Raw genomic sequence first — 72089 nt, forward strand, 5'->3', positions numbered from 1 at the left:
ACAGTGGCCAAGTCTTACTTCCCGACGAAGTAAAAATCTGTGAAAGTGAGTTATAGTCCCACTTTTAAAATCTAATATTTTTGGGATGAGAATACATGCAGGTTTTATAAATGATTTACAAAATAGACACAAGTACGTGAAACTACATTCTATGGTTGAATTATCGAAATCGAATATGCCCCTTTTTATTAAGTCTGGTAATCTAAGAATTAGGGAACAGACACCCTAATTGACGCGAATCCTAAAGATAGATCTATTGGGCCTAACAAACCCCATCCAAAGTACCGGATGCTTTAGTACTTCGAAATTTATATCATATCCGAAGGGTGTCCCGGAATGATGGGGATATTCTTATATATGCATCTTGTTATTGTCGGTTACCAGGTGTTCACCATATGAATGATTTTTATCTCTATGTATGGGATGTGTATTGAAATATGAAATCTTGTGGTCTATTATTATGATTTGATATATATAGGCTAAACCTATAACTCACCAACATTTTTGTTGACGTTTTAAGCATGTTTATTCTCAGGTGATTATTAAGAGCTTCCGCTGTCGCATACTTAAATAAGGACGAGATTTGGAGTCCATGCTTGTATGATATTGTGTAAAAACTGCATTCAAGAAACTTATTTTGTTGTAACATATTTGTATTGTAAACCATTATGTAATGGTCGTGTGTAGACATGATATTTTAGATTATCATTATTTGATAATCTACGTAAAGCTTTTTAAACCTTTATTGATGAAATAAAGGTTATGGTTTGTTTTAAAATGAATGCAGTCTTTGAAAAACGTCTCATATAGAGGTCAAAACCTCGCAACGAAATCAATTAATATGGAACGTTTTTAATCAATAAGAACGGGACATTTCAGAGCGGTAGTCAACTTCTTCTTCAAAATCTGAAAAGCATTCTCTTGTTCATCCTTCCACTCATACTTCTTCCCCTTATGCGTTAAAGCAGTCAGAGGTTTCGCAATACGAGAGAAATCCTAAATGAACCTTTGATAGTAACCTGCCAACCCTAAGAACTAACGAATCTGAGTAGGAGTTTTCGGGGTTTCCCACTTTTCAATCGCCTCAATTTTAGCAGGATCAACTTGTATTCCCTGTTTACTAACAATATGACCAAGGAACTGAACTTCTCTTAACCAAAAAGCACACTTAGAGAACTTAGCGTACAACTCTTCTTTCTTTAACAAATCAAGCACTAACCTCAAGTGTTCTTCGTGCTCTTCATCACTCTTAGAATAGATAAGGATGTCGTCGATGAAAACAATAACGAACTTGTACAGATAGGGTCTACACACACGGTTCATGAGGTCCATGAACACAGCAGGTGCATTTGTCAATCCGAACGGCATAACAAGAAATTCAAAGTGACCGTAACGGGTGCGAAAAGCAGTTTTTGAAACATCAGATTCTTTAACACGCAACTGATGATAGCCAGAACGAAGATCAATTTTTGAATAAACAGACGAACCCTGAAGTTGATCGAACAGATCATCAATTCTCGGAAGAGGATAACGATTTTTAACAGTGAGCTTATTCAGTTCACGATAATCAATGCATAAACGAAAAGAACCATCCTTCTTCTTAACAAACAGAACGGGAGCTCCCCAAGGGGACGAACTAGGACGAATAAAACCCTTGTCTAACAACTCGCGGAGTTGACTTGACAATTCTTAAAGTTTGGAAGGCGCAAGACGATAAGGAGCACGTGCTACAGGAGCAGCGCCGGGAACAAGATCAATCTGAAATTCTACCGCGCGTTGCGGCGGAAGGCCAGGTAAGTCATCGGGAAACACCTCGGGAAAATCCCTAACAATGTGAACGTCATCAATGTTCTTTACTTCCTTACTAGGATCAACAACATGAGCAAGAATAGCATGACAGCCTTTGCGGAGATGTTTACGAACTTTCATACAGCTAATAAGGTTTAACTGTGTGCATTTCTTATCTCCAAAGACCATCAGTGGCTCTCCAATCACATCAGTAATACGAATAGCCTTATCATAACACACGATCTCAGCACGGTTCGCAGACAACCAATCCATACCAATAACAATATCAAAACTACCAAGTTCAATCGGTATCAAATCTATCTCGAAATCCCTACCACCCAGATTAATATTACACTTACGATGTACAGTCTTAGCAGTAAGTTCTTTACCATTAGCTACTTCAACAACATAAGTATTGTCTAAGGGAGTTAACGGCGTTTTGATTCTCGGACTTAATTTACTTGACACGAAACTTAAATCAGCCCCTGAATCAAATAACACATAAACTGATAAATCATTGACTGAGAACATACCAGTAACAAGCTTAGGATCTTCCTCCGCATCCTTAGCATTAATGTTGAACGCTCGGCCGCGTGCAGTCTCTGCAGTCTTCTTATTGGGACAAGCATCTCAGAAATGCCCCGGCTTCCCACACTCATAACAAACCCTTGGATTACCTCCATTATTCGATTTCCCATTACCGTTACCGTTACCACATCTATTACCAACATTATTATTATTACCACCAGTCGCGGGAGTAGCAGACCCCGGCAAAAGCACTGTACAATCTTTAGCAATGTGCCCTTGCTTAGAGCACCTCTTACAAGTAACTGTGCAGTAACCATCATGAGCTTTATAGCAACGAGGACACACACGCTGATTTCTGTTGTTAGCACCTGAGGTATCCTGTTTCTTCTGCTGATTCTGGTTTTCAGTGCGGTTATTATCCCACTTTCGTTTCCCATTGTCAGCCTTCTTAACAACCTCTTCACTAGTTTCAGCAACTGTAGTCTTGCTTCTTCTCAACACCTTGTCATTAAGTTTATGGGCCATAGACATAGCCGCCTCAATAGTCTGGGGTTCACTAGACTCAACCCCATGTTCAATCTTCTCGGACAAACCATCAATGTAAGCCTCAATTCTGCGGTCCTCATCCGCATAAACCCCAGAACACAGCAAAGTTAACTCGAAAAACCTTCGTTCATAGGCATCTAACTCGGTGCCATGCATTTTCAAATTCTTGAGCTCAACCTCTAGCTTCTTAAGCTCACCTCGAGGTCTATAGCGGGTGATCAATCTTTCCTTAAAATCATTCCAGGCCAAACCATAAGCTACATCGCTTCCCAAACTACTAACCAGATTGTTCCACCATGTCAAGGCACTATCCTTGAGAGTGCAACTAGCGAAACTAACTTTGTCCTCTTCACGGACCCGACTGAACCTGAAAATAGATTCGATTTTCTCGAACCAACGAGTAAGCCCTATTGGTCCTTCCGTACCACTGAATTCTTGGGGTCGACCAGCCATAAAAGTTTTGTGGGAGCATCCCACGTTGTTGTTCACATTGGCGTTAACATTAGCATTTGCTGCCATAGCAGCAGCAATTCCTTCATTGATCAGGCGTTGCATACGCGCTTCAGTGGACTCTCTTGGATGCATGATCTTCAAAATAGAATAACACATCCGTTAGTACCAAGAATAATACTAGTGTCATAAAGGAATAGATCAAAACACGAAAAGACTAACCATTAAGATATTAGTCAACTAACACTATGAGTAATAACATGACAGTTATGATTGTTATAGAAATAACCATCACATGCATACATATTTTATGATAACATCATACAACATACATAGCACCTAACATACATGAACATATATTACGCATAATATAACATGCCAAGAGCCACAACATCAGAAATAAAACATGATAATGATAATAGACGTCATAAAAATAACCATCCATACATAATGAAAAAAATATCTCATAACAAAATCTTAATAAAATCCTCGGCAAAACGCCGTACATAACCCAAAATGTATGTATAAAAAGGACATTAAGTCTGATGAAATAGATAATCAATATGAATAATCACATCACATTCGCTTAGAGCGGGTGTGATAAGCTGGTCCAACATGAGTCTCGGCAGGATCCTCATACTTACGCAACTTCCCTTTCACAACATCCAACTCTTCCTTCAACACACGAACAGTGCTCTCGAGAGCCTCGAACTTAGCATTAACTTCTCGATCACGCTTACGGTTCGCATCCTCAACCCTATGCTTGAAAGTGATAAAGTTACCCATGTCGGCAAGGATCTCGTCCATAACTTCATTATGTGGCAAAGTGCGCAAACAATCACTAAGGGCGTTAATACGTGTCCTCATTATAAGCCCGGTTCATATGAGTAATGGTAGAAAAATAGTAGTGAACAGGATCCTCGATCTCTGGTTGATTAGCACGACGTCTAGCAGGAGACGGTGGAGCAGGAGCAGCAACAGAGTTATCGCTCGAAGTCGACATCTGCAAACAGCAAAACCGCAAACCACATACCAAAAAGATATGAAAGCTAATAATATAACTTATACGAAATGAAATGCATAATAATGCTATAGCAAAAAGGTCGGGCTGTAGACTAGACTCTAATGCACCCTAATAACCACGGGTTGACCACATTAAGACCGCCTAGTTCCCTACAACCAACGCTCTGATACCAATTATGATGACCCCGTCAAAACACTTAACGGATCCGTCAGTTGGTCTCACAGCTTGATCGGACTTAAATGAATTAAATAAACAAAGTTGCATTCTTTTATTTCAAAAGTTTCCCAAAAAAGAAACAAACTCAAATATGTAGTTTTAAACAACCAACCATAGTAATAAACCAAAAGTTGACACAAATCCTTGCCAACAAACCCACAAGTTTAAATTATCCAAAAATAGAATGCAAGCTTAAGTTTCATAAAATGTTTCATAAAATCTGCCCAAATGCATGCAGACTCTTCTAAACACAGCGGAAGCATCACAAAACTTAAGTACCTGTGAAAACATGCAAGTAAACTGTCAACACAAAGGTTGAGTGAATTATAGGTTTAAATAAATAAGTAAACTTTAGACCACAAGATTTAAAAATGTTAGAAAACATTAAACATTATTCCATTATCAATGAGCCACCTGGTAACCACTTAACCCTTTATTTACCCTTGCCAAACACAATAAAAATATACACTTGGACAGTGTATCTACAACAAATTACGAAGTACTAAACATTCCGATTATAAATTGCTAGCGCGACTAGCTTGAAATGGGGTTGTCAAACCCGATAGATCTATCCATAGGATTCGCGTTCACCAGTAGAAACCAATGATTATAGTTACCAGACTAGGGAATATTTTTGTCCAACTCACAATGAATAATTAAATTTAACTGTTACTTGTGTCTAAACGTAAATGAAAATGCATGTAATCACATCCCAAAAATATACTTTGAAAAGTATGTAAAAACGGGACTATAACTCACCTTAAAAGCAACTGAAGAAACCACACAAACAAGCGAACAGCAAATAGAGTAAAGTGATCAGGAACGATCACAACGCCGACCTATAAATAAAACAGGTCGATATAAATAACTAACTTAGGTCAAGTCTTAGTATGATATCTATTGTACATGTTGCAAGTAGACATAGAATAATACTCGGCAAGCATCGGTTTGACTGGGACAGCGTACGGACACATACTTTCTATTTATAGAAAGTTTCTATTTTTAGCAGGTTTCCATTTTTGAAAAGTTTCTATTTTTGGAAAGTTTCTATTTTTGGAAAGTTTCCAAATTTAGAAATTTCTATTTTTAGAAAGTTTTTAAGTTAGGAAAGTTTCCTTATTTAGAAAGTCAACAAAAGTCAACTGAAAGTCAAAGTCAACCGAAAGTCAACTCAAAAGTCAAACTTGGTCAAACATAGTCAACGTTAATTTGAAAAGTGTAAGTTATAATAATAACATAAGTTATAATGTTTACTAAAGTTAAAAGTGTATAATTATGTGATAACATAAGTTTAATTAAATAAAATAAATTATTAAAGTTAATATAAGTTGAAATGATATAATTAATATAACATAAGTATTTAATTAATTAATTAAATATTAGTCATAATATAAATATTATTAATTAATAATAAATTTTAAATCATATCATAAGTATTATTAATTAATAATGAATTATTAATCATATCATAAGTTTCTAAATATAATTATTAAATCATAAGTATTTAATAATTAAATCATAATTAAATAATAATTAAGTCTTATAATAATTAAATAATTATTTAATCTTCATTATAAGTCTTATAATAATATTCTTATAAAATAAATTTAATACTTATCATAAGTATTTTCCATTAATAATAAAAGTGTCATTAATCATAAGTTAAATTAAAATATTAATTAAATCATAAATAATAATTAAATGATATAATAAATATTTATATCATAAGTCTTAAATAATAATAATTACCTCTTTTATCATAAGTAATTAATTAATAATGAAATTCATTATTTTTATCATAAGTTTTAGAATTAATCATAAGTTTTAATTCAAAAGTTCATCGGGTCGTATTTTGAGCCCCGGGTGTCGATTTTTGGCGAGCCTTATATGCATCTCCGCCTATTCAAACCACCCAAAACAATGGTGCACTCAAGAACACACCAATAACAGTCCATAAGTCGTGGTAATCAGCCATGACACCACTTGGACTTTCAATTTACTCAAAACCGTGTTTTAGTCAAAACGGGTGAACCGTGGCTCGGATTTAGGTGACCCGAACATGAAAGTTCATCCCACCATCAGTCCTAACACACTAAAACACCCTAAAGATTCCAATGAAGGTCACAAATTCGGACCAAACCTGGTTCATGTCCATATCACAATTCAATTTTAACAAAAAGTAATTTGATCATAACTAGGGCTCCGGGAATCGAAACGACATGAATCCGAAGTCTAAAATTAATGTCTTGATGAGAGGAAATCATCTAGATAGTTTATTTTAACTTTTATATCAGTCACAAACCCAGAATACACGAAATAGCTGCTGTCCAGAATTTTATAAACCGAAAACATGCAATTATGAGTACATCTATGCATACAAACACCATTATAATAATCCACAAACATCATACTACTAAATAAACATCAAAATACAGAAAATAATTGAAATATTGAAAGTTCTAGGGTTAGGGTTTATACCCTAATCGAGAAACGATTGATGTTATCGCGTAGAGAATGAAGAGAGGAACGCGTTTATACTAATCAATCCTTGATCCAAGCTTTAAATTTTGATGATGATGGTGATGTTGGGTGAGGATGGCGACGGCACAAAGGGAAGAGGGAGAGAGGAGAGCAATTTGATAAACTTAGGTTTAGATAAAAGTGGAAGTAACAAAATAAAATGCCAAAAAAAAAAACATAATGGGGAGTATTACCCCCTCGCCTCTTGGTTTTGGCCGATGGGGGGTGTGTGGGGTGGGCTCCATAGCCCAAAGTTGCCAAGTGAAGAATTCCTTATGGCCCGAAAGCCCGAACGAGTCCCGAAACGCAAAAACGCACTTACGTGATTAAAAATTCGGAAAGATAACAAACGCGCGACGAAAAATAAATATAAATACACTATATAATAATATGATCTTAAAATATCATATTTAAAATATTTAGGATTTAAATGTCCCAAAAACTCGACCGTTGGTTTGAAAACCAAAAAGATTCGCCGGATGGAAATCCGCGAGACGTAGAAACGTATAAATTAAAATATGAATACAAATATTCACATAACACATAATAATTAATATATATATATATATATATATATATATATATATATATATATATATATATATATATATATATATATATATATATATATATATATATATTATTACAAATAATATAGGTCATAGAAATGACGTGGCACACTAACAGTTAACGGTCGTTAAATAATTAACTGAAAAAGATAACGGAAAAAGTAGGGTCGTGACATTTGCTTTAAGCCATTTGTCGGATTCCTGTGTAACATCCACAAATTCAACTAGTTTTGCCTTTTCTTTAGGCGATAGATTGGATACTAACCGGTTACATAACTTAAAGTTCCCCTTGGTTCTTGTAAGACCCAAATATTTATTGTACATAATGTATTTATGGTGTACGATGCATGTATGAAGTGTACGTGTTGCTTGCTCGAACGCTAAAGGAAACTGGACGTTGTCTGAAGTGACAAGGTGTGTACGTATATTTTTAACCCCAAATAAAGTTTGTGTTGATGTTTCAAAGCCTGACCATTGGAAAGGAAATCTTATTACGTTTCCAACGATATTTGATTCATCGAAAACGGAGCTACGGTCAAAAAGTTATGGCCAAAACAAGTTTCTAAAAACTGACCTGCAGGTTGGAGCGGCGCTCCACCATTTGGCGCGGCGCTCCGATTGCTGCTGATGCAATTTTCAGCCTTTTTAAAAGGTTTAAATGAGGGGTACTTTGGTCTTTTCAATTGGGGTCGGTTTAGGGTCACCAAAACTGTAACAGACTGAAACCCGAGCTAGTTGTAAGTGGACTATTTTGCCCTTAGGGTTTGTGCTTAGTCTTAAGTGCTTTTATTTTAATTATGTGAATAGTGTTATTTTATTATTTGTGTTGTGTCCAGTTTGTGACAAGGGTCCCAGAACAGGTTTGTTTATTTTATTTGGACCTCGTTTGGGTTACCTAATCTTGTGCGAAAGATATCAGATAACTGGTAAATACCCGTGTGTTGTACAGTGTGGGAATTAATCCCAATTATGTGACTAGTGTGCTGTATTTTCCTCCCCATTTCTAGAAAATTCACCATATACACCGTACCTTCATCCCTCCCACCTAACCAAACCCTAATTCTCCATTGTTGATCTTGAGCTCGAATTGGTCTTGAAATCACGTTCTTTACACTCTACTAATTTTTTTAAGGTATGAATCATGAGCTTTCATGATCAATTTAGTGTTAAAATGGTGTTTTAAGTGTATTTGTTCAAAAGCTTAATTTTGTGTCAAAATCCATGGATTTGATGTTGTTATGTTCAAAACTTTGTGGGTTTATAGTCTATAACATGTAGTAATTGAGTTGTGGTAAGTTTTGGTGTCGAAAACGAGCTCTAGATCGAGTTTTGGTGAATTTAGCTTGAATTCCGTAGGTTGTGTTCAGAATCTGCAGATGATGAACACAGTCGGCCGACTGTCGACCGACAGTCGGCCGACTGTGTTTGACTTTCGGCCGATTGTGGAAGTACCAAATAAGTCGACCGATTGGGAAAGTCAGTCGAGCGGTTGTGTCAACAGTTGACCGACTGTCTACGTCAGTCGACCGATTGAGGAGACAGTCGACCGACTGTGTGTCCAGGGCAGAATGCTTTACCAAAGTGCCTTTTTCTAGCCGTTATGCTGCCCGTTTGTATTTTGGTGTTCAGGATGTACATTTTGTAAGTGCATAAGTGTTAAACATGAAAATTTTAGCAGATGCATTTTTTTATTACTAATTTACTGTAATTCGTTGTCGGTGTGCCTAATCTTGATGGGAACACTATTCTAACTTGGTTTTTGCTGTTCTCAGGAGATAAGGACAAGGAGGAAGCTCAGAAATAATAACTGAGCAGTTGCTGGTAATTGGTGAGTGGGTCTATCTACGGATAGAGTTTAAGTAGCATATCATGCTACTGTGGTTGACTCTTTTACCATGCATAGTGTAGGAATTGCCATGATAGAATAATATCGTTTGCCTGATGTTGTATGTGAATTATGTGTACACTGTGTGAATGGCACCAATCGGGCCTAGGGAGACTGGGGACTTGAGACCGTGCCTAGGAGAGGTTAGAGTCCGTATGAGGTCAACCGTGCCTAGGGAAGGTTGGGTCCATAGGCTACTGATTGTGGAGTATAGTGTGAATGATGCATCCCCTGCATCTGGATAACTATACTGTGAATTGAGTAGCAGGGACTATCGGTAGACTCAGGCCCAATTAGCTGGGAGTCGTGTGCTCGTACAAGCCGCCGATCCTCGTATTGTCTTATTGTATGCTAGTTGGTAGTTAGCAAGTGTTGTTGTTAGTATATAGCTTGTGTGTGGCTTAAGCTATATCTGTTAGATAGATTCCATTCACGTAGCGGTGCGCTAATCCCCCACATGTTTTCCCCCTTTGCAGGTTTAGGTACTGCTAGATGGGATGGGTATTGATGCAGAAGACATGTTTGACGACCCAACTCTGATGTGGACTTTTGTATAAATAATGTTTTGTAATAACGTAACACCGTTGTGTAAACTTAAACGTAATTACACAGATTAATGTAATGACGTGACTTATACTGTGTTTGTAAATAAAGTCTTCCACTGTGTGTTTAAAAAAAAAAATGGCCGGTGTTACAAGTTGGTATCAGAGCCTGGTTTGGCAGCAAATACGTGAGCGTACTTTGTTCCCAAACCCTGAGGAAAGTCAAACATGTCTGTAGGAGTGGGGGCTAAGTGAAAATAGGATATACGTGTGTTAGTTGTGATTGAACTAACTGTTATCCACTAAGCTTTTGTGTAAGCTGTTTTGTAGCACAGGTATGGCTGATAGAAACGCAACTGGCCCATCCAACCCCGGAACATTCAGAGCACCAGAAGAGGGTGTTGAGTCTGATGATGATCAGAGTAGTTACATCCTTCAATTTGAAAGTAAGCTAAAAGAGGCTGAGGACAAAATTAATGAGCTTGAATTAGCGAGGCATTCTGGAAATGACGATACACCACCTGAATTCCCAACCGCGCAATCCCAAACGATACCCAATGTGCACCAGAACCAGTTTCAGAATCAAATACCTAACCAATACTATATGCCACCACAAAACACTTTTACTTACCAAAATCGCATGATGATGAACCCATACCAAATGCAAATGTTTCAACAACCTTACATGCAACCACCCAAAAAGTGTACTTATAAGAACTTCCGTGATTGCAAACCCTCTGAGTTCTCTGGAAGTACTGATCCGACTGTAACTCTCAATTGGTTGCGAGAAATTGAAAGGGTATTTGAAGCATGCCAGTGTCAACCCGAGCTGAAAGTGACATATGCTAGTCGAATGTTGAAAGGTAGGGCTATGATTTGGTGGGATTCCTTGATTTCCAGTATACCGAAAGAACAAGTGAGTATGATCACATGGGAGCAGTTTCATGGGAAGGTGTGTGAACAGTATTGTAATCCGTTTGATATGAACCGAATCAAGGCTGAGTTTCTTGAAATGAAGATGACACCTCAAATGACGATCGATGAGGTAGTAGAGAAGTATATGGATAAACTGAGGTTTGTACAATAATGGGTGCCAGACGAAGCGTCTCGTATCCAACATTTTATTAATATCATTCTGCCAGAGTACCAAACTTTTGTTAGAACAGCTACATCGTTGTCTCAAGCTGTTATGATGGCTAAGATGGTAGAAAGTGATGTTCAGGCCGCCAGAAATAGAATGTTTGGTAATGTGCTACAACAAGGTGGGCAAGTATCTGGTCAATCAGGATCTAAATCCAAGACGTCTAGTGGGTTTAAATCGAAGGGTAAAAGTGGTCAGAGTTGTTCTGGATCTGGATCAGGTAAAGGGAATTGGTGTCACACGTGTCGATCTTCTCACAGTGGTCAGTGTTCTGAGGCTACAAGAAGATGCTTAAAGTGTGCTGTGGTTGGGCATGAGTCTTCAGCATGTCCGTATCCGAATAGTGTGTGTTGGAGTTGTCACAAACCAGGGCATCGTGCGGTTAGTTGTCCGTCGAAGAGTGGTAGTTCCGGGGCAGGGTCAGGAGCGCGTTCGACATCAGCCGGAGGGTCAACTGCCTCGAGTGGGCAGAAGAGGAAGAACCCTCCAACAGCAGAGGCTAGAGCTTTTCAAATGTCGGTTGAGAATGCAGTGGCAACCGACGAAGTGATTACCGGTATGTTTCTAATCAACTCAATACCTGCTCGCGTATTGTTTGATTGTGGTGCCAATAGATGTTTTATGTCCCTAGATTTCTGTGCTAAGTTGAAATTACCAGTTACTGTGTTACCCAAGCAGGTTAGTGTAGAAGTAGCCGATGGTAAGATCACACCCGTCACAACATATGTGTCTGGGGTTTGTATAGAGATTGAAGGGAAGTCTTTCCCGGTGACTTGTTTAGTGTTACCTATTCCTAGCTTTGATGTAGTATTAGGAATGGATTGGCTGAGCTCGCTTAGGGCTAATATTAAGTACGATAGGAAAATGATTACCTTTCATTCGACCGATGGAACCCGTGTTGTGGCCCGAGGGGAGCGGGGCGGGTATAATTTTCCGTTGATAACCATGATGAAAGCGAAAAATTCGATGGCAAAGGGTTGTGATTCGTTTCTTGCGTATGTGATTGATGCGAAGAAAGAAAAGAAAACAGTGGCTAATATTCCGGTAGTATCAGAATTTCCCGAAGTGTTCCCAGATGAGTTACCAGGTCTGCCGCCGGTAAGGGAAGTCGAATATAAGATTGAGTTGGTTCCTGGAACAACTCCTGTTGCAAAAGCTCCTTACCGATTAGCGCCATCTGAAATCCGTGAAATGATGTCACAGATTCAAGAGTTATTAGATCGTGGGTTTATCCGACCGAGTTCTTCACCGTGGGGTGCTCCGGTATTGTTTGTTAAAAAGAAAGATGGGTTAATGCGTATGTGTATTGATTATCGTGAATTGAACAAAAGAACCGTGAAGAATAAGTATCCGTTACCTCGAATAGACGATTTGTTCGATCAGTTACAGGGTGCTTCATTCTTTTCTAAGATAGACTTACGATCCGGGTATCATCAGGTTCGTGTTGCTAAATCAGATATACCGAAAACAACGTTCAGAACTAGGTATGGTCATTATGAATTTCTTGTCATGTCGTTTGGGTTGACGAATGCGCCAGCAGTCTTCATGGATCTAATGAATAGAGTGTGTCGTCCATTCTTAGATAAGTTTGTGATTGTGTTTATTGATGACATATTGGTGTATTCGAAAACAGAGAGTGAACATGCTGAACATCTGAGATTAGTTTTGAACTTGTTGAAACGTGAGCAACTATTTACAAAATTTTCAAAGTGTGAATTTTAGTTACGTGAAGTGCAGTTTTTGGGTCATGTGATTTGTGCCGAAGGTATAAAAGTTGATCCGACAAAGATAGAAGCGGTAATGAATTGGAATTCTCCGAAGACTCCGACTGAGATTAAGAGTTTTCTGGGATTGGCTTGTTATTATCGCAGGTTTATCAAGGATTTTTCTAAAATAGCAGGTCCGTTGACTAAGTTGACTCGTAAAGATGTAGCCTTTCGATGGACTGATGAACAGGAGAAGGCTTTTCAGATTTTGAAACAGTTACTGTGTCATGCACCAGTGTTAGCTTTACCAGAAGGTTCAGACGACTTCGTGGTATATTGTGATGCGTCATATGTTGGATTGGGTTGTGTATTAATGTAAAGAGATAAAGTAATCGCCTACGCCTCGCGACAGTTGAAAGTTCATGAGAAGAATTATCCAGTGCATGATCTTGAAATGGCTGCAGTAGTGTTTGCTTTGAAACTGTGGAGACACTATTTGTATGGAACCCATTGTGTTATTTGTACAGATCATAAGAGTTTGCAATATATCTTCTCACAGAAAGAATTGAATATGCGTCAGAGACGGTGGCAAGAGTTGATCAAAGATTATGATTGTGAAATTAAATATCATCCGGGTAAGGCAAATGTGGTTGCAGATGCGCTAAGTCGTAAAAAGTCAAGTGAAAATGTGAAATTCCTTCGTTTAAATATAACTTCAGATTTGATTAACAGCTTAAGAACAGTTCAGGCCTGTGCTTTGGAAGACGAACATATTAAATCTGAACAAATGATCAAACGAAAAGTGGACTTAATTGATGACTCACGTGGACTAAAGACTTTAAACAATCGTGTTTGGGTGCCTAAGCTTGGAGATTTGAGGGATTTAATTATGACAGAAGCTCACAAATCCAGATTGACAGTACATCCGGGTAGTAATAAGATGTATCATGATTTGAAAACAGTGTATTGGTGGCCGACAATGAAAACATATATCGCTCGATATGTCGAAAAGTGTCATATTTGTGCTCAAGTGAAGGCAGAACACCAGAAACCTTATGGTTCGTTACGTCAGTTACAGATTCCAGAGTGGAAATGGGAACATATAACGATGGATTTTGTGACCAAACTACCAAGAACTCAGAAACGACACGATATGATTTGGGTAATAGTGGATCGTCTAACTAAAAGTGCTCATTTTCTTGCTACTCGTGAGACAGCTTCGTTAAGTGAGTTAGCCGATTTGTATGTGAAAGAAATAGTTAGTCGACATGGTGTGCCGTTATCGATCGTTTCAGACAGAGATTCCAGATTTGTGTCGAATTTTTGGAATAGTCTTCAACAGTATTTGGGTACGCGTGTGAATTTAAGTACAGCTTATCATCCTCAGACAGACGGTCAGAGTGAAAGAACGATACAGACTTTGGAGGATATGTTAAGGGCTTGTGTGTTAGAATACGGTGGTTCGTGGGATACACATTTGCCGTTGGTCGAATTCGCGTATAATAATTCATATCATTCGAGTATAGGGATGCCGCCCTATGAAATGTTGTACGGTCGTCGTTGCAAAACTCCGACTTGTTGGTTAGAAGCCGGGGAGAAACAGTTTGCAGGTCCCGAAATTGTTCAAATGACAGCTGAAAAAGTTGCAATTGCGAGAGAAAAGTTGAAAGCCGCTAGAGATAGGCAGAAAATGTATGCTGATCCGCGTAGACGTCCGGTAACCTTTCATGTGGGTGAACGAGTGTATCTAAAAGTTTCACCGTGGAAAGGGGTTATCAGATTCGGTAAACGTGGTAAGTTAGCACCAAGATTTATTGGTCCATTTCAGATCAGTGAAGTGTTGAATGACCAGACTGTGGTGTTAGATCTTCCGCCAGAGTTAGCCGGTATTCATAATACATTTAACGTGTGTTATCTTCGTAAGTGTAAAGTCGATGATGAAACGCAACTCCTTCCTTTGGAAGATTTAAGGGTAGATTTGAATAAGAAATTGGTGGAAGAGCCGGTCCGTGTAGTTGACCGAAAGGTGACTAAGTTGAGAAATAAAGAGATACCGATGGTATAGATCGAGTGGAAACACAGCTTGGGTTCTAATCATACGTGGGAGACAGAAGAGTTGATGAGGACTCGCTACCCTCATTTGTTTGACCAAGACCAGATTCCGAGGACGGAATCTCCTTAAGGGGGGTGGATTTGTAACAGACTGAAACCCGGGCTAGTTGTAAGTGGACTATTTTACCCTTAGGGTTTGTGCTTAGTCTTAAGTGCTTTTATTTTAATTATGTGAATAGTGTTATTTTATTATTTGTGTTGTGTCCAGTTTGTGACAAGGGTCCCAGAACAGGTTTGTTTATTTTATTTGGACCTCGTTTGGGTTACCTAATCTTGTACGAAAGATATCAGATAACTGGTAAATACTCGTGTGTTGTACAGTGTGGGAATTAATCCCAATTATGTGACTAGTGTGCTGTATTTTCCTCCCCATTTCTAGAAAATTCACCATATACACCGTACCTTCATCCCTCCCGCCTAACCAAACCCTAATTCTCCATTGTTGATCTTGAGCTCGAATTGGTCTTGAAATCACGTTCTTTACACTCTACTGATTCTTTTAAGGTATGAATCATGAGCTTTCATGATCAATTTAGTGTTAAAATGGTGTTTTTAAGTGTATTTGTTCAAAAGCTTGATTTTGTGTCAAAATCCATGGATTTGATGTTGTTATGTTCAAAACTTTGTGAGTTTATTGTCTATAACATGTAGTAATTGAGTTGTGGTAAGTTTTGATGTCGAAAACGAGCTCTAGATCGAGTTTTGGTGAATTTAGCTTGAAGTCCGTAGGTTGTGTTCAGAATCTGCAGATGATGAACACAGTCGGCCGACTGTCGACCGACAGTCGACCGACTGGCGAGTGAACCGACCGACTGTGTTTGACTTTCGGCCGACTGTGGAAGTACTAAATAAGTCGACCGATTGGGAAAGTCAGTCGAGCGGTTGTGTCAACAGTCGACCGACTGTCTACGTCAGTCGACCGATTGAGGAGACAGTCGACCGACTGTGGGTCCAGGGCAGAATGCTTTACCAAAGTGCCTTTTTCTAGCCGTTATGCTGCCCGTTTGTATTTTGGTGTTCAGGATGTAAACATGAAAATTTTAGCGGACACATTTTTTTTTTTTTACTAATTTGCTATAATTCGCTGTCAGTGTGCCTAATCTTGATGGGAACACTATTCTAACTTGGTTTTTACTGTTCTCAGGAGATAAGGACAATGAGGAAGCTCAGAAATAATAACTGAGCAGTTCCTGGTAATTGGTGAGTGGGTCTATCTACGGATAGAGTTTAAGTAGCATATCATGCTACTGTGGTTGACTCTTTTACCATGCATAGTGTAGGAATTGCCATGATAGAATAATATCGTTTGCCTGATGTTGTATGTGAATTATGTGTACACTGTGTGAATGGCACCAATCGGGCCTAGGGAGACTGGGGACTTGAGACCGTGCCTAGGAGAGGTTAGAGTCCGTATGAGGTCAACCGTGCCTAGGGAAGGTTGGGTCCATAGGCTACTGATTGTGGAGTATCGTGTGAATGATGCATCCCCTGCATCTGGATAACTATACTGTGAATTGAGTAGCAGGGACTATCGGTAGACTCAGGCCCGATCAGCTGGGAGTCGTGTGCTCGTACAAGCCGCCGATCCTCGTATTGTCTTATTGTATGCTAGTTGGTAGTTAGCAAGTGTTGTTATTAGTATATAGCTTGTGTGTGGCTTAAGCTATATCTGTTAGATAGATTCCATTCACTTAGCGATGCGCTAATCCCCCACATGTTTTCCCCCTTTGCAGGTTTAGGTACTGCTAGATGGGATGGGTATTGATGCAGAAGACATGTTTGACGACCCAACTCTGATGTGAACTTTTGTATAAATAATGTTTTGTAATAACGTAACACCGTTGTGTAAACTTAAACGTAATTACACGGATTAATGTAATGACGTGACTTATACTGTGTTTGTAAATAAAGTCTTCCGCTGTGTGTTTTAAAAAATAATAATAAAAAAAAATGGCCTGTGTTACAAAAACTGATCTAGAACTCCATTGGAGCTCATTTCTCACCCACACAAACACTCTCATCCATATCTAGAGAGAGAGGAAGGGTTCTAGAGTGAGAGAGCTTGAATTGGAGAAGAAGGAGTTGGATTCTCACCAAAGCTCGGGTTTTAAAGTTGTTCATCTCGTCAAGGGCATCATTTTGGCGGTATTGGTAAGTTCAAACTCCGAATTTCATTGTTTGATTTGAGATTCAATGTTAGGGTTTGAGATTGTTAGTTCTAAAACCCATTTGGTTGATGAAGAGGGTTTATGGAAACTTGCTATTTTGATATTTGGTGGGTTTTGGGTTGGTTAATGATTTAACCATGTTTAAGACTTGTAAATGGTGTATAATCGCTAGTGTTAGTGATTATTGGTGTTTTGGAAACCATTAGGGTTCTTATGGTTGACTAATTTTGACTAGAGTCAAAATTAGGGTTTGTTGATGATTGTGACTCAATTGCCGATTTAATAAGGTTTATAAACTTAAAATGGATTAAGTTGAAGGATAGAACCGAGTTAAATATGTTTTGGTGTAAAAACTTGCTAATGGCGTGATATTGACTTCTTATGGGTCAAATTAGGGTTTAAGTGTCATTTTGGGCAAGATAGGTGTTTAACACCTATGATTGGGTTTGATTGGCATATTAGGACCATTCTCACTTGTGTTAGTGATTATTGGTTAGTTTGGGCGCGGTTTGTGCTTGGAAGTGCATTTGGGTCGAAATTGCACTAGTTGTCAATTTGGGTTGATTTGTATATCCACCCTAATTGTGTTACTTGTTATGTGATAAATTGTAGTGACCCGAACTTTTCCATGTTTATATATATATATTAAATAAAATTGTTATTTACATGATTAAGTGTTTCCAACATGTTAAGCAATCAAACTTGTTAAGACTTGATTAAATGAAATAAGTTTCATATAGACAATTGATCACCCAAGTTGACCGGCGATTCACGAACGTTACAAAATTGTAAAAACTACATGTTGTGGTATATATAGACATATATATATGGTTGACATAAGATTATGATGAGTAAGTATCTCACTAAATATATTAACAATGTGTGATATACATAAGAAATGAGATTACTAAGTTAAGAAACTCGAAATGATATATATAACGATTATCGTTATGATAACGTCTACTAAATACATATGTATCACGGATGCGGTGGCTCGGGTAAGCGTGGGACTAGTGGACTCGCGTAGTTGCTTTAGAAGGCTTGCTTTTGGATTGATTAGGATTGGGTAGCGTATCCCCAATCGCCATGCTCGGTCTTTATTTTGTATTACAAATCATGTGATTGAAAACTTGTATTTTCGTATGAAAGTCGTAAAACGGCCGATGTGGGCCCAGCCTCGTAAAACTTATTTTATGAATGGAACGTGTTAGTTTTCATATATGAATAGGTTGTGAAAAGCGTTTTGTCTAAATACGTCGGGAAGTGGTCAAACATTTTCGCATTTCATGACTTTTTGGACAGGCCAGTTTGGCGCGCCGCGCCATATGTGTAGTGACCCGAACTTTTCCATGTTTATATATATTAATTGAGATTGATGTTTACATGATTAAATGTTTCCAACATGTTAAGCAATCAAACTTGTTAAGACTTGATTAATTGAAATAGGTTTCATATAGACAATTGACCACCCAAGTTGACCGGTGATTCACGAACGTTAAAACTTGTAAAAAACTATATGATGACATATATATGGTTATATATATAGTTAACATGATATTATGATAAGTAAACATATCATTAATTATATTAACAATGAACTACATATGTAAAAAACAAGACTACTAACTTAATGATTTTGAAACGAGACATATATGTAACGTTTATCGTTGTAACGACATTTAATGTATATATATCATATTAAGAGATATTCGTACATCATAATATCATGATAATATAATAATTTAAAATCTCTTTTGATATTATAAACATTGGGTTAACAACATTTAACAAGATCGTTAACCTAAAGGTTTCAAAACAACACTTACATGTAACGACTAACGATGACTTAACGACTCAGTTAAAATGTATATACATGTAGTGTTTTAATATGTATTTATACACTTTTGAAAGAATTCAATACACTTATCAAAATACTTCTACTTAACAAAAATGCTTACAATTACATTCTCGTTCAGTTTCATCAACAATTCTACTCGTATGCACCCGTATTCGTACTCGTACAATACACAGCTTTTAGATGTATGTACTATTGGTATATACACTCCAATGATCAGCTCTTAGCAGCCCATGTGAGTCACCTAACACATGTGGGAACCATCATTTGGCAACTAGCATGAAATATCTCATAAAATTACAAAAATATGAGTAATCATTCATGACTTATTTAAATGAAAACAAAATAACATATCCTTTATATCTAATCCATACACCAAAGACCAAAAACACCTACAAACACTTTCATTCTTCAATTTTCTTCATCTAATTGATCTCTCTCAAGTTCTATCTTCAAGTTCTAAGTGTTCTTCATAAATTCCAAAAGTTCTAGTTTCATAAAATCAAGAATACTTTCAAGTTTGCTAGCTCACTTCCAATCTTGTAAGGTGATCATCCAACCTCAAGAAATCTTTGTTTCTTACAGTAGGTTATCATTCTAATACAAGGTAATAATCATATTCAAACTTTGGTTCAATTTCTATAACTATAACAATCTTATTTCAAGTGATGATCTTACTTGAACTTGTTTTCGTGTCATGATTTTGCTTCAAGAACTTCGAGCCATCCAAGGATCCATTGAAGCTAGATCCATTTTTCTCTTTTCCAGTAGGTTTATCCAAGGAACTTAAGGTAGTAATGATGTTCATAACATCATTCGATTCATACATATAAAGCTATCTTATTCGAAGGTTTAAACTTGTAATCACTAGAACATAGTTTAGTTAATTCTAAACTTTTTCGCAAACAAAAGTTAATCCTTCTAACTTGACTTTTAAAATAAACTAAACATATGTTCTATATCTATATGATATGCTAACTTAATGATTTAAAACCTGGAAACACGAAAAACACCGTAAAACAGGATTTACGCCGTCGTAGTAACACCGCGGGCTGTTTTGGGTTAGTTAATTAAAAACTATGATAAACTTTGATTTAAAAGTTGTTATTCTGAGAAAATGATTTTTATTATGAACATGAAACTATATCCAAAAATTATGGTTAAACTCAAAGTGGAAGTATGTTTTCTAAAATGGTCATCTAGACGTCGTTCTTTCGACTGAAATGACTACCTTTACAAAAACGACTTGTAACTTATTTTTCCGACTAGAAACCTATACTTTTTTTGTTTAGATTCATAAAATAGAGTTCAATATGAAACCATAGCAATTTAATTCACTCAAAACGGATTTAAAATGAAGAAGTTATGGGTAAAACAAGATTGGATAATTTTTCTCATTTTAGCTACGTGAAAATTGGTAACAAACCTATTCCAACCATAACTTAATCAACTTGTATTATATATTATTTAATCTTGAGATACCATAGACACGTATACAATGTTTCGACCTATCATGTCGACACATCTATATATATTTCGGAACAACCATAGACACTCTATATGTGAATGTTGGAGTTAGCTATACAGGGTTGAGGTTGATTCCAAAATATATATAGTTTGAGTTGTGATCAATACTGAGATACGTATACACTGGGTCGTGGATTGATTCAAGATAATATTTATCGATTTATTTCTGTACATCTAACTGTGGACAACTAGTTGTAGGTTACTAACGAGGACAGCTGACTTAATAAACTTAAAACATCAAAATATATTAAAAGTGTTGTAAATATATTTTGAACATACTTTGATATATATGTATATATTGTTATAGGTTCGTGAATCAACCAGTGGCCAAGTCTTACTTCCCGACGAAGTAAAAATCTGTGAAAGTGAGTTATAGTCCCACTTTTTAAATCTAATATTTTTGGGATGAGAATACATGCAGGTTTTATAAATGATTTACAAAATAGACACAAGTACGTGAAACTACATTCTATGGTTGAATTATCGAAATCGAATATGCCCCTTTTTATTAAGTCTGGTAATCTAAGAATTAGGGAACAGACACCCTAATTGACGCGAATCCTAAAGATAGATCTATTGGGCCTAACAAACCCCATCCAAAGTACCGGATGCTTTAGTACTTCGAAATTTATATCATATCCGAAGGGTGTCCCGGAATGATGGGGATATTCTTATATATGCATCTTGTTATTGTCGGTTACCAGGTGTTCACCATATGAATGATTTTTATCTCTATGTATGGGATGTGTATTGAAATATGAAATCTTGTGGTCTATTGTTACGATTTGATATATATAGGTTAAACCTATAACTCACCAACATTTTTGTTGACGTTTTAAGCATGTTTATTCTCAGGTGATTATTAAGAGCTTCCGCTGTCGCATACTTAAATAAGGACAAAATTTGGAGTCCATGCTTGTATGATATTGTGTAAAAACTGCATTCAAGAAACTTATTTTGTTGTAACATATTTGTATTGTAAACCATTATGTAATGGTCGTGTGTAAACAGGATATTTTAGATTATCATTATTTGATAATCTACGTAAAGCTTTTTAAAACTTTATTGATGAAATAAAGGTTATGGTTTGTTTAAAAATGAATGCAGTCTTTGAAAAACGTCTCATATAGAGGTCAAAACCTCGCAACGAAATCAATTAATATGGAACGTTTTTAATCAATAAGAACGGGACATTTCAGTTGGTATCCGAGCGTTGGTCTTAGAGAACCAGAAAATTTGCATTAGTGTGTCTTATCGAGTTGTTAGGATGCATTAGTGAGTCTGGACTTCGACCGTGTTTTCTTTAAAAATGATTGCTTAACATTTTTGTTGGAAACTATATATTTTTAACATATGAATATTATGTGATATATTAATCTCTTAACGTGTTTGATATTATGTGATAGATGTCTACCTCTAGAACAAGTCCCATTGACTCACCTAATAATAATGAAGAGTCAAATGTAAATTGGAATGATTTGTGGACTGATTCACAAGTTCCCGAAGAGGAACCGGAAGAAGAGTCGGAACCGGAAGAAGAATCGGAACCGGAAGAAGAATCGGAACCGGATGAAGAAATAGAACCGGTGGGGGAAATAATAAAACGGTTAAGTAAAAGAAAATCCTCAACCAACCGACCAAAGTTAATTATGGTCAATGGTGTTTCCGCCAAGGAAGCAAAATATTGGGAGGATTACCAATTCTCCGATGAATCGGATTTTGACGAGAATTCCGATGATGTTATAGAAATTACCCCAACTGAATTTAAAAAGGCAAAAGAAAATAATAAGGGAAAGGGCATAAAAATAGAGAAATCTAATTCCAACCCCGATGAACTTTATATGTATCGTCAACCCCCGAAGTCCTTAAGTTGTAACAATGACCCGGGAACCTCTAAACCACCAGGTTTTTCTAAACCAATGTGGACAACGACGGCTCGTATTAGGGGAACATCATATATCCCTAGAAACTTGGCAAAACGAACCAAAATCGAAGAAGAAGAAACGAGCGAGTCGGAATAAGATAGTTGTATTCGTGTAGTGTAATATATGGAATATAGTGTTCTTATGCTTTATGATATATGTAAAAATTGCTTGTATTAATAAGTATTTTTTTTATGAATCTAACTCTTGTCTATTTTACAGTTTAAAAACACAAAATGGATAGACAACCCAATATTTTAAGAGACCTACCCGGAGACATGATTGATGAAATCTTGTCTAGAGTCGGCCAGAATTCTTCGGCACAACTATTTAAGGCGAGATCAGTTTGTAAGACATTCGAAGAACGTTCCAAGAATGTCTTGGTTTATAAGAGACTTTCGTTTGAAAGATGGGGGATATCACATTGGGAAACCCATAAGTTACGATGTGTTTACTTTGACGCATATATTGCGGGGAACCCAAATGCTATTTTACGCAACGGGTTAAGAAATTATTTTGACTCAATATATCCGAATATTGGACTTCGTGATTTAGAAAAAGCGGCTAACATGCAACATAAAGAAGCATGTTATGCTTACGGATTAGTAATGTTCGCTTCTCACCAAAGTGAGAACAAGAACATCGGGCTACAACTATTAAACAAAACGTTTCCACAAGTGACGGAGTCGGTAATTGGGGTAAGAAATGAGGTTTTTAGATTATTACGGGACTGTTGGACATTACGTAACCCTCGTCCCTTTGATGACGTTACAACACGCTGTCTTATCAACGGCCATAACGGTTATGTTGCACAAGACCAAGGATGGGAAGTAGTCCTAGTAAAACCAGAATGCATGACTTGTTTCTGGACGTATGAATTACGTGTCTTTATTGCCTTTGCTGAACGACTTGTGTACTAGCTAGAATTGTCTTCACAACTATCTTGTATCAAAGTTATTGTGTGCTATATTTCATGCTTTATGTAAAATAAGCGGTATTGTAAGTTTGTAAAATATTGTATAAAAGTTTGAACGCGAAATATTATTATAATCAGTTTTTCATATAGAATTGTAGTAGTTGAATTGTATATTAGCTACTAAGTATGAACTTAACGGGTAGGTACTACCCGAATTTAAACTTATAAAACGCTAATATGAAGAAAAAGCTTTTATAAATGAGTTCATATTATGCTACGAAATACTATTAACTACTCTTAATATTCTGTATGATTAACTTGTTCCATTTAACTATTTTGAAGGAAATGGCACCGACTACTCGACACACCGTGAATATGAATGAAGAGGAATTCCGTACTTTTCTAGCTTCAAACATAGCCGCAGTACAGGCTGCGCTACATACCAACAATAACCTTGGATCTAGCAGTACAGGAAATCGTGTAGGATGCACCTACAAAGAATTCACTGCCTGCAAACCTTTGGAATTTGATGGAACCGAAGGACCGATCGGATTGAAACGGTGGACCGAGAAGGTTGAATCGGTGTTTGCCATAAGTAAGTGTACTGAAGAGGACAAAGTGAAGTACGCTACGCATACCTTCACAGGTTCTGCGTTAACATGGTGGAATACCTATCTAGAGCAAGTGGGACAAGACGATGCATACGCACTACCGTGGTCAGCATTCAAGCACTTGATGAACGAGAAGTACCGTCCCAGAACCGAGGTCAATAAGCTCAAGACAGAACTTAGAGGGTTACGAACCCAAGGATTTGATATTACCACGTACGAAAGACGATTCACAGAATTGTGCCTATTGTGTCCGGGAGCATTCGAAGATGAGGAAGAGAAGATCGACGCGTTTGTGAAAGGATTACCGGAAAGAATCCAAGAAGATATAAGTTCACACGAGCCCGCCTCCATACAACAGGCATGCAGAATGGCTCACAAACTAGTGAACCAGATTGAAGAAAGAATTAAAGAACAGACTGCTGAAGAGGCCAATGTGAAGCAAGTCAAAAGAAAGTGGGAGGAAAACGGTGATAAGAATCACCAATACAACAACAACAGCAATTACAACAATAATCGCAACAATTATCCCAACAATCGCAACATCAATCGCAACTACAACAAACGGCCCAACAACAACAACAACAACAACAACAGCAACTACAACAATCATCCCAACAACAATAATAACCGCAACAACAACAACAATCAGAAGCAACTATGCCAAAGGTGTGAAAAGAATCACTCGGGGTTCTGCACCAAATTTTGCAACAAGTGTAAAAGAAATGGTCATAGCGCGGCGAAGTGTGAGGTCTACGGACCAGGGGTTAATAGAACGAAAGGAACAAATGGTGTCGGAACGAGTAATGGCGGAGCAAGTAGTGTCGGAGCAAGTTATGCCAATGTAGTTTGTTATAAATGTGGAAAACCAGGCCACATTATTAGAAATTGCCCGAACCAGGAGAACACGAATGGACAAGGCCGCGGAAGAGTTTTCAATATTAATGCGGCAGAGGCACAGGAAGACCCGGAGCTTGTTACGGGTACGTTTCTTATTGACAATAAATCTGCTTACGTTTTATTTGATTCGGGTGCGGATAGAAGCTATATGAGTAGAGATTTTTGTGCTAAATTAAGTTGTCCATTGACGCCTTTGGATAGTAAATTTTTACTCGAATTAGCAAATGGTAAATTAATTTCAGCAGATAATATATGTCGGAATCGAGAAATTAAACTGGTTAGTGAAACATTTAAGATTGATTTGATACCAGTAGAGTTAGGGAGTTTTGATGTGATAATCGGTATGGACTGGTTGAAAGAAGTGAAAGCGGAGATCGTTTGTTACAAAAATGCAATTCGCATTATACGAGAAAAAGGAAAACCCTTAATGGTGTACGGAGAAAAGGGCAACACGAAGCTACATCTTATTAGTAATTTGAAGGCACAAAAACTAATAAGAAAAGGTTGCTATGCTGTTCTAGCACACGTCGAGAAAGTACAAACTGAAGAAAAGAGCATCAATGATGTTCCCATTGCAAAAGAATTTCCCGATGTATTTCCGAAAGAATTACCGGGATTACCCCCACATAGATCCGTTGAATTTCAAATAGATCTTGTACCAGGAGCTGCACCAATAGCTCGTGCTCCTTACAGACTCGCACCCAGCGAGATGAAAGAACTGCAAAGCCAATTACAAGAACTTTTAGAGCGTGGTTTCATTCGACCAAGCACATCACCGTGGGGAGCTCCTGTTTTGTTTGTCAAGAAGAAAGATGGTACATTCAGGTTGTGTATCGACTACCGAGAGTTGAACAAACTTACCATCAAGAACCGCTACCCACTACCGAGAATCGACGACTTATTTGATCAACTACAAGGCTCGTCTGTTTATTCAAAGATTGACTTACGTTCCGGGTATCATCAAATGCGGGTGAAAGAAGATGATATTCCAAAGACTGCTTTCAGAACACGTTACGGTCATTACGAGTTTATGGTCATGCCGTTTGGTTTAACTAATGCACCAGCTGTGTTCATGGACCTTATGAACCGAGTGTGTGGACCATACCTTGACAAGTTTGTCATTGTTTTCATTGATGACATACTTATTTACTCAAAGAATGACCAAGAACACGGTGAACATTTGAGAAAGGTGTTAGAAGTATTGAGGAAGGAAGAATTGTACGCTAAATTTTCAAAGTGTGCATTTTGGTTGGAAGAAGTTCAATTCCTCGGTCACATAGTGAACAAAGAAGGTATTAAGGTGGATCCGGCAAAGATAGAAACTGTTGAAAAGTGGGAAACCCCGAAAACTCCGAAACACATACGCCAGTTTTTAGGACTAGCTGGTTACTACAGAAGGTTCATCCAAGACTTTTCCAGAATAGCAAAACCCTTGACTGCATTAACGCATAAAGGGAAGAAATTTGAATGGAATGATGAACAAGAGAAAGCGTTTCAGTTATTGAAGAAAAAGCTAACTACGGCACCTATATTGTCATTGCCTGAAGGGAATGATGATTTTGTGATTTATTGTGACGCATCAAAGCAAGGTCTCGGTTGTGTATTAATGCAACGAACGAAGGTGATTGCTTATGCGTCTAGACAATTGAAGATTCACGAAAAAAATTATACGACGCATGATTTGGAATTAGGCGCAGTTGTTTTTGCATTAAAGACTTGGAGGCACTACTTATATGGGGTTAAAAGTATTATATATACCGACCACAAAAGTCTTCAACACATATTTAATCAGAAACAACTGAATATGAGGCAGCGTAGGTGGATTGAATTATTGAATGATTACGACTTTGAGATTCGTTACCACCCAGGGAAGGCAAATGTGGTAGCCGATGCCTTGAGCAGGAAGGACAGAGAACCCATTCGAGTAAAATCTATGAATATAATGATTCATAATAACCTTACTACTCAAATAAAGGAGGCGCAACAAGGAGTTTTAAAAGAGGGAAATTTAAAGGATGAAATACCCAAAGGATCGGAGAAGCATCTTAATATTCGGGTAGACGGAACCCGGTATAGGGCTGAAAGGATTTGGGTACCAAAATTTGGAGATATGAGAGAAATGGTATTTAGAGAAGCTCATAAAACCAGATACTCAATACATCCTGGAACGGGGAAGATGTACAAGGATCTCAAGAAACATTTTTGGTGGCCGGGTATGAAAGCCGATGTTGCTAAATACGTAGGAGAATGTTTGACGTGTTCTAAGGTCAAAGCTGAGCATCAGAAACCATCAGGTCTACTTCAACAACCCGAAATCCCGGAATGGAAATGGGAAAACATTACCATGGATTTCATCACTAAATTGCCAAGGACTGCAAGTGGTTTTGATACTATTTGGGTAATAGTTGATCGTCTCACCAAATCAGCACACTTCCTGCCAATAAGAGAAGATGACAAGATGGAGAAGTTAGCACGACTGTATTTGAAGGAAGTCATCTCCAGACATGGAATACCAATCTCTATTATCTCTTATAGGGATGGCAGATTTATTTCAAGATTCTGGCAGACATTACAGCAAGCATTAGGAACTCGTCTAGACATGAGTACTGCCTATCATCCACAAACTGATGGGCAGAGCGAAAGGACGATACAAACGCTTGAAGACATGCTACGAGCATGTGTTATTGATTTCAGAAACAGTTGGGATCGACATCTACCGTTAGCAGAATTTTCCTACCACAACAGCTACCATTCAAGCATTGAAATGGCGCCGTTTGAAGCACTTTATGGTAGAAAGTGCAGGTCTCCGATTTGTTAGAGTGAAGTGGGGGATAGACAGATTACGGGTCCGGATATTATACAAGAAACTACCGAGAAGATCATCCAAATTCAACAACGGTTGAAAACCGCCCAAAGTCGACAAAAGAGCTACGCTGACATTAAAAGAAAAGATATAGAATTTGAAATTGGAGAGATGGTCATGCTTAAAGTTTCACCTTGGAAAGGCGTTGTTCGATTTGGTAAACGAGGGAAATTAAATCCAAGGTATATTGGACCATTCAAGATTATTGATCGTGTCGGACCAGTAGCTTACCGACTTGAGTTACCTCAACAACTCGCGGCTGTACATAACACTTTCCACGTCTCGAATTTGAAGAAATGTTTTGCTAAAGAAGATCTCACTATTCCGTTAGATGAAATCCAAATCAACGAAAAACTCCAATTCATCGAAGAACCCGTCGAAATAATGGATCGTGAGGTTAAAAGACTTAAGCAAAACAAGATACCAATTGTTAAGGTTCGATGGAATGCTCGTAGAGGACCCGAGTTCACCTGGGAGCGTGAAGATCAGATGAAGAAGAAATACCCGCATCTATTTCCAGAAGATTCATCAACACCTTCAACAGCTTAAAATTTCGGGACGAAATTTATTTAACGGGTAGGTACTGTAGTGACCCGAACTTTTCCATGTTTATATATATTAATTGAGATTGATGTTTACATGATTAAATGTTTCCAACATGTTAAGCAATCAAACTTGTTAAGACTTGATTAATTGAAATAGGTTTCATATAGACAATTGACCACCCAAGTTGACCGGTGATTCACGAACGTTAAAACTTGTAAAAAACTATATGATGACATATATATGGTTATATATATAGTTAACATGATATTATGATAAGTAAACATATCATTAATTATATTAACAATGAACTACATATGTAAAAAACAAGACTACTAACTTAATGATTTTGAAACGAGACATATATGTAACGTTTATCGTTGTAACGACATTTAATGTATATATATCATATTAAGAGATATTCGTACATCATAATATCATGATAATATAATAATTTAAAATCTCTTTTGATATTATAAACATTGGGTTAACAACATTTAACAAGATCGTTAACCTAAAGGTTTCAAAACAACACTTACATGTAACGACTAACGATGACTTAACGACTCAGTTAAAATGTATATACATGTAGTGTTTTAATATGTATTTATACACTTTTGAAAGAATTCAATACACTTATCAAAATACTTCTACTTAACAAAAATGCTTACAATTACATTCTCGTTCAGTTTCATCAACAATTCTACTCGTATGCACCCGTATTCGTACTCGTACAATACACAGCTTTTAGATGTATGTACTATTGGTATATACACTCCAATGATCAGCTCTTAGCAGCCCATGTGAGTCACCTAACACATGTGGGAACCATCATTTGGCAACTAGCATGAAATATCTCATAAAATTACAAAAATATGAGTAATCATTCATGACTTATTTAAATGAAAACAAAATAACATATCCTTTATATCTAATCCATACACCAAAGACCAAAAACACCTACAAACACTTTCATTCTTCAATTTTCTTCATCTAATTGATCTCTCTCAAGTTCTATCTTCAAGTTCTAAGTGTTCTTCATAAATTCCAAAAGTTCTAGTTTCATAAAATCAAGAATACTTTCAAGTTTGCTAGCTCACTTCCAATCTTGTAAGGTGATCATCCAACCTCAAGAAATCTTTGTTTCTTACAGTAGGTTATCATTCTAATACAAGGTAATAATCATATTCAAACTTTGGTTCAATTTCTATAACTATAACAATCTTATTTCAAGTGATGATCTTACTTGAACTTGTTTTCGTGTCATGATTTTGCTTCAAGAACTTCGAGCCATCCAAGGATCCATTGAAGCTAGATCCATTTTTCTCTTTTCCAGTAGGTTTATCCAAGGAACTTAAGGTAGTAATGATGTTCATAACATCATTCGATTCATACATATAAAGCTATCTTATTCGAAGGTTTAAACTTGTAATCACTAGAACATAGTTTAGTTAATTCTAAACTTTTTCGCAAACAAAAGTTAATCCTTCTAACTTGACTTTTAAAATAAACTAAACACATGTTCTATATCTATATGATATGCTAACTTAATGATTTAAAACCTGGAAACACGAAAAACACCGTAAAACAGGATTTACGCCGTCGTAGTAACACCGCGGGCTGTTTTGGGTTAGTTAATTAAAAACTATGATAAACTTTGATTTAAAAGTTGTTATTCTGAGAAAATGATTTTTATTATGAACATGAAACTATATCCAAAAATTATGGTTAAACTCAAAGTGGAAGTATGTTTTCTAAAATGGTCATCTAGACGTCGTTCTTTCGACTGAAATGACTACCTTTACAAAAACGACTTGTAACTTATTTTTCCGACTAGAAACCTATACTTTTTTTGTTTAGATTCATAAAATAGAGTTCAATATGAAACCATAGCAATTTAATTCACTCAAAACGGATTTAAAATGAAGAAGTTATGGGTAAAACAAGATTGGATAATTTTTCTCATTTTAGCTACGTGAAAATTGGTAACAAACCTATTCCAACCATAACTTAATCAACTTGTATTATATATTATTTAATCTTGAGATACCATAGACACGTATACAATGTTTCGACCTATCATGTCGACACATCTATATATATTTCGGAACAACCATAGACACTCTATATGTGAATGTTGGAGTTAGCTATACAGGGTTGAGGTTGATTCCAAAATATATATAGTTTGAGTTGTGATCAATACTGAGATACGTATACACTGGGTCGTGGATTGATTCAAGATAATATTTATCGATTTATTTCTGTACATCTAACTGTGGACAACTAGTTGTAGGTTACTAACGAGGACAGCTGACTTAATAAACTTAAAACATCAAAATATATTAAAAGTGTTGTAAATATATTTTGAACATACTTTGATATATATGTATATATTGTTATAGGTTCGTGAATCAACCAGTGGCCAAGTCTTACTTCCCGACGAAGTAAAAATCTGTGAAAGTGAGTTATAGTCCCACTTTTTAAATCTAATATTTTTGGGATGAGAATACATGCAGGTTTTATAAATGATTTACAAAATAGACACAAGTACGTGAAACTACATTCTATGGTTGAATTATCGAAATCGAATATGCCCCTTTTTATTAAGTCTGGTAATCTAAGAATTAGGGAACAGACACCCTAATTGACGCGAATCCTAAAGATAGATCTATTGGGCCTAACAAACCCCATCCAAAGTACCGGATGCTTTAGTACTTCGAAATTTATATCATATCCGAAGGGTGTCCCGGAATGATGGGGATATTCTTATATATGCATCTTGTTATTGTCGGTTACCAGGTGTTCACCATATGAATGATTTTTATCTCTATGTATGGGATGTGTATTGAAATATGAAATCTTGTGGTCTATTGTTACGATTTGATATATATAGGTTAAACCTATAACTCACCAACATTTTTGTTGACGTTTTAAGCATGTTTATTCTCAGGTGATTATTAAGAGCTTCCGCTGTCGCATACTTAAATAAGGACAAAATTTGGAGTCCATGCTTGTATGATATTGTGTAAAAACTGCATTCAAGAAACTTATTTTGTTGTAACATATTTGTATTGTAAACCATTATGTAATGGTCGTGTGTAAACAGGATATTTTAGATTATCATTATTTGATAATCTACGTAAAGCTTTTTAAAACTTTATTGATGAAATAAAGGTTATGGTTTGTTTAAAAATGAATGCAGTCTTTGAAAAACGTCTCATATAGAGGTCAAAACCTCGCAACGAAATCAATTAATATGGAACGTTTTTAATCAATAAGAACGGGACATTTCAATATGCTGTTCCAGCAAAAAAAAATTTTTTTTTTTATTCCGCGTTATTGGTTGGTTAACGGGTTGGGTTGTTACAGTTCTAGCATCGCGAATCCGTTTAATAAGTTTCTTCATTAAACTATTAATAACGGGGTCATTTAATTTCGTATCAACAACGAGGTTCTTTGTTATCAGGTCATCATTAGGGTTTACTTCATCTTCCCCACACTTAGGCGTTTTATTATTGTTAAGCACTACCGTTGGAGTTGGTAAAACAATATGGTTCTTATCGATCATTTTTGTTGGTTCAACGGTTTTGGTTGGTGGAGATTTAGACTTTCGAATCACAAAGGTGACCGATTTGTCACCATCACTAAGTGTCATTCTACCTTTTCTTACATCAAATAACGCCCCAGTGGACGCTAAGAATGGTCGACCTAAAATTAGAGGAATGTTTGAGTCCTCTTCTATGTCAATGACAATAAATTCGACTAAAAAGGTTAAATTACCCACTTGAACGGGTAGGTTGTCTGCAATTTCAACTGGGTTCCTAATGGTTTGATCAACGAGTCGGACACTCATCTCTGTTGGACTTAACTCACCTACTCCTAATCTCTTATATAATGAAAGAGGCATAACACTCACACTCGCACCTAAATCTGCTAGTGCATCATACATGACACAATCACTAAGTAGACAAGGAACAATAAATTCACCCGGATCACCCAACCTGGGTGGAATTTTTGGTGGAACTGTCTTCACCGGATTTATTTTTACGGTTTTTGTTTCTTGCATTTTCTTATTCTTCTTCTTATTCTTTCTAGAGGTATCACAAACTTTATTTCCTATTACTTGCTCATACTCAACTCCATTTGTTGGAAACGAGATGGGTGGTTTGTATGGTGCCACCACTGGCTTTACATACTTGGGTGGTGGTGGTGTAACTTCTTCATTGTTACTCACATCAAAAACCTTCCCATCTTCTGATGCTGGTTTTTCAGAATTCGTTGAAACCATATTAACATTCTCATTCCGAGGATTTACTTCAGTATTACTCGGTAGCTTTCCTTGTTCCCTCTCACTCATCATGCTAGCAAGAGTACCTACGTGTTTTTCTAGATTCAAAATGGAAGCTTGTTGAGTTCTTAGTGATTGATCAAACCTCTCATTTGTTTGTGTTTGAGATGTAATAAATTGTGTTTGAGATTCCATTAGCTTTGCCATCATTTCTTCCAGATTTGACTTTTTCTCTTCGGTTTGTTGTGGTGGTTTATACAAGCTAGGTCTTTGTTGATTGAAAGTGTTATTTTGAGTTGGTTGGTTATTCGGACCTTGTTGGTTGTACGAGTTATTTTTGGGTCCATTTGGATTGTAAAGAATGTTTTAATTTCGATTGAAGTTTGGCCTTGGCGGTTGATAATTATTTTGATAATTATTTCCCGGCCTTTGGTTCATGTATGAAGCATTCTCTCTTTGTTCCATTGTTTGTTCAATACTGAGACAATCTTTTGTCAAATGTGGTCCTCCACACTGCTCACAACTAATTCGTATTGAGTGAATATCTTTAGTCATCTTTTCCATTCGTCTCTCGACAGCATCTATCTTTGCAGAAATGGAATCAAAGTCATGGCTAGAATCGACTCTAGCCGCTTTAGATGATCTAACGATATCTTTTTCTTGATGCCACTCATGTGAGTGGGAAGCAGTGTTATCAATAATTTTGTAAGCTTCAGTTGCGGTTTTCTTCATAATGGAACCACCAGCTGCTATATCTATGTCTTTTCGTGTAGTGATGTCGCATCCTTGGTAGAATATTTGTACTATTTGATAAGTGTCTAAACCATGTTGCGGACATCCTCTTAACAACTTTCCAAATCTTGTCCATGCCTCATATAAAGTTTCATTTGGCTTTTGCGTGAACGTAACAATTTCTCCTTGAAGTCTCACGGCTTTAGATGCAGAAAAGAATTGTTTAAGAAATTTTTCAACTAAAACATCTCATGTATCAATCGCCCCTTCAGGTAACGATTCTAACCAATCTTTGGCTTCTCCCTTTAAAGTCCAGGGAAATAACATGAGATAGATCTGTTCATCCTCCACTTCTCTGATTTTAAATAGAGTACAGATCCTATTAAAGGTATGAAGATGTTCGTTTGGATCTTCCTTCGGCGCACCACTAAATTGGCATTGATTAGTTACCATGTGTAGGATTTGTCCTTTGATTTCATAATCTGGCGCATTAATGTCTGGTTGAGTAATTGCGTGACCTTGGCCAGTACGTTTAGCTCTCATTCGGTCTTCCGTACTTAGAGGTTCCAGATTTTCCATGATTGAATTTGTTGAATCTGAATCACTAGAGGATTCTGACTTAATGGTTTCTTCCTCGACAATCTCTGGATGAGTGATTTATGGTTCAGGAGGAATGATTAGTGGTTCAGGATCTCTGAATTGTCCCTGAATATCCTCCGGATTCTCAATTATGAGGTCGGGTTCAAAAAATGGATTATCGGAAATTTGAATTGGAGTACTTGGTCGACTAGATGACGATTGTAACGAAAAATCAACGGCGACAATATTGGCTAGATGTCTTGATCGAGTTACAGGTGGTGAACGTATGAAAAGTGGTGAACGTTTTGCTCGGTGCATTCACTGAATATCCTATTAGTTATAAAAATAAAAATTATATAAGTTATCAAATTAATAGACTTTTCTGATTTTGCCCACGTTTCGAATAGCCAATAGATGCAGCAGGTAGCCAGGACCCTTTAAATCGGAAGCCCACAACTCGCCACTAACAAATCCAACTATTACTACGAACCAGAAAATTTTGGATGTCTATCAATTTAACCGCTTAAAATAATTTTTCATCGAAATTTTGAAGATAAAATCTATGTCCTAAAAACTAGAGCGTCGAGAAATAAGAGGAAGAAAAAGAGTGCGTCGAAAAAACGTCGAAAAATAAAAATCGAAAAATAAAAATAAGAAAGAAAAACGTCGAAACTTAAAATTTTAAAAACTAAATCTAAAAAGTTGCGCCTAAAGGAATTAAAGCTTAAATGCAATTCTATTCGAAAAACGGCAATACTTAAATAGGCACTAAAATTTATTAAATACTAAAGCGGAAATCTGCGTCGTAAATTTCTAAGGCCTCTAAAATCCAGTTCTAAGAAAAAGATCTTAAGGGAAAATTACGGCAAAAACTTAATACTAAACTTAAACTAAGGCGAAATTGTGATGCCCCATACAAAACCATCGTGTACGAATCATCAACAACAGGATCATTACAAGGTTAAGTACTATATACGATTTCAAAAAGAGTTTGCATTCATAAATAAAGTGATGTCTAAACCAACATCGAATGTTTTATAATCCAAAAGCATGCTTCACTAAGTAGAAGCAAATAATAAGTGTATGTGACCACAATGGTCGTTACAAGTCATATTTCAAAAGTACTAAAGTTTGAATGCAAGGTAAAGTAGTTCATGTGATGACAACTCTAAGCAGCGGGTGTCTACAGCACGACTAGTACACAGCGGAAGCTAACCTCAAGCACCTGAGAAAAATATGCTTAAAAACGTCAACACAAAGGTTGGTGAGCTATAGTTTAAGTATAACAGTATGTAAGGTAGGCCACGAGATTTCAGTGCTACAAAGAGCGTTTCAAAACAGTATGATAAAGTATATGTTAACCGTGGGCACTTGGTAACTAACTTAACGTTTATACCCCCTGAAAGTACACTTGGCAAGTGTGTATGTCTACGAAGTATTAAACACTCGTTAAATGCTAGCGCTACTAGCCCGAGTGGGGATGTCAAACCCTATGAATCCATATCTAAGATTCGCGTTCACCGGTTCAAAAACCAATGACTAAACGTTACCGAGCTAAAGGGAATGTTTCTGCCGTTGTATAACCCACACATATATAAGTTTAAGTACTCGTGCCTAGTATGTAAAACATAAAATCCGCATGTATTCTCAGTTCCCAGAATAAGTTAAAGTAAAAAGGGAATACTATAACTCACAATGATAAAGTAGTCGTAAAGTCGAGTCGGGAAAAGTGTGCAAGTAATCGGTGCGAAAGTCCTCAACCTAAGTCAAATAGTACTAAGTCAGTAAATTGTCCGAATAGGTTTAAAAGTATGTAAATAAGGTCTTAAGGGTCATCATCATTCATCATTTAACAAAAGGTGTAAAGTAAGTTTCGTTTATGAAAGCAGTTTAAAACGAAGGCTGACATCGGTCAGTTGCCACAGCCTCTACCCTTACTGAATTAAGGTGAGACCAGTGGCCATGGCTCCGTATATGAGTCCTTTAAGTGTGGTAAAATTTACAGAAGCAAACTCGTCTTCGTTTGACCGTGGCGACGGTCTAAGTGCGAGTAGTTCAGAAATTTCTGCACAACGTTAAAAGGACATAGTGACTATCGGAGGGCCATAAATCCTAAACCGTAACTCGGATTAAGACGAGTCCTATTATTTGAACAGAGCTATTTGAAAATCAAGGTTACAGTAGCCCAGGTCTATTGGTCTGTTACAGAAACAGCAGAACAGTAGGCTGTAAACAGAAACAGAAAGATAAATGGGTTCCGGTGGGTTTTAGTGCTTGATGTTCATCATGGTTCTCGTCCTTGATGCATATAGCTTCAAGTGTACAACTCATTGATGTGTTTACATCATCTTTACCAAGGTTGGACCATCATAACCCTTGTGCAAGTCTAAGACATGTAGCACAACTTCACTTAAGAGTTGTAAGTGTTTTGATGAACCAAAGTTACATCAAAGTCTTAGATCTAACACATACATGAACTTTAAGACTAATGATAAGTTACAAACTTGAAAGTGAACTTATGAAATCAAGATCTTAAGTTGTAGAACATAGTTCTTAGTTTGATCTTGAAGATCCAAGACTCAAAAGTCTAGATCTAACATAAGTGTACAAAGTTATAATTAAAAAGTTTCATTTACATGTTCTTGAACTTTTAAAGTTACTTTTAGTTCAAGATTAATGAGATCAAAGTTAACTAGTAACATTTGACCAATCACAACCAACAAACAAGAAATTAAAGTGTATAATATGAAGAAATAAACTAAGTAAACAAGTAATTAGTTCATGGTTTGTTCATACTTTAAAGATTCAGACCAAAGTTTGATCTTTAAGAAAGTAAACTTTAAAGTTTACTAACATGACTTTCAAGTATGATTTGCAACACATGAACTTGCAATCTGTTAAGAATGTGTATGTAGAACATAACTAGTAAGTTAAGTTCTTGTGTGTTCTTGAAGATACAAGATAAAAGAAGAATCAAACTAGAAAGTTTATTCTTGTAACATGTAAGTAAGTAACAACAATTAACAAAGACAAGTAGTTAAACAATAATCAAGAACAAGTAACAAAAGATGATGGTGATTAAAGGGGTGTTTGAATTCGGTTTAGACAAGAAGAAAGGAAGAGAAAAAGTCTCATGTAACTTACAAGTTTAGAGAGAAAAAGAGAGGAAATGTTGAGAGGATTTTGCAAGTAAATGTGTGTGTGTTTGAATGAGAGGAATGGATGAGTGTAAGTAATGAAAAAATGAAAAACAAAACTCTATCCCATGGCCTAAAGGCCACGGTTTTCCAGCAGAAAAATGGAGGGAGGACTTTGTTTGGTGGTTACTTGTATGTTAAAGTTCAAAAGGGTAGTTAATGGATGGGGTCTCATGGGGATTATGAGGCTAACAAGATTCCAAGTATTCTAACTACTAGTTCACATTTAATTTGGTACTTACACATGAAAGAGTGGGCTAGTTAGTCCACTTAAAATGTAGGGTGGGCTAATCAAGTCCATCAAAGTGAGCCCAAGTCCAAATAAGAGATAATTCAAGTAACAGTCCACTAACACTAGTAAAGGCCCAAGTAATCAACTAATAACCTTAGTTAATCAAAATGATTAATAAAACTTAATCATGAATGTAAATAATATCTAAAAATATTATTCATGAAAGTTTCGTGTGTCACAAAGACGTTTCGGGCAATTAAAGTCAAGTACGGGCAATCATGGCAACATGTAAATGTAATAACATACATTCGTTTAATCACGCGTATTAATAATAATAATTATTAATAAATAAACGTTGGAAAATCCAGGGTCGTTACAGAAATGAAACTAAAAATATAATTACGAACGAAAAATATTACGAAATAAATGAATAAAAATACAAATTATAACTAAAAAAAATACAAATTTTATAAAAATATTATTTTTATATTATATTTTATAAAAGTATTAAACTATAAATATAAAAACTTAATTAAAACAAAATTTATTAAAACTAAAACTAATTATTATTAAATTAAAACCCTAATTAATAATAAATATATTATATTAAAAACCCTACACGTAATTAATGTCCGAGGTATCTGCTGTCAGTGTACCTCATGCGACCGCATAAGTTTTAGCAAGATGGGTCATGCGATCGCATGGCCCAATATTCCAGATTTGATTCGGGCTTCGAACAGCTTCGGCCCAGTTTTCTATTTTATTTTTTTTTTATTTTTTTCTGAATTTAATTTATAAAAAGTATTTATATATAAAAAAACTTATATTTTAAAACTAAATATAAAAAAATCTTAAAAATATATATATATATATATATTTTTCTTTTTAATGTTTTATATATTTTTTTTCTTTTTTTAAAACTTATATATAATTATATTTTTACAAAATTAAAAATATAGCGTTTCGCCGAGTCCCCAGCAGCGGCGCCAAAAACTTGATGTGAGCAGCGGTGTATACGAAATAGTTATATTTTTATTACGAAATACGATACAATTTACACAAGTTTTATTTATTTATATACATGGGATATACTTAAACCTTGCTACAACACTTATAGGCAGTGTACCTAATCGTAGAGTAGTGTAGTTTTTAGTAAGTCCGGTTCATTCCACAGGGAGCTAGTGATACGTACTATATTTTTAACAACTATATATATATATATATATATATATATATATATATATATATATATATATATATATATATATATATATATATATATATATATATATATATAAGTAGTAATAATATTATATAAAAGGGGGGTTTTACCGTTTAATGATCGTTTTGTCGATTTTATATTTTAAGTGTAAAGATAAATGACGATAATTAAAATGCGTAAAATAAATAACAATATTTAAAATGACAATAAATAAATGACAGTAAATAAAAGTACGATGAGATATAAAATAAAATAATTATGCTTATTTAAACTTTCGTAACCATGATGTTTGACGTTTTGATTATAATTAATTGTTACCCGGGTTAATTGTCCTTTGTCCTGGTTTATTTGATACCTATCTGGTTTTTGTCCATAATAGTCCATCGGTCATAATTATAAAATGCTCGTCAAATTAACCTTATTCCCGAAGTCATATATTCCAACTAATTAGGGATTCGAACTGTAACAAGGTTTTAATACTTTGTTTAATAATTACACCAGGTTATCGACTGCGTGTAATCCAAGGTTTTAATACTTTGTTAACAATTATACCAATTATCCTTGTATGTAATCCACCCCTGTTTTAATGAGATATGAATATTAATTTACCCACTTGATCAGAATGAATAATCAATTACCCAACCCGAATAATTAATTAAATGATCGTAAAAGATGTCGTATAAACGTCACTAAATAGGACATACATAATCATCATTTTAATAATTATTAGATTAACTAATTTGAAGATAAGTTCGACAGGTTCCAATGAGTTGTTGCTCAATTAGACAATACCCCCTATCTATTAATAGTCATAGTCCAATGTCCACAAGTGTCGGTCTTTTGTCCAAACCCAAGTTATGGTACAAAATCCAATAACCTCGTCTTAATATTTAGTCTAACATCACGATTACTTCGGCTCAAATAAGCATAATAATAACTTAGTTACGAGACATTAATTGGAAAAGGAAGAACATAGCTTACAGTGATTATTTATCGCGTAGCGTTACACGGACAGAGTTTCGACTTTAAAACCCGTAAAACATTTCTTACAATAACCCAATTATTATTAAACTTAAATTAAAATAAAAATTATAATTATAAATAAAAATATATCTTACAGAGAGAAGGAAATAAAAATTAAGGTGTAAAGAAATCGTCTGAAATCGTGGTATTTATAGGACTTGGCCAGATTTTGATGCCCATGTGAGTGCATGGGGTTTCAGTGCAAATATCATGCACTCGCATGGGCTCATACACTCGCATGAGTTTTATGCCTATTTCCCATGCGATCCCATGGCCGTCAGATCCAGCTCACATATTTTTTGTTTTCTTGCTTGTCGACATATTATTATATAATATATATATATATATATATATATATATATATATATATATATATATATATATATATATATATATATATATATAAATATAATATATATTAATTATATATATATATTATATTATATTCTTATGCATAGTTGACTTGTAATTTTAGGCCTGTTGCGTCTCGCGTTGATAGTTGGCTCAGGTCCCGGTTCCGAATTTTCGAACGTCCTTTCGTACGCGTAGATATCTTGTACTTTGCGTTCCGCGGCTTGTACTCTTGTCAATTTTAGACGTTTCTCATCAATAAATGGAACCACTTGAATTATATCTTGTACATTTGAGCTTTTTGGTCATTTGCGTCTTCAAATCGTCGTTTTCTTCTTTTGTCTTCGCACTTATTTATTTAAACGAATATTACATAAAAATAGAACAATTGCAACTAAAAGCTTTACATATTGGAAGGATATTGTGCCTAAATATATGTTCATTTGGAGCACTATCAGTTGTAGATACTCTTGTCTCCAGCCCAAGATCACGAACATTTCTCTTCTGCTCACACTTAGCTTCATGATCTGATACGAATCTTTTATTTACATAAGGTTCCAGTATATGAAGAACCAGATAAAGATGTTATACTTTATTTAATTGCATATAAGAGCTTTTCCTTTATTTGTTTCCTTCAACAATTGAAACCCCGGAAAACCATAAAACGATTATTCGTTAAATTAAGAGTCGAATGCTGATGAAGATAAGACAAACATGTGACAACATTATATACAATGACATATAAAACGTATTCAACATCAAAGACCTGCCCAGTTTGACACATGTATAGTAATCTTAAGAGAATCCAAAGTGATATACGGACGCAACGCAATTAAAGTCAATAGATAAAAAAGGTCAATAAAGTTATATCAGAAATAAAACAACTTATAATTGCAAAGTTTTTGGACAAATTGTGAAATAACATGATTGGACTTACGTTAAAAGTTGTGACAATAGCTTTAGATTTCCCCTCGATGTGCCATGGTCAAATCCGGATACTTTCTGTAATAGTGTCCACAAATCGAAGCCTCCCATCAAACAAATGAATTCTTACCAAGTTTTGATATCAGGCCTTTATCATCACAATGAACTATCACCATAGGGCCTTCCATAGAAATTACAAAATAAAAATTCATCCGGCCGTTTCGCTTTATATTCTGGTGAAAAATCAATATTTAATCCACACATATATGGTGTTAGTTCAGACACTATATATGAACCCTAACAAAACTAAGATTATTACCTTTCTATTGAGAGTACAAAAGGGGCCTTCACACTTTAATCGATAAAACTCATATTGATTTTGAGTTGCAATTTCAATTTTAATTTGGGTCTTAATTATGTGTACCACAGACCATTGATTAAACTAACACTTTTAAACCAAAACACAACAATTAATAATAACATAATAATTCTAACTATACCTTTTAAACTAAGACAAACTGATCATGTTAGCCTATGCATTTCATGAATGGCTCCGCTAAAATTGTTGGTACTTATCCATATATTCATTCATATCAATTAATTTATTGATAAAAAGATTAAAAAAAAAAAAAAAAATTCAAGAAGTTCATGAACACACCTTTGTCCATCAAAACAGATTGAATGTAGCAGATCTGAAAACAAAAAGAAATTATATAAAATAACGAAAAAGTATCAGCCGATAAACATGATCACCTAATCTGTATACTCTTAAGAATATAAATGAACAAAAAAAGTTATTGTTTTAACATCTTTCATAAACCCTAATTTCAGGCAGGTATTGAAAATTACTTACAATGAATCCTGAAGTATAAAACCAATTATTCTGAGTTGCCTGTGCTACTAATCCGAAACCATAATGTGTCCGCCGTCAATCGATTGTTTGAGTTCTTGAATGATATGTGAAATATAATAATTGGATAGAAAGATGTTAAGCGTGATATTCATAATATTCAATCGATTAAACACATACAGATTAAATAACACAAAATACATAAATACTAAGAAACTTTATAAAAATCCCTAATCAAAACATAATGAAATTAAATAACAATCAAACCTTTATGTATATATCAAACTTGTCAGAATTGATTTTAACTACATAGACAAAGGATTGTTGAAACTAAAGCATACGAAGTGTCCCGGATGAGCTTCGACTAACCTGCAAACCTGCAAAAAGTCATTCAAATACAAAGTTACTAAACTTTAAAACTTTAGAATACCTAATTTTTAGTAATTTACAAACAAAAGCAACAATCTATATCTGTGCCTCAACACAAACACAATCTGATCATGATTAACGTATGTGAATGTAAATTGACAATACCATATAAAAGATAAAATAGTTTTATCGAGATTATCGTATATGATTTCCGAATGAATGAACATGTATATTGGCTATCATGTCATACCTGTAGCAATGGGCAAGTCGTTTGACATACACAATCTGATCATGATACGAACCCTACACAAATAACAACTATATCAGTATACACAAACACAACTATATTAATAACAACTAAATCAGTATACACAAATCAGTAATCTATATCATTAACAACTATATCAATAATTCAAAAATTGAATCAAAAATTTCTGATGACTTTTTAAGATAAATTCATATACAATTTTCATTCAATTTTACAAAACACAATTAATTTCATGATGACTTTTTTAATGATCTTTATGAACTGAAAATGAATTTCAAGTCTACAAACCTGTGATTTCTTTTCACAAGACTAACATCATGTATTTCCTTCAAGCATACACCATCACCATCACTTTATATGTTCCATTTCTCTTTGACATTTTATCAAACATCTTACATACACTTTCATAATCACTATATAATTATAACTTGCTACAACTGCATTTAAATCAAATAAGAAGAAACTGAAATCCGAATTAAAAAACAAATAAGCAACAAAACAAATTGGAAGTGAAAAATATTAAACACTTTCACCTTATTCTTAGAATTAGTAAGACCTGGTCATGCTCCTTTCCATACTAACCAAACGAACAAAAATTATATAAACTTTAAAATCAAAATATTGACAGAAAAATCGAAAAGAAAACGTTAATGAAGAAAAGCAATACGAAAAATTAAAATTTAAGGCGGCATCGTAATTAAGGATGTCATTAGTTTAAAGCACTAATCGATATATAAAGCAATAAACAGATGAAATCTTTAGATCTTTTCGCTATCAAACTGATGGATTTTACCTTGGATGCTTAATGCCGATGAATATGCTCAGAATAATTACATCGTCGATGCATATGATCTGAATAATCAAATCATCTATATCGATTGGATTAAAATCAAATCAATAAACAGATTCATCAAAACTAATCTAAATTCAAATTGAACAGATTGATCAAAATCTGATTACCTTGTGCGAATTCCATATAGATGACTGGAGAATCGATTTGTTTGGCGATGGATGGAGGATTGGATGAAGAATCGATTTAGGGTTTTTTGGTTGATTAGCTGAGTGTTACTGATTTGAGATGAGAGAGTTTTGAAGGGTTGAAGAAGACTGTGTAGCTTGCAAATGAATTTGAGATGGATCGATCCCTAATTTTAGGGCTAAACCCCGTAAGTTTTTTAGTTTTGAAGGCTAATTTTGTCTGATTACCTCTTAATCCAAGGATTGTCACGTGATTAAGGGTTGGTTTTGAAATGAATGGCTGTGATTAGAGGTGGTTAAAAGTTTGGATGGCTAGGATTTAATATTGATGAGATTTGTCACTCAATTGTGTGTTTACTTTAAGTATAAGAGAGATTATGAAATATTATAACATCTTTTTAATATTTAATTGATATCCATTAACTCGCTTCATCTTTTTTTTTGGCAAAATAACGATTACTATTAAAATTAGGAAACCTTCATCAATAAATGAAGGAACCATAAACCTGATACATCCAACCATCCAAACAAAATAGCTCGCTAAAAGAAAACATGCTAGAACAACAAACTCGAAAGTAGACCTATCTAAATCTGACCGAGTCACAACTGAAACAACCATCAAAACCACATAAACACACCTAAACAAATGAGTAGAACTGTAGACCTGGCAATTGTGACCCATACACTCAAATTCGAGTCAAATGGGTCAAGCTTTCAGGTCAATTGGGTCTTCAGAAAAATTAAGCCTAAAAATGTAAATTAAAACTTAAAAAAAAAATCTAAATATGTTTCTCTCCAACCTATTGAGTCCTATAAAAAAACTGAAGGAACGGGTCTAATGGGTATCAATACTCAAAAATCAATAAATAGAGATGGGTCAAATGGGTTTTGTGAACGGGTCAAATGGGTCGAGCACAAAAAGTTTCATCCGTCAAAAGTTTATGAAAGCATTTATGGTTATATCATTTATTATGTTTTTTAATAGTTCTTATGTATATATAATAAATAATAATAACTAAAATAATGTAAAATATAAAATTAAAAAAAGCGATGTAACCCATTTGACCCAACTGACCTGTGACCTGTTTCGACCCATTACCCAAACCGACCCAACCTGACTCATTTTGACCCGTTTAAAAAATTGACCCGTTTGACCTATGACCCATTTCAACCCAAAACCATATTGACCTGTTACCCAAACCGACCCAACCTGACCCGTTTGCCAGGCATTAGAAGTAATAAAGGACCGTAACAAATAAAAAGAAAAGAAAAAAAAAAGCCATCAAACACATAACATGTAACCCGTTTCATCTAGTGGATATGGATATGGACGAATGAACTGAAATTAAATAGATATCTATATAAATATGGTTGAATAAAAATTAATTAGATATGAATATGGATATGAATACGACATCACCTAATCTATATCCGATCCAAATTAAATAGATATGGATATGAATATAAATACTACATCACCATCTATATCCATTGAAATATGTACCTGAGAGTTTGCAAGAAAACAAATTTGTACTCCGTAGTTCATAAGCAGTCAAACAAACACGTAATTACACAAAATTAGAACCGTAACTCTCCTTCAATCTATCTTCACTCCACACAAACTCTCACGCACGCAAATCAAGACTAATTCTCAAGTGATAAATTACAAATGGTTTGTTTAGGCATGGCGGTGGTATCTATGGCGGCGAAACCCTCACTTTTACGAGCCGAACAGTCCGATCTCTCCGCCGCGACCTGCACGGGATCCTCGTCATCATCTCGTCGCCGGGACCTTGTTTTTATCGTCAATCCTCGAGGTTAGTACTTATATACTGTACATTTATAATTTATAATTTGCTGTAGATTTTTATCTGAGGTGTTAATGAAATGCAATTGATCTGTATAAGGTGCTAATGGTCGTACGGGGAGAGAATGGAAGAAGCTGCTGCCGTACCTTAGGTCTCGCCTCGGTAGCGATTGTAATGTGAGACTTCTTTTAATCTGCTTTTTGTTAAGTCTAATTGTGCATAGTTTCGTATATGATTGATGTACATATCTGCAATTCTGCATGTTGCTGCATTTATTTTATATGGCGTGATCAAAATTAGGTTTGATTGTTAGAGAAATGTAGTAGAAAGTACATCAGTTGAGTTGTAAATTTTGGAAAAACTAATTGAAGTCTTTGAGTAGCAAGCAGTAGGCTTTTACTTAACCAAAATAAGTCAATGTTATTGGTTGTCTTGAAGACATTAAACTTTGGGTACACAATGATTCATAACTGGTAAACACATGTATGAGACACGATGATTCATAACTGCACACCATTTTCTTAAAATAAGTGATTAATCGTATACTTGATTTGTTGCATATGGAAAGACACTTATCTGCTTCGAGAACTAGATGTCTAGGTGGCTTAGCCATCTTATGGTGGGTGATACTTGACGGACTAATTAGTAATATTGTGAGAGATTATTCAAGATCTTAAGGTGCATTACAAATGTAATGCAGCAACACCGAGAAATTGTTATACCAGATATCTAAGGAGTGTGTTTTCCACAATTCTTTCTATAACTGCATAATGTTCTGATAATGCACGGTATCAAAATGTCAACTGTAATTAGTAAATACGGAGTAATTAGTAATCAAACATTACTTTCCTCCAAGATTATATGAAACGGAAGTCAAAATTGTAGAGAAGGATTAAAAGGCATATAGCAGGAAACTAACTATACAGATGAAACCATCTTTTCCGTATAAATTCACGTCCAGAATATATGTTGTGTGTTCAGAAAATATGTTTGAATGGTGCAGCATAATGATTTTTGTAAAATATGTGTTGACCCTTCTTCAATTCTATACAGATATGTGAATCTTTGACTTCAGGTCCATCACATGCGATAGACATTACCAGGGAGGTATGCATGTTGAGGCTTTATGTTTGTTATGAAGTTAATTTATAACTATTTAGAAATTCAAATGGATCAAATGTTGGTAGGCCATACGTGAGGGTGCTGATGCAGTTGTGGCAGTTGGTGGCGATGGGACACTTCACGAGGTAATATTTCTTTTGAGAATGTTTTTATTTCCTGCACGTTGGGTTTGTGAAGTACATGGTTATGACAGTTTCATGTACTTTTTTATCTGAACTCTTCATCTAAGAATCTATGATTAAAGTTGCAGTCGCATGTTCATCAACTTGATATTATACACAAATGTTAGTAACTGAAACTCCAAGTTTTTTCATGTTTCTGATATCATTCTGAAGCACATCATTAAGTTCTGACACAGAAAAGTATACACACATTATCAAGTATTTCTGTGTTGTCTTTGTTTGTTGTTAGTTTACGCTTATGCAGCTTAATTACTTTACTATATTGGCGATAAGTTATCGTTATACCGCACATGCTGCGGTGTCAGCCATTACAAGTAATTAGTAATAGATGTTAATACTATGACTTAGAGTGTGCGATGCCATAGCACTTTCCATCTTCGTTTCATACTCTTGGTATTGTTTGCGGAACATGTTATAGACATAGTTAATGAACACGTGTTTTTAGTTAAGGAGGTCAAACCAAATACTGGTCAACAACAACAACAACAACAAAACCCAATACCACATGAGTGGTGTATGGGGGAGGTAATATGTAGACAATCTTTCCCCTATCCGAGAATAAAGACAAGTATTTTTCCACCCAGAGTGAAACACTCTCAAGAGTAGAGAAAGTCATCCCTCTCTTTATTCGACGGATAAAGAGATTGCTTCCGAGAGGACCTCCGGCTTTTAAGTAGGAAAAAGGTTTTTTTTTTATATAAAAAATAATAATAATAGACGCCATGAAAATGGTAGAATCAAATTTCCATGGGTTTTAAATCCTGCCTGGAATTTAATTTAGGTTCTAAGAGTCAGTCAAGTCGCCAACAAATCGACGATTGCAGTCGACTCAATAGAGCCGTATTCTCATTGGAGAAACAGTTAAATCATATTATGAAAAATTGTTGATACTGTTGTTACTACCAATATCACCATCAAATTCACCAAAATCCAGATATACAGAAAAAGCATGCAGTGTATTATACATTATCTCTTTTCGTACATAATTTTTAAAAGCAAAAAGTGGGTCAGTTTAGTGGTAAAATTGGCAGTGGCCATAAATTTGATCGAAAACAGAGTCTCATGCATCGAGGATCTTAAAATGTCAGGTTGTCAATGGATTCTTCTGGGGTGGAAAACCAGTTTATAAGCATGATTCAAAGGTTCCCCATACAACATCTCTCGGTGTAAGTGTTTGCACAGGCTGATATTTCACACTCCCATATTACTAAGTTTGCACAGGCTGATATTTCAAACTCTCACATTACTAATTTTAAACATTATATAAGCTAATGGAAATTTGCAGTTAATCCCCTTGGGAACCGGGTCTGATTTTGCAAGAACGTTTAGCTGGTTAGTACTTCTTGCACCGGTTATTTCCAGATATTTGGTACATTAACAACATCAATCACCATCTTAATATAGATCATTTTTTTTTTTTTTTTACTTTGTTAGGACAAATGATCCTGTTGACGCCATTGAACGATTAGTTAAAGGTTGTGAATATTTTGTTCCTGGTAGTGTAGTACCTATAGTGTTTGGAGAGTATGATTTGCTATCACCGAGTATTTTATCATTTCGGATTTTTGAGATGAAAGCGTTCTGCAGGGTCTAGGTCACGGATTGATGTTGGGGTAATCACTAAAGAAGGTGGAGATTTGCACTACTTCATAAATGTTGCAGATATTCATCTGTAAGCATACTACCTTTAGAAATTATGAGAACAATATTCAATTTGTGGTAGTACAAATGATTATCTTAAATAAACTTTCAGGAGTGCAAAAGCAGGTTATCATGCATCTAGATACAAAAGATTTGGGAAGTTGTGCTATGTTATTGGTGCTTTGCAAGCCTTTTTTGGGCATCACAACCAGGATCTAAAGATCAGAGTCAGTACTTCGCTTCACTTTAATTAATTGTACTTCATTTTCCTTTTTACCCTGCTGGCCTTTGTTCAGTTATGATATGATATCATTTATTTTAGGTTAACGACGGGGAGTGGGAAGTATATCCCAAAGTAACAGCTCTCTGCATTGGGAATGGACAATTCTTTGGTGGTGGAATGAGGATAACTCCTAATGCCCACCCTTCAAGTGGAAACTTCGAGGTGCAATTTAGACTTCGTCTCATATACTTTAGACATGTCAATATGGGCGGGCCTAAAGGGTTGGGTTGACCCACATACACTTTTTTGTTCATATGTTTAAAGTATTAATATTGAAATGTAAGTTGTGATTACCAGAACAATATTCATTTTGAATAAAATGATGTTGGAAGTTATATTATATGCATTATTAAGGTAGACTTTGGGCAAGTTACGACCTGTTTGACTTGTTCAACCCATTCCCCATTCAGGCTTGTTTAAATTTTCCCATACCCAAATCGAGTCATTCATAAGTAAATGGATTGATATTGCTACCCATATACTTGTGAAAACTTTGCCTGTAATACCTGGATAACTTTAACTCTGCAGTTAATGTTGGTTTTTGTCTCGTATCAGGTGGAGACCCTTCAGGATTTTCAATGGTACGACTTCATTCTGAAACTACATAGGCTGTACAGCGGAACTCATTTGTCGGTGGATAATGTCTTGTCAAGAAGGTATTCACTCTTTAGAAGTCAGCTTTATCCTCAATTATCATTATCATTATTGTTATTGAAAAGCCCTAGCTTTTGTGAGTGGTATATTTCCCATACTGTCGTGGTCTAACAAAAGTCTTGATCACACTTCATCAAAATCAAAAATCTAGAACTCCTTAATTTAGGTATCGTCATCTAGTAACAACATATGTATAGCCAGTTATCCTTTAATTAGAACTGATAACATTTTGTGTCAACAAATTATGATTGATCATTATTTTAATTAATTTATGAATAATTTCTTATCAATATGAAAGCTATTAGACAAGATAGTTGAAGTGTAGGATTACAGTGTAGGGTCATATTATGTAAATGTAAATTCTGTATATACACCTCTCTTGTATCTGTATTAGACACACAAATAACGCACATAAGTTATAGTTCAACTATCTTGTCTAATAAAAGCTATAATCAAAATAATAATTTTTCTTTTCTCAACACATTAGGAGGTTCTATATTGTTTTTAGCTTTTTAAAAATAGAATCTTTTACCCATCTGACCTGCAAGAGATGAATTATTACTCAAATCAACCTTTCAATAAGTAAACAGATTAAAATTGTAACGTCTAGCTATATGCTGAACCTTTTATTAGGTATGAAAATTTTGATGGATAATTAGATGACTAAGAAAATAATGCAAGTTTCACGAAATGATTAAATGAATTCAGATTTACATGGTACATATAGAGGGTGAGCTTGTATAACTTAATATAGCGTTCAAATGAGAACCATAAATTTGATTTTATATTTTTGACTTTACATTGTTGTAGTTGCTTCTTTTCATTAATATGGTTCCACAATGTAGTGCATTTTCAATCGAAGTAGAGGAGGTTGTGGGAACCAACAGCATTTTTGTTCAATCTGACGGAGAGCATCTGGGTTTCCTTCCAAGAAAGTTTTCTGTTCTGCCTGCTGTTATCAGCATGATTTGCTGAAAGCCAGTTGTCTATATCGTTTTTATACTGTAAACATTGACTCAAGAAGCTTCCCAACATCATTTTTGCTTTAACGTAAGGTGACTATGTTATCCTTGCTGATTCCGAAAAGCAGAACACTGAAATCAATTTCAAGTTCACGAGTATATTTCATTCGGCTGTTATGTGTAGTAGTATAAGTCTTTCCAATAAGTTACGACTGATTTGTATGTTGGATCAGAGTACGTCACATTTCGTTCTAATAACGACTACCTTATCAAAATGTGAAAGAATGCTTCTGTTGGTGAAACATAGCAAATACGAGCTCCATTTTCTATGCAACCCGAGTGTTATGTTTGGTGTTCTACTTGTAAATTGTTTTCCTTTGGGAAATGAATTATCAAGTACAATTGAAAACCATAGTGTTGAATAATGACCATCCTTTTGTATTGTTTTGTATTCAGCAAACTGTTTTCTTTCGTTGTACTCTGATGCTATAAATATACAAAATGCAAATTCTTAGTTTCGATGTTCATGTATAGTTCTGAGCTTTCGCTTGACGAACTTTTCTGCATAAATACGTAGTTATTTATGGCAATTTCTGAATGATGCTGCTATCTATCGGAAATTGCACTACATGGAAATAAACCTACCATAAAAAAAATATGCTTACTCAGATAATTAAGCTTTTAGAGACACTGGTTGATCATGTTAACTTTAAAATGCATATTTACTGTGTAACGAGTAATGCTCACAACTTTTATTCAACTTGAAACAAGCTCTGCCCATCTTACAACGCTGAAGTTCGATTATACCGTGACATGCAGTATTTTGCTCTGAATTGACAGTTTGATACTGGACTCATGTTTCATGTAACAGGCGCTGTTTCAGATATAACCTCGAAATGGCCTAACGAAAATCATGGATAAACAAGTGATACACAACGCCACACATAATATTCAAACATAGCTACCCCTTTCCGACATATAGATTAGTACTTTGTGCATTCAAGGTTGTACATCGCTCTAGATTGGGCTAGCCCAACATTAGAAAAAGTATACACCAAGTAACTGGAAGTTATAATTTGAGAATAGAAGCAGTGAGGGTTAAACTCTTGCTTCGTCTTCTTAAACCATTTGAATAAACATAAAAAAGGATCATTAACAAATATACGGGGGTAAAACCGTAATCCCAGGGTCATGTCACAATGTCTAAGTTGTGTACATCACCTAAACACATATACATACATATATACACCTCAATAAGTCGGGTCTGGATTGAATTTTAAAGACTCCCTCCAAATAAGCTCCTTGATATGTTCTTCGGTGCATGATGGCTGCTCGAACTCAAAACTAAAAGGCCTAGGGCATATTGGCTCCTCATTGATTTCGTGAAGCGGTGCCAAGTATGGGTGACTCAGTGCCTCATCAACTGCAATTTCCATCAATTAATAAAACATATATACTTATGCATATATACTTATAGGATACATATACATGTATATATTGTATGTCTACATACAGACTGGTGTCTTTTATTCATATTCATATTAACATTAAACATTTGTTAGTAATTAACGAGAGCTTGATACCTGTAATTCGCCTATTTGGGTCGAAGATGAGCATTTTTTCCAGTAAATCTACAGCTCCTGGAGACGTATTCGGGAACCTAACAGAAAACTGTTGCCGTGGATACTGAGGAAGCTGTCTAACGTATCGTCGGGCGTTATCACTTCTAAGAAATCCTAGACTCGCATCATCTGGTGAACCAATGAGCTAAAAAAAGTCAAACAAACAAACGTATGGTCAAACACCATTTCCCTAACAGAACAAAAAAAGTTGATATTGGATTAGGGTGTTTCGATGTAAAAACACGTTTACCTCTGTGATTAGTCTAAGCTGATGAACGTAATCTTTGCCAGGAAACAGTGGTTGTCGAGTCACGATCTCACCGAGAATGCAACCTACTGACCAGATGTCAATAGCTCCTGTGTATTCTGAACAGTTTAAGAGCAACTCTGGGGCCCGGTACCAACGAGTAACAACATACTCAGTCATGAAGTCTGTTTCAGAAGTTGTTCTTGCAAGCCCAAAATCCCCAATTTTTAGGTCACAATTCGAGTTCATAAACAAATTGCTTGGTTTTAGATCACGATGCAGGACGTGTGCAGAATGAACATATTTGAGTCCTCGTAGTATTTGGTAAAGAAAATACTGCACGACATCAAAAGTTCAATCAAATAGTAGACAAGGGATCAACTATTTCAAGTAGAGGTGCCAATTTCAACCCATTTACTATTTAATTGGTAAATTCACGGTATATTTTTATGATCTAATTTCTAATAAATTACTTATTAATCGGTAGATTAGAAGGAAGTGGTCATACGGTATAGAAGAAAATCAGTAGATTACAACGCATAAAACTTCCTTTCTCATTTCATTTAGAAAAACTATATAATTATAAATTTCGTTATCATATTTGACGCACTATTTTGTACAAGAAAACTCCAAATTTTTGAACAAAAGTGTTTTGAGCCAACCTGACCCGACCAGACCCAATCCTTACGCACATGTTATATGTTTTGGGTCAACCTGACACAACCCAAGTCGTAGTGAAAGTTAAGATGTTTTTGGCCCAAACCAGTTTAGATCTGTTACCTGACCAACCCATTTGTCCAGCTCAATTGTAAACCACCAAAAAGTTAAAAAGTTTTCCATGTTCGGGCTACCCGGAAGGGTGAGTAATCCGACCCCATACTCTGATGTACGCAGCCCAACAGGATTATTCCCTGGATGTTTCCAACCCACCCCTGACAACCACTAAATATTCGTCCTAGAAAGGATTCGAACCATTATACCCTGACCAATTTCTACAAATTTTAGTGTTCATGTGAACGTTCTGATTATAACAGTTTATCAAAAAAAAAAAAAAAAAGATGGTTCTTTCACACGTCATGAATGAATTTTAACAAGAATTTGGATGTATGGACAAATTCAGAATAACTAAAACATTATGAACATTTGAGCATTATTGGTATGCTATGCTATTGACAATTTTAGTGTGCAATGATGTAAGTAACAAAAGAATGGAGCCAAACCCGACAATGATCATCAGCCAGAGGTTGGTTAGAGCGTATTATCTGATGAAGATCAGTGTCCATCAACTCATAAACGATGTAAACATCATTGAAGTTCTCCATTTGTGGAGGTCGTATGATATCTTTGATTGCAATAACCTGTGAAAGAGTGTCAAGAGTAAGTCTAAAACCCATCCACAACACATCACGAGTATTCACTGTGCATCATAATCCTACTCATTCAAAGGACCAATGGCATAATTAATTTTAATTTACAAAATTATAACCTACATGAATTCTCTTTCGAGTACTAAAAATTATATTGTAATTGTTGACCATTCCTAGGACGTGTTGCAGAACTCGAGATTACTCGGCGATTATTAGGAAATTACTCCCTCGAAGGTCCCGACCAAGTACTCCCCAAGTAGTGATTTTTGCAACCTTAAGTCCAATGGAAGTTGTAACATTTGACTACTCATAGATCTTAAACAGTCAAATAGGTCATTTCAACTTAAAAAACTTACTGAAAAAGTATGCATCAACTGTTTCATGGTCATTCTAAAAAGTAGCGAGGGCAACTTTAATCCATTTCTACGGAAATGGGTCGATATGGGGTTATTACATTAATCTCTAATGGGTCAAACGGGTGAAACCATATGAGTTTCATTTATCTAAAAAGAAAGAGGTCATATGGGTCAAAAGTCACCCAAAGTGTAAGTCGAACGCATATAAATTCTATAACAAAATTATCTTTTCATTCCTTTAGCAAAAAGAAGAGAAAAATAATTTTTTAATGTATGGAAAAGTACCAAACAAAATTACTGTAATAATTAAGCAGAAAAAACCTAAATTTGTGATAAAAAAAAGTTAGATGGCTGTTGTTCCAATGGCCCCAGGCCCCAGCTGCAATGACTGAGCCACCCACTAATCTTTAATAAACTGGCCCATGCTCATCAACCACAACTGTATGAACAGGAGCACTTTTCGGATCTCCAAAAGTAACCAAATATGGACACGATACACTAATTTACACTAGCATTTGGCATTATAGTCTGCACCATAAAATTGGATGTTTTTCCAAACTGGAAGATTATATTATTATTATGCACACAAGACAACATTTATATATAAGGAAACTCACATTTTCATGATCCATGTGACGAAGAAGCTTAATCTCCCTTAAAGTCCTTTTGGCATCTATTCTGTTATCAAAAGCGTTCCCAATTTTCTTGATGGCTACCTCTTCACGTGTCTCGGCATTGGTTGCAGCACTGAACCAAATCAACAAAAGTCAACTCACTTCACGTTTTGACGAAACAATATGAATGATCAATAACATCAAGCAAATTCTTTAATTACTCCTTACTACAATACCAGTTAGCTATATCATAACCTTGTAATTCATTTCATATGCTCCAATAATTTAATCAATTATCAATTAATGGCAAATTAACAAAAAAACAAAGGGCTAGTTTCCTGAGATTTTAAAAGTAGCAAAAAGAGCTAAATTTGGAAATTTCAAAATTAGTAAGTCTTTGTAAAGTTGTAACACCATATCCCTAATTTTAATGGATTATTTGTACTCTATTTTCTAACAGCTTGCAACTAAATGGATCATAATCAAAAAGTCAACTAACCTAACTAATCACAAAAATTCACATCTCTCCCCTCAAAAGAAAATCAAAATTCCACACATTAATTCATGCTAACTCAAAATAACACATACTGTAATAATAAAGAAAGAATTTATAAATGATGATTACTAACCAAACAATACCATAAGCTCCTCTGCCAACTGGTCTGATCGGAGGAACATACTTGGTAGAAACTTGAAAAAGATTACCATACACATTATACTGAACATAACGACCATCATGTGTAACAACCCCTTTTATATCATTAGAACTTGACTCCAACACAGACATATTTGTCAAGTTTTCTCTTAAAAAAAAAAACTATGAAGATTGTAAAAATTGATGATTTGAGGTTTGATTGACTAGTGCGAAGACTATGAATGAGAGAAGACTCAAAGAAAGAGACTTTTAAACTACTTGGAAAGATATATGGTTTACCCCCATTTTATGTTATTTTACGGAGTATTTATATTTTTATATTTGTATTTGTTTTTATTTTATTTATACAAGTATTATTTATATTTATATTTATATTTATATATTTATGTACTCTTTATATATAATTTATATATAGGGGCAGGATCAATTGGGAAGTAACCAGAGGAATCAAAAAAAAAAATTGTTTTTTTTTTGGAATTTCTTTTTTCCGGCATCAAGATCACACGAAAATATGAACATTTAGAAAAGACTCTTCGTGATGAATGTTATTATTTAGGCGGGAAAACGATCGACAAAAAATAACATTCAAGATAATATTGTTCGTGAAGAATGTGAACGTTTTTTTTCTTTCATGTTTTGTGAAGTAACATTTAGCCCGATTTCGAGTTTAGGGTTTAGGGTTTGGTGTTTTGGGTTTGGTGTTTTGAGTTTATTCCATAAATCCAAAACACCAAACCCTAAACCCTAAACTCTAAACCGTTCGTGTTAAAAATTCAATCTAAATTCTAAATCTAAACCCTAAATCTAAACCCTAAATTTCTAAACCCTAATATTTAAACCATAATAGCTAAAACCTCAACATACGCTCGAAAAACACGATAGTTGTTATATATTACTTCTTCGAGCGTTTTCCCGCCAAAATAAAAACAATTATCACAAAGTGTATTTATTAAATGTTCATATTTTCATCACATCTATAATGTTCGTGAACAAAGTTTTTTCAAAAAACGAAAAAAAACAAATTTGTTTCCCCCCGATTGGTTACTTCCCTCTTGATCCTACCACTTTATATATATATATATATATATATATATATATATATATATATATATATATATAGCGTTTAAGGTTTAGATTTAATGTTTAGATTTAGGATGTAGATTGAGGATTTAGATTTGGAGTTTAGATATTAGGGTTTAGTAATTTAGGGTTTAGATTTAGGATTTAGATTGAGTTTTTAACACGAACGGTTTAGAGTTTAGGGTTTAGGGTTTGGGGTTTTGAGTTTAGGGACCAAACTCAAAACACCAAACCCTAAACTCTAAACCCTAAACTCTAAATCGGGCTAAATTTTACTTCATAAAACATGGAAGCAAAAAAACATTAACATTCTTCACGATCAATATTATCTTGAATGTTATTTTTGTCGATCGTTTTCCCGCCTAAATAATAACATTCATCACGAAGTGTCTTTTTTAAATGTTCATATTTTCGTGTGATATTAATGCCTGGAAAAAAATTCTAAAAAAAAATAAAATTTGCTTCTCCACGCTTCCCCCCGATTGGTTACTTCACCATTGATCCTGCCTATATATATATATATATATATATATATATATATATATATATATATATATATATATATATATATATATATATATTCTCCCTTTATCTTTATCTAAATCATAAGACCATTTTCATCCCGGCATGAGTTTGTTCCGTTAGTCCTACATGGCCAAGTGTGACGGAAACTGACGGCCCCAAACGCAGCGTCAGTTAGTTGGGCTCTTGTCCATCAGTCACGAAAGTGACCCATATTGAAGGATCCGTTAGTTTTTGTCCCATCAATCACAATTTTTCATTATATATTTTTTTATTTTAATTAACTTTTTTCATCATATTTTCAATCAGATTTTATTACATCACCTTACTCTATATTTAACACAGAAAATTGATATACCTGTTAAAAATTGTTAGACCATTCTCTATGGATTCATCATAAGTTAGTTACCTGCTCCTATTGATGATGTGGCATTCATTATCCCTATAATGCCATAAGCACCACTTCATTATCCATCCTCATTACCCATGTAACGTCCTCCCAATAGGGTCTGGAAGAAACGTTACTAATATCAAATAAACCAACATATTATAATACGAGAACAATACTAAATGAGAAAATTTAACTTTATTGAGTACGCAGCGGAAAATGAAATGTCGTTACAATAATGGAAATAACGATAAAGTAATTGTTCATATGCAGAAGTAATAAATGCGATATCTCTTGATCCTAAGTCCAAGTAGCATCACATAAGTAGTAAATAAGAAAGCTTGAATCAAACAGCACCTGAGACAAAACATGCTAAAGTGTCAACCAAAAAGGTTGAGTGAAGTTCATAGGTTTAACAAAAGTAGTTATCGTCGTTTTTAGACCACAAGATTTAGTTGTAAAGTTGATCTCCCGCAGGATCAAAAAGTAGATCTCGCAGATCCAAAAGTTATGCCAGTGCGTGATACTTAGACTAAACATTCAAGTTTGCCCCATGACAAGTTGTGTCTGTCCTTGTCGGTTTAATTTCATTATCAAGTAATACAAAGACTTAGTCAAATGTATCGGGGACGTTACTCCCGATAGGCCTACCCCCAATAAATAAGCATGCCGCAGCACTTAAAAATATCACTGTAGGGACTTAGTCGGACATAGCCGGGTATAGCATAGTTTTAGCAGTTGGTACTTGTGTCTAAATTGTAAATAGTAAAAGCAGCATGTGTCTCACCCCAATAAATAAGTTAAATAAGTTTGCTAGCAATAAAGAGTGGGGCTATGAATTCACCTTAGTAAGTAGAGAGAGACTTATTCCTCGGAATAAAGAGTTGAACGAGTGAGCAGGAAAGTCAACCTATTGACATTTAAGAGTAGTTAAGTGTTTTGTCCATGTTTAAGTTTAAGTATGTGTTTAAGTATAGTTTGTTTTACTAAGTTACTATTCCTAGTAAGTTACTATTTTTATAAAGTTTCTATTTTTAGAAAGTTTCTTATTTACTAAGTTTCTATGACTAGAGAGTTTCTACTTTTATCAGTGTTTTCCATTTTAGGATACTTGCCGTATTAGATAAGCTTCCAATCACCCATTTCCCTTCGAATGGCAAATTTAGATCTAGGGGCTTGAGCCATAGGACCCTTTAAATCGGAAATCCAAACCCTCTGCCTAGAATCTCATAGAAACCATTCGTCAAGAAAGTTCGAAGATCTATACATCTCTAATACATATCTCAAAATGTTTTTGTGCTACAATATAAGTAGTAGGTTATAGGTGCTAGTAATAGTAATAGTGTATACATGTTAAGTACTAGTATAAGTAGTATTAGGGTTTAAGGTTTTAATATGTATATGTATATGTATATATAATTCGTATATATATATATATATATATATATATATATATATATTTTTACATGTATATATGTATATATAAATCTAGGTGTGTTTATGTATATACTTATGAATAACAAGTTTATAATATGAATATGAATTAACAAAGATTAAAGTTTATGTAAATAGTTTAGGGTTTATGTTATACCTTTGAAGATTCAAGATAATTAACAAAGAAAATGTAGTGACCCGAACTTTTCCATGTTTATATATATTAATTGAGATTGATGTTTACATGATTAAATGTTTCCAACATGTTAAGCAATCAAACTTGTTAAGACTTGATTAATTGAAATAGGTTTCATATAGACAATTGACCACCCAAGTTGACCGGTGATTCACGAACGTTAAAACTTGTAAAAAAAAAACTATATGATGACATATATATGGTTATATATATAGTTAACATGATATTATGATAAGTAAACATATCATTAATTATATTAACAATGAACTACATATGTAAAAACAAGACTACTAACTTAATGATTTTGAAACGAGACATATATGTAACGTTTATCATTGTAACGACATTTAATGTATATATATCATATTAAGAGATATTCGTACATCATAATATCATGATAATATAATAATTTAAAATCTCTTTTGATATTATAAACATTGGGTTAACAACATTTAACAAGATCGTTAACCTAAAGGTTTCAAAACAACACTTACATGTAACGACTAACGATGACTTAACGACTCAGTTAAAATGTATATACATGTAGTGTTTTAATATGTATTTATACACTTTTGAAAGACTTCAATACACTTATCAAAATACTTCTACTTAACAAAAATGCTTACAATTACATTCTCGTTCAGTTTCATCAACAATTCTACTCGTATGCACCCGTATTCGTACTCGTACAATACACAGCTTTTAGATGTATGTACTATTGGTATATACACTCCAATGATCAGCTCTTAGCAGCCCATGTGAGTCACCTAACACATGTTGGAACCATCATTTGGCAACTAGCATGAAATATCTCATAAGATTACAAAAATATGAGTAATCATTCATGACTTATTTACATGAAAACAAAATTACATATCCTTTATATCTAATCCATACACCAACGACCAAAAACACCTACAAACACTTTCATTCTTCAATTTTCTTCATCTAATTGAACTCTCTCAAGTTCTATCTTCAAGTTCTAAGTGTTCTTCATAAATTCCAAAAGTTCTAGTTTCATAAAATCAAGAATACTTTCAAGTTTGCTAGCTCACTTCCAATCTTGTAAGGTGATCATCCAACCTCAAGAAATCTTTGTTTCTTACAGTAGGTTATCATTCTAATACAAGGTAATAATCATATTCAAACTTTGGTTCAATTTCTATAACTATAACAATCTTATTTCAAGTGATGATCTTACTTGAACTTGTTTTCGTGTCATGATTTTGCTTCAAGAACTTTGAGCCATCCAAGGATCCATTGAAGCTAGATCCATTTTTCTCTTTTCCAGTAGGTTCATCCAAGGAACTTAAGGTAGTAATGATGTTCATAACATCATTCGATTCATACATATAAAGCTATCTTATTCGAAGGTTTAAACTTGTAATCACTAGAACATAGTTTAGTTAATTCTAAACTTGTTCGCAAACAAAAGTTAATCCTTCTAACTTGACTTTTAAAATCAACTAAACACATTTTCTATATCTATATGATATGCTAACTTAATGATTTAAAACCTGGAAACACGAAAAACACCGTAAAACCGGATTTACGCCGTCGTAGTAACACCGCGGGCTGTTTTGGGTTAGTTAATTAAAAACTATGATAAACTTTGATTTAAAAGTTGTTATTCTGAGAAAATGATTTTTATTATGAACATGATACTATATCCAAAAATTATGGTTAAACTCAAAGTGGAAGTATGTTTTCTAAAATGGTCATCTAGACGTCGTTCTTTCGACTGAAATGACTACCTTTACAAAAACGACTTGTAACTTATTTTTCCGACTATAAACCTATACTTTTTTTGTTTAGATTCATAAAATAGAGTTCAATATGAAACCATAGCAATTTGATTCACTCAAAACGGATTTAAAATGAAGAAGTTATGGGTAAAACAAGATTGGATAATTTTTCTCATTTTAGCTACGTGAACATTGGTAACAAATCTATTCCAACCATAACTTAATCAACTTGTATTATATATTATGTAATCTTGAGATACCATAGACACGTATACAATGTTTCGACCTATCATGTCGACACATCTATATATATTTCGGAACAACCATAGACACTCTATATGTGAATGTTGGAGTTAGCTATACAGGGTTGAGGTTGATTCCAAAATATATATAGTTTGAGTTGTGATCAATACTGAGATACGTATACACTGGGTCGTGGATTGATTCAAGATAATATTTATCGATTTATTTCTGTACATCTAACTGTGGACAACTAGTTGTAGGTTACTAACGAGGACAGCTGACTTAATAAACTTAAAACATCAAAATATATTAAAAGTGTTGTAAATATATTTTGAACATACTTTGATATATATGTATATATTGTTATAGGTTCGTGAATCAACCAGTGGCCAAGTCTTACTTCCCGACGAAGTAAAAATCTGTGAAAGTGAGTTATAGTCCCACTTTTAAAATCTAATATTTTTGGGATGAGAATACATGCAGGTTTTATAAATGATTTACAAAATAGACACAAGTACGTGAAACTACATTCTATGGTTGAATTATCGAAATCGAATATGCCCCTTTTTATTAATTCTGGTAATCTAAGAATTAGGGAACAGACACCCTAATTGACGCGAATCCTAAAGATAGATCTATTGGGCCTAACAAACCCCATCCAAAGTACCGGATGCTTTAGTACTTCGAAATTTATATCATATCCGAAGGGTGTCCCGGAATGATGGGGATATTCTTATATATGCATCTTGTTATTGTCGGTTACCAGGTGTTCACCATATGAATGATTTTTATCTCTATGTATGGGATGTGTATTGAAATATGAAATCTTGTGGTCTATTGTTACGATTTGATATATATAGGTTAAACCTATAACTCACCAACATTTTTGTTGACGTTTAAAGCATGTTTATTCTCAGGTGAATATTAAGAGCTTCCGCTGTTGCATACTAAAATAAGGACAAGATTTGGAGTCCATGTCTGTATGATATTGTGTAAAAACTGCATTCAAGAAACTGATTTCGATGTAACATATTTGTATTGTAAACCATTATGTAATGGTCGTGTGTAAACAGGATATTTTAGATTATCATTATTTGATAATCTACGTAAAGCTTTTTAAACCTTTATTTATGAAATAAAGGTTATGGTTTGTTTTAAAAATGAATGCAGTCTTTGAAAAACGTCTCATATAGAGGTCAAAACCTCGCAACGAAATCAATTAATATGGAACGTTTTTAATCAATAAGAACGGGACATTTCAGTTGGTATCAGAGCGTTGGTCTTAGAGAACCAGAAAATTTGCATTAGTGTGTCTTATCGAGTTTGTTAGGATGCATTAGTGAGTCTGGACTTCGACCGTGTTTTCTTTAAAAATGATTGTTTAACATTTTTGTTGGAAACTATATATTTTTAACATATGAATATTATGTGATATATTAATCTCTTAACGTGTTTGATATTATGTGATAGATGTCTACCTCTAGAACAAGTCCCATTGACTCACCTAATAATAATGAAGAGTCAAATGTAAATTGGAATGATTTATGGACTGATTCACAAGTTCCCGAAGAGGAACCGGAAGAAGAGTCGGAACCGGAAGAAGAATCGGAACCGGAAGAAGAATCGGAACCGGATGAAGAAATAGAACCGGTGGGGGAAATAATAAAACGGTTAAGTAAAAGAAAATCCTCAACCAACCGACCAAAGTTAATTATGGTCAATGGTGTTTCCGCCAAGGAAGCAAAATATTGGGAGGATTACCAATTCTCCGATGAATCGGATTCCGACGAGAATTCCGATGATGTTATAGAAATTACCCCAACTGAATTTAAAAAGGCAAAAGAAAATAATAAGGGAAAGGGCATAAAAATAGAGAAATCTAATTCCAACCCCGATGAACTTTATATGTATCGTCAACCCCCGAAGTCCTTAAGTTGTAACAATGACCCGGGAACCTCTAAACCACCAGGTTTTTCTAAACCAATGTGGACAACGACGGCTCGTATTAGGGGAACATCATATATCCCTAGAAACTTGGCAAAACGAACCAAAACCGAAGAAGAAGAAACGAGCGAGTCGGAATAAGATAGTTGTATTCGTGAGGTGTAATATATGTAATATAGTGTTCTTATGCTTTATGATATATGTAAAAATTGCTTGTATTAATAAGTATTTTTTTATGAAACTAACTCTTGTCTATTTTACAGTTTAAAAACACAAAATGGATAGACAACCCAATATTTTAAGAGACCTACCCGGAGACATGATTGATGAAATCTTGTCTAGAGTCGGCCAGAATTCTTCGGCACAACTATTTAAGGCGAGATCAGTTTGTAAGACATTCGAAGAACGTTCCAAGAATGTCTTGGTTTATAAGAGACTTTCGTTTGAAAGATGGGGGATATCACATTGGGAAACCCATAAGTTACGATGTGTTTACTTTGACGCATATATTGCGGGGAACCCAAATGCTATTTTACGCAACGGGTTAAGAAATTATTTTGACTCAATATATCCGAATATTGGACTTCGTGATTTAGAAAAAGCGGCTAACATGCAACATAAAGAAGCATGTTATGCTTACGGATTAGTAATGTTCGCTTCTCACCAAAGTGAGAACAAGAACATCGGGCTACAACTATTAAACAAAACGTTTCCACAAGTGACGGAGTCGGTAATTGGGGTAAGAAATGAGGTTTTTAGATTATTACGGGACTGTTGGACATTACGTAACCCTCGTCCCTTTGATGACGTTACAACACGCTGTCTTATCAACGGCCATAACGGTTATGTTGCACAAGACCAAGGATGGGAAGTAGTCCTAGTAAAACCAGAATGCATGACTTGTTTCTGGACGTATGAATTACGTGTCTTTATTGCCTTTGCTGAACGACTTGTGTACTAGCTAGAATTGTCTTCACAACTATCTTGTATCAAAGTTATTGTGTGCTATATTTCATGCTTTATGTAAAATAAGCGGTATTGTAAGTTTGTAAAATATTGTATAAAAGTTTGAACGCGAAATATTATTATAATCAGTTTTTCATATAGAATTGTAGTAGTTGAATTGTATATTAGCTACTAAGTATGAACTTAACGGGTAGGTACTACCCGAATTTAAACTTATAAAACGCTAATATGAAGAAAAAGCTTTTATAAATGAGTTCATATTATGCTACGAAATACTATTAACTACTCTTAATATTCTGTATGATTAACTTGTTCCATTTAACTATTTTGAAGGAAATGGCACCGACTACTCGACACACCGTGAATATGAATGAAGAGGAATTCCGTACTTTTCTAGCTTCAAACATAGCCGCAGTACAGGCTGCGCTACATACCAACAATAACCTTGGATCTAGCAGTACAGGAAATCGTGTAGGATGCACCTACAAAGAATTCACTGCCTGCAAACCTTTGGAATTTGATGGAACCGAAGGACCGATCGGATTGAAACGGTGGACCGAGAAGGTCGAATCGGTGTTTGCCATAAGTAAGTGTACTGAAGAGTACAAAGTAAAGTACGCTACGCATACCTTCACAGGTTCTGCGTTAACATGGTGGAATACCTATCTAGAGCAAGTGGGACAAGACGATGCGTACGCACTACCGTGGTCAGCATTCAAGCACTTGATGAACGAGAAGTACCGTCCCAGAACCGAGGTCAATAAGCTCAAGACAGAACTTAGAGGGTTACGAACCCAAGGATTTGATATTACCACGTACGAAAGACGATTCACAGAATTGTGCCTATTGTGTCTGGGAGCATTCGAAGATGAGGAAGAGAAGATCGACGCGTTTGTGAAAGGATTACCGGAAAGAATCCAAGAAGATATAAGTTCACACGAGCCCGCCTCCATACAACAAGCATGTAGAATGGCTCACAAACTAGTGAACCAGATTGAAGAAAGAATTAAAGAACAGACTGCTGAAGAGGCCAATGTGAAACAAGTCAAAAGAAAGTGGGAGGAAAACGGTGATAAGAATCACCAATACAACAACAACAGCAATTACAACAATAATCGCAACAATTATCCCAACAATCGCAACATCAATCGCAACTACAACAAACGGCCCAACAACAACAACAACAACAACAACAGCAACTACAACAATCATCCCAACAACAATAATAACCGCAACAACAACAACAATCAGAAGCAGCTATGCCAAAGGTGTGAAAAGAATCACTCGGGGTTCTGCACCAAATTTTGCAACAAGTGTAAAAGAAATGGTCATAGCGCGGCGAAGTGTGAGGTCTACGGACCAGGGGTTAATAGAACGAAAGGAACAAATGGTGTCGGAACGAGTAATGGCGGAGCAAGTAGTGTCGGAGCAAGTTATGCCAATGTAGTTTGTTATAAATGTGGAAAACCAGGCCACATTATTAGAAATTGCCCGAACCAGGAGAACACGAGTGGACAAGGCCGCGGAAGAGTTTTCAATATTAATGCGGTAGAGGCACAGGAAGACCCGGAGCTTGTTACGGGTACGTTTCTTATTGACAATAAATCTGCTTACGTTTTATTTGATTCGGGTGCGGATAGAAGCTATATGAGTAGAGATTTTTGTGCTAAATTAAGTTGTCCATTGACGCCTTTGGATAGTAAATTTTTACTCGAATTAGCAAATGGTAAATTAATTTCAGCAGATAATATATGTCGGAATCGAGAAATTAAACTGGTTAGCGAAACATTTAAGATTGATTTGATACCAGTAGAGTTAGGGAGTTTTGATGTGATAATCGGTATGGACTGGTTGAAAGAAGTGAAAGCGGAGATCGTTTGTTACAAAAATGCAATTCGCATTATACGAGAAAAAGGAAAACCCTTAATGGTGTACGGAGAAAAGGGCAACACGAAGCTACATCTTATTAGTAATTTGAAGGCACAAAAACTAATAAGAAAAGGTTGCTATGCTGTTCTAGCACACGTCGAGAAAGTACAAACTGAAGAAAAGAGCATCAATGATGTTCCCATTGCAAAAGAATTTCCCGATGTATTTCCGAAAGAATTACCGGGATTACCCCCACATCGATCCGTTGAATTTCAAATAGATCTTGTACCAGGAGCTGCACCAATAGCTCGTGCTCCTTACAGACTCGCACCCAGCGAGATGAAAGAACTGCAAAGCCAATTACAAGAACTTTTAGAGCGTGGTTTCATTCGACCAAGCACATCACCGTGGGGAGCTCCTGTTTTGTTTGTCAAGAAGAAAGATGGTACATTCAGGTTGTGTATCGACTACCGAGAGTTGAACAAACTTACCATCAAGAACCGCTACCCACTACCGAGAATCGACGACTTATTTGATCAACTACAAGGCTCGTCTGTTTATTCAAAGATTGACTTACGTTCCGGGTATCATCAAATGCGGGTGAAAGAAGATGATATTCCAAAGACTGCTTTCAGAACACGTTACGGTCATTATGAGTTTATGGTCATGCCGTTTGGTTTAACTAATGCACCAGCTGTGTTCATGGACCTTATGAACCGAGTGTGTGGACCATACCTTGACAAGTTTGTCATTGTTTTCATTGATGACATACTTATTTACTCAAAGAATGACCAAGAACACGGTGAACATTTGAGAAAGGTGTTAGAAGTATTGAGGAAGGAAAAATTGTACGCTAAGTTTTCAAAGTGTGCATTTTGGTTGGAAGAAGTTCAATTCCTCGGTCACATAGTGAACAAAGAAGGTATTAAGGTGGATCCGGCAAAGATAGAAACTGTTGAAAAGTGGGAAACCCCGAAAACTCCGAAACACATACGCCAGTTTTTAGGACTAGCTGGTTACTACAGAAGGTTCATCCAAGACTTTTCCAGAATAGCAAAACCCTTGACTGCATTAACGCATAAAGGGAAGAAATTTGAATGGAATGATGAACAAGAGAAAGCGTTTCAGTTATTGAAGAAAAAGCTAACTACGGCACCTATATTGTCATTGCCTGAAGGGAATGATGATTTTGTGATTTATTGTGATGCATCAAAGCAAGGTCTCGGTTGTGTATTAATGCAACGAACGAAGGTGATTGCTTATGCGTCTAGACAATTGAAGATTCACGAACAAAATTATACGACGCATGATTTGGAATTAGGCGCGGTTGTTTTTGCATTAAAGACTTGGAGGCACTACTTATATGGGGTCAAAAGTATTATATATACCGACCACAAAAGTCTTCAACACATATTTAATCAGAAACAACTGAATATGAGGCAGCGTAGGTGGATTGAATTATTGAATGATTACGACTTTGAGATTCGTTACCACCCGGGGAAGGCAAATGTGGTAGCCGATGCCTTGAGCAGGAAGGACAGAGAACCCATTCGAGTAAAATCTATGAATATAATGATTCATAATAACATTACTACTCAAATAAAGGAGGCGCAACAAGGAGTTTTAAAAGAGGGAAATTTAAAGGATGAAATACCCAAAGGATCGGAGAAGCATCTTAATATTCAGGAAGACGGAACCCGGTATAGGGCTGAAAGGATTTGGGTACCAAAATTTGGAGATATGAGAGAAATGGTACTTAGAGAAGCTCATAAAACCAGATACTCAATACATCCTGGAACGGGGAAGATGTACAAGGATCTCAAGAAACATTTTTGGTGGCCGGGTATGAAAGCCGATGTTGCTAAATATGTAGGAGAATGTTTGACGTGTTCTAAGGTCAAAGCTGAGCATCAGAAACCATCAGGTCTACTTCAATAACCCGAAATCCCGGAATGGAAATGGGAAAACATTACCATGGATTTCATCACTAAATTGCCAAGGACTGCAAGTGGTTTTGATACTATTTGGGTAATAGTTGATCGTCTCACCAAATCAGCACACTTCCTACCAATAAGAGAAGATGACAAGATGGAGAAGTTAGCACGACTGTATTTGAAGGAAGTCGTCTCCAGACATGGAATACCAATCTCTATTATCTCTGATAGGGATGGCAGATTTATTTCAAGATTCTGGCAGACATTACAGCAAGCATTAGGAACTCGTCTAGACATGAGTACTGCCTATCATCCACAAACTGATGGGCAGAGCGAAAGGACGATACAAACGCTTGAAGACATGCTACGAGCATGTGTTATTGATTTCGGAAACAGTTGGGATCGACATCTACCGTTAGCAGAATTTTCCTACAACAACAGCTACCATTCAAGCATTGAGATGGCGCCGTTTGAAGCACTTTATGGTAGAAAGTGCAGGTCTCCGATTTGTTGGAGTGAGGTGGGGGATAGACAGATTACGGGTCCGGAGATTATACAAGAAACTACCGAGAAGATCATCCAAATTCAACAACGGTTGAAAACCGCCCAAAGTCGACAAAAGAGCTACGCTGACATTAAAAGAAAAGATATAGAATTTGAAATTGGAGAGATGGTCATGCTTAAAGTTTCACCTTGGAAAGGCGTTGTTCGATTTGGTAAACGAGGGAAATTAAATCCAAGGTATATTGGACCATTCAAGATTATTGATCGTGTCGGACCAGTAGCTTACCGACTAGAGTTACCTCAACAACTCGCGGCTGTACATAACACTTTCCACGTCTCGAATTTGAAGAAATGTTTTGCTAAAGAAGATCTCACTATTCCGTTAGATGAAATCCAAATCAACGAAAAACTCCAATTCATCGAAGAACCCGTCGAAATAATGGATCGTGAGGTTAAAAGACTTAAGCAAAACAAGATACCAATTGTTAAGGTTCGATGGAATGCTCGTAGAGGACCCGAGTTCACCTGGGAGCGTGAAGATCAGATGAAGAAGAAATACCCGCATCTATTTCCAGAAGATTCGTCAACACCTTCAACAGCTTAAAATTTCGGGACGAAATTTATTTAACGGGTAGGTACTGTAGTGACCCGAACTTTTCCATGTTTATATATATTAATTGAGATTGATGTTTACATGATTAAATGTTTCCAACATGTTAAGCAATCAAACTTGTTAAGACTTGATTAATTGAAATAGGTTTCATATAGACAATTGACCACCCAAGTTGACCGGTGATTCACGAACGTTAAAACTTGTAAAAAAAAAACTATATGATGACATATATATGGTTATATATATAGTTAACATGATATTATGATAAGTAAACATATCATTAATTATATTAACAATGAACTACATATGTAAAAACAAGACTACTAACTTAATGATTTTGAAACGAGACATATATGTAACGTTTATCGTTGTAACGACATTTAATGTATATATATCATATTAAGAGATATTCGTACATCATAATATCATGATAATATAATAATTTAAAATCTCTTTTGATATTATAAACATTGGGTTAACAACATTTAACAAGATCGTTAACCTAAAGGTTTCAAAACAACACTTACATGTAACGACTAACGATGACTTAACGACTCAGTTAAAATGTATATACATGTAGTGTTTTAATATGTATTTATACACTTTTGAAAGACTTCAATACACTTATCAAAATACTTCTACTTAACAAAAATTCTTACAATTACATTCTCGTTCAGTTTCATCAACAATTCTACTCGTATGCACCCGTATTCGTACTCGTACAATACACAGCTTTTAGATGTATGTACTATTGGTATATACACTCCAATGATCAGCTCTTAGCAGCCCATGTGAGTCACCTAACACATGTGGGAACCATCATTTGGCAACTAGCATGAAATATCTCATAAGATTACAAAAATATGAGTAATCATTCATGACTTATTTACATGAAAACAAAATTACATATCCTTTATATCTAATCCATACACCAACGACCAAAAACACCTACAAACACTTTCATTCTTCAATTTTCTTCATCTAATTGAACTCTCTCAAGTTCTATCTTCAAGTTCTAAGTGTTCTTCATAAATTCCAAAAGTTCTAGTTTCATAAAATCAAGAATACTTTCAAGTTTGCTAGCTCACTTCCAATCTTGTAAGGTGATCATCCAACCTCAAGAAATCTTTGTTTCTTACAGTAGGTTATCATTCTAATACAAGGTAATAATCATATTCAAACTTTGGTTCAATTTCTATAACTATAACAATCTTATTTCAAGTGATGATCTTACTTGAACTTGTTTTCGTGTCATGATTTTGCTTCAAGAACTTTGAGCCATCCAAGGATCCATTGAAGCTAGATCCATTTTTCTATTTTCCAGTAGGTTCATCCAAGGAACTTAAGGTAGTAATGATGTTCATAACATCATTCGATTCATACATATAAAGCTATCTTATTCGAAGGTTTAAACTTGTAATCACTAGAACATAGTTTAGTTAATTCTAAACTTGTTCGCAAACAAAAGTTAATCCTTCTAACTTGACTTTTAAAATCAACTAAACACATTTTCTATATCTATATGATATGCTAACTTAATGATTTAAAACCTGGAAACACGAAAAACACCGTAAAACCGGATTTACGCCGTCGTAGTAACACCGCGGGCTGTTTTGGGTTAGTTAATTAAAAACTATGATAAACTTTGATTTAAAAGTTGTTATTCTGAGAAAATGATTTTTATTATGAACATGATACTATATCCAAAAATTATGGTTAAACTCAAAGTGGAAGTATGTTTTCTAAAATGGTCATCTAGACGTCGTTCTTTCGACTGAAATGACTACCTTTACAAAAACGACTTGTAACTTATTTTTCCGACTATAAACCTATACTTTTTTTGTTTAGATTCATAAAATAGAGTTCAATATGAAACCATAGCAATTTGATTCACTCAAAACGGATTTAAAATGAAGAAGTTATGGGTAAAACAAGATTGGATAATTTTTCTCATTTTAGCTACGTGAACATTGGTAACAAATCTATTCCAACCATAACTTAATCAACTTGTATTATATATTATGTAATCTTGAGATACCATAGACACGTATACAATGTTTCGACCTATCATGTCGACACATCTATATATATTTCGGAACAACCATAGACACTCTATATGTGAATGTTGGAGTTAGCTATACAGGGTTGAGGTTGATTCCAAAATATATATAGTTTGAGTTGTGATCAATACTGAGATACGTATACACTGGGTCGTGGATTGATTCAAGATAATATTTATCGATTTATTTCTGTACATCTAACTGTGGACAACTAGTTGTAGGTTACTAACGAGGACAGCTGACTTAATAAACTTAAAACATCAAAATATATTAAAAGTGTTGTAAATATATTTTGAACATACTTTGATATATATGTATATATTGTTATAGGTTCGTGAATCAACCAGTGGCCAAGTCTTACTTCCCGACGAAGTAAAAATCTGTGAAAGTGAGTTATAGTCCCACTTTTAAAATCTAATATTTTTGGGATGAGAATACATGCAGGTTTTATAAATGATTTACAAAATAGACACAAGTACGTGAAACTACATTCTATGGTTGAATTATCGAAATCGAATATGCCCCTTTTTATTAATTCTGGTAATCTAAGAATTAGGGAACAGACACCCTAATTGACGCGAATCCTAAAGATAGATCTATTGGGCCTAACAAACCCCATCCAAAGTACCGGATGCTTTAGTACTTCGAAATTTATATCATATCCGAAGGGTGTCCCGGAATGATGGGGATATTCTTATATATGCATCTTGTTATTGTCGGTTACCAGGTGTTCACCATATGAATGATTTTTATCTCTATGTATGGGATGTGTATTGAAATATGAAATCTTGTGGTCTATTGTTACGATTTGATATATATAGGTTAAACCTATAACTCACCAACATTTTTGTTGACGTTTAAAGCATGTTTATTCTCAGGTGAATATTAAGAGCTTCCGCTGTTGCATACTAAAATAAGGACAAGATTTGGAGTCCATGTCTGTATGATATTGTGTAAAAACTGCATTCAAGAAACTGATTTCGATGTAACATATTTGTATTGTAAACCATTATGTAATGGTCGTGTGTAAACAGGATATTTTAGATTATCATTATTTGATAATCTACGTAAAGCTTTTTAAACCTTTATTTATGAAATAAAGGTTATGGTTTGTTTTAAAAATGAATGCAGTCTTTGAAAAACGTCTCATATAGAGGTCAAAACCTCGCAACGAAATCAATTAATATGGAACGTTTTTAATCAATAAGAACGGGACATTTCAGAAAAGATGAACACGATGAAGATGGAAGATCAAAGCCTTGAAAATCTTGAAGAACTCCTTGAAGATTCTTGAAGAACACGAAGAACAAGCTTGAAGATCCGAATACCACAAGAGATGGAGAGGGAAAGATTGTTTTTGAGAGAGGATTTTGGTGTGATTTGTGAATGAGAAACTAGGAGTCTAGGAGTGTTTATATAGTGCAAGTATTAGAGTGTTAGTCAACATAAGGATGTTCTAATTAATAATTTTATTTTGTTTTATAATTTTTAGTCAACAAAAGGTGATACTAGTTTATAATTAGTCAACATAAGGATGTACTAGTTTATACTTTATTTTTAGTCAACATAATGATGTAATTGTTTAAGATTATTTAGTCTCATTATTATTACTATTATTATTATTATTATTATTATTATTATTATTATTATTATTATTATTATTATTATTATTATTATTATTATTTTTACATTTACTACATGATAAGTATTATTTTCTTTTTACTAATTCATGACTT

At 35.0% G+C, this 72089-nt stretch overlaps 2 protein-coding genes across 2 annotated transcripts; one reads left to right on the plus strand and one right to left on the minus strand.

Annotated features, from left to right (window-relative positions):
- Nucleotides 1–44895: 44895 nt before the first annotated feature.
- On the plus strand, nucleotides 44896–50508 carry LOC139844780 (sphingoid long-chain bases kinase 2, mitochondrial-like). The gene is made up of 12 exons (XM_071835004.1): nucleotides 44896–45159; nucleotides 45250–45326; nucleotides 46204–46257; nucleotides 46338–46397; nucleotides 47543–47620; nucleotides 47740–47786; nucleotides 47889–47929; nucleotides 48042–48126; nucleotides 48208–48322; nucleotides 48418–48540; nucleotides 48934–49034; nucleotides 49878–50508. Exons 1-12 carry the CDS (start codon nucleotides 45012–45014, stop codon nucleotides 50005–50007), a joined length of 1059 nt encoding a protein of 352 aa, XP_071691105.1. The 5' UTR covers nucleotides 44896–45011; the 3' UTR covers nucleotides 50008–50508.
- Nucleotides 50509–50869: 361 nt separating this feature from the next.
- Nucleotides 50870–55113, minus strand: LOC139844781 (mitogen-activated protein kinase homolog MMK2-like). Its single transcript, XM_071835005.1, has 6 exons — nucleotides 54830–55113; nucleotides 54204–54333; nucleotides 53084–53221; nucleotides 51867–52199; nucleotides 51578–51761; nucleotides 50870–51417 (listed from the first exon to the last, which is right to left on the minus strand). Exons 1-6 carry the CDS (start codon nucleotides 54985–54987, stop codon nucleotides 51245–51247), a joined length of 1116 nt encoding a protein of 371 aa, XP_071691106.1. The 5' UTR covers nucleotides 54988–55113; the 3' UTR covers nucleotides 50870–51244.
- Between the last annotated feature and the right edge of the window lie 16976 nt (nucleotides 55114–72089).

The sequence above is a fragment of the Rutidosis leptorrhynchoides genome, chromosome 4 (genome assembly GCF_046630445.1).
Source record: "Rutidosis leptorrhynchoides isolate AG116_Rl617_1_P2 chromosome 4, CSIRO_AGI_Rlap_v1, whole genome shotgun sequence".
Classification (NCBI taxonomy): domain Eukaryota; kingdom Viridiplantae; phylum Streptophyta; class Magnoliopsida; order Asterales; family Asteraceae; genus Rutidosis; species Rutidosis leptorrhynchoides.

Excerpts from the sequence above, each read along its gene's own strand:
- LOC139844780 (XM_071835004.1), top strand. The coding sequence starts at position 45,012 with ATGGTTTGTTTAGGCATGGCGGTGGTATCTATGGCGGCGAAACCCTCA. Across the intron at positions 46,258-46,337 it reads CGATAGACATTACCAGGGAG|GCCATACGTGAGGGTGCTGA; the intron begins GTATGCATGTTG and ends AAATGTTGGTAG. Across the intron at positions 47,787-47,888 it reads TTTGCAAGAACGTTTAGCTG|GACAAATGATCCTGTTGACG; the intron begins GTTAGTACTTCT and ends TTACTTTGTTAG.
- LOC139844781 (XM_071835005.1), bottom strand. The coding sequence starts at position 54,987 with ATGTCTGTGTTGGAGTCAAGTTCTAATGATATAAAAGGGGTTGTTACA. Across the intron at positions 54,334-54,829 it reads GGAGCTTATGGTATTGTTTG|TGCTGCAACCAATGCCGAGA; the intron begins GTTAGTAATCAT and ends GATTTGGTTCAG. Across the intron at positions 53,222-54,203 it reads GTCACATGGATCATGAAAAT|GTTATTGCAATCAAAGATAT; the intron begins GTGAGTTTCCTT and ends ACTCTTTCACAG.